Genomic DNA, 72,089 nt, shown 5'->3' with positions numbered 1-72,089 from the left:
CTCTAAAACTTTCAGAGCTTAACTTTTGCCTCTCTCCCTAGAGTTCACTCTCTCTTGCCCTTTTTTGCTTGAAGGCTTGCATACATCCATCTTCAACCTATCAACCCTTAAGAAGACTTGATCACCATTGGGTTGAGGTCCCTTGAAACTTGTTTTTGGCTATTAAAGCTTGGTTTTAACTCAAAAATCTTACTGTTTTGCTGTTTGGCTTCAAGGGTAAGCACTTGTCCTTCTAAAGCTTTGTTTTGCATGCTTGTTTGACCACATTTGCAAACTGTTTTTGGCTTGGTTTTGAACTAAAGAAAACTCTGTTTTTCAGTCCTAAAAATGATGGTTTAGGCCTATTTTGTGTTAGGGGGTTGTCTCTCTCTTTTGTTCCTTAGCTTGTGTAGCTTTTGAGCCATCTTTCAAGGCCTTTCAAAACAACTTTTTTTGCTCTTTTAGCCACTGAAATCCAGAGGATTTTCAGTGGTAAAAACCCTATTTTGAGGGCCCAAATAGGGGAGGGTAGTCCCCTCTCCTCTTGTCTTGCTTGCTAGTGTTGATGGCCAACCAAATGAGCATGTGTTTTTACTTCTTTATGACTTTGTTTAGGCTTATTTTTGTGACTTTTCAGACCGTCCATAACTCTATTTTTGGCTGTCTTGGTCACCTCTTGCATGCTTATTACACTTGTAGTGTAAATCCTCTTTGCTAGCCTTGTTAGCCTTACAAAGTGGCATGCTTTTGTTGTTTGAATTAGCTTAGTTCAAGCATGTTTTTGGTGTTATTTTGACATGTTATAACTCTAATTTTGATTGGTGGATTCACTCCTTGCATGGTTGATACACTTGTAGTGTATTTCTCACAAACTAGTCTTGTATGCTTCATGAAGTAGCATGCCTTTCTAGCATGATTTGATTCTATTTCAACATGCTTTTGGTGATGTTTTTCCACGTCATACCTCTGTTAAGGTTAGGTTTGGTTTGGTTGGCCCTTGCATGCACCATGCACTTGAAGTGCAATTCCATGAATTAGCCTATTGTGTCTCATGCTTTAACATGTCATTCTAGCATGCTTTTGGCTTAACCTCGAGAAGCTTCTGTCCATGTTTTAACATGCTTTAGCTATGATTTGTGTTGTTTTGGCAATGCATGACTTGCTTTGTATAGCTATAATGCACTCTAGCTTGTTAGCTTTGTGCATCAAGTCCACTAGCATGCATTACTTGGACTATTTCAATGATTTGACATCATTTATAATGTGATTTCAGTCCATGTTTCATGGCCATGCACTTGCATCTGTCACTCATTCAATGCGTTGGGGGGTTAGTCCTTTATGCCTTAACATGAGTCATTGTGTATGCCATCATGCCTAAGCTTGCGAGCTATCATTTCAGTGCTTATTTGGGGTTATTTTTCCATGATATAACTCTGATTTTTTCTGGTTAAGTCATCCCATGCTTGGTCTTAATAGGTGTAGTGTAATCCACCTTATTTGCCTTGTATGCATCATGCCTTATGCCCTTCATGTTAGCTTATTTTGGCTTCCTTTCATGCATGTTTTAGACTCATTTTGACATGTTCTAGGACTATTTTGGGTTGCCTTTGCCATATCCTTCATGCTTTGTATAGCTGTAGTGCAATTGGCCTTACTAGCTTTGTGTTTTGTTGACTCATGCATGCTATCTTTGAGCTATTTAGATGATTTGGCATCATTTAATACTTCATTTCAGAGCTTATAGCATGACTATGTTCTCACTTCTTTCATGCTTTGAGTGCCTTTAAGTGTTGCGCATCATTGCCTAGCTTGTGGTCTAGCATGTATGCCATCTTGCCTAGGTCCTTGAGCCTTCATCTTAGCATATTTTGGTCTTTGTTTAGACCTAATTAAGCTCTGTCCATGGTTATTTAATGCACTTGTGCCATGTATTGCATGCCTCCTTTGTAGTCCTCTTTACTAGCTTCATGCTTTAAGGACCCTAGAATGCCATGCTTGTATTGATTGAATGATTTGGCATCATTCCATACCTTATTTCAATGCTTATAGGGTTGTTACACTCTTACATTTGTCACTCCTTGAGCACTTTTGAGAGCTATGCTTTTATGCTTAGTTGGTGGGCTAGAGCATGTACATGCTTGTCTTGTATTTCATGTCATCATTTCATCATTTTGGCCACTGATTTGGGCAAGATTGAGGTCTACCCATTTTAGTTTAAGTTAATTTTTGCATGTTGTTGTATGCTTATCTTTGCATGTTGTTGCATGCTTGTCCATCCTTGCATGTTGTCGCATGCTTGCTCTATTTTGTTGTTATTCCATGCTTGGTACATTGCATGTTTGCATGTCTAGGTTGCATTGCATTTTGCATGCTTGGATACATTGCATGTTTGCATGTCAAGAATAACATGATTGTTTGCATAAAATATTGTTTGTGTGCATTGCATTGTGTTCAATCGGGCATTACGTTGAACACAAGGTGGATTAGCTCATTTCATACTTCAAGTGATGAAGTGAGCCAATCACCCTTGGTCTCCATTTCCTTTGACTTCCCATGATAAGGAAATGGTCTTGGTGTCTTATTTGTCATGCATTTATTGAAATTTGTACATGTTGGACCTTTAGCCATCATGCATCGAGATGCACGATTGATGGTCTTGGATCCGATTATGCCTCTCCCTTGATGTTTTGAGGTGATATGGAGTGGCATAGTGTATACATACCCTTGGAAGACCCTTAATTTTCTTTATTTTGTGCTCTGCTGCAGCTTGGTGTCACAGCACACCAGTGGCCAGCACCCTCCCATCTTTGGCCAGCAAATCTTCATTTGTGGCCGGCAGTATACACTCTTGGTCGGCAGGAGCTCTTCATGGCCGGCAGGCCACTGGTGCACTCCTCAACATGTTTTTGGTAAGATCCAGCAGCTAGTTCTCAAGGACACCCTGCAGACAGAGCCTCTTGAGAGCATTTTGAGAGTTTTCGGGATGAGAATCGAGCATGCATCCTTCCTTGTTCAAGGCAAAGCTGAGGTAGCCTAGTTTGCATATTTTAATGCTTAGCATGAATTTGTAATTTACTTAATTCATTTGTTAATTAGTTAAAGTATTGTAATAATTAGTTGTAGCTAGTTATTCAATTTGGTTGTGTAATAATTAGTCTAATTAGATTATTAGATTAGTAGATTATCTTAACGTAGCTAGCTTAGCGTATTCATTTGGACCCTCCGTCGAGAGGGCGAATTTTGTAATAAGTGTGCGTGAGTGTGTGACTGTCTTCCAACCCCACGTCTTTCTCCCTTTTACTTAACCGCTTACGATGATTAGTTCTAGGTCATATTTTGATTAGCATCCTTATGCTATGCATGTTTGCATCATTCATCTGTATTGCATGCACCAGGCTCAACGCATCATACTAACCGCATTGTATTTCAATTCCAATTTGAATACATGTATCAATTGTTGCATTTCATATGCCATCTTAGAATAGTCAAGCCTATTTCTAGTTGCATTTTGCATGTGTTGCATCAGCCATCTTAACATAGCTAGGATCATGCATTGATTACTAACTAGCTATTGTTTTGGCTCGGAGTACTAGGTAAGCTTTTATGCTTTAGCATCTTGCATGAGTGTGAGTGTTGCCATGTTAGGATGATTGCCATGAGGCTAACTTCTTATGTGATTTAACTGCCTGAATGCTTGTGGGTGAAGGTTGGATTACATGAATTAGAACAATTCATAAAAATGCGAGTTTTAAGCCTACTTGAGAGTGGCAAAATCATGTTTTCTAAGCTCACTCGAGGGTGGCAAATCCACGCCTTAGCCTACTTGCGAGTAGCACCTTCAAACCATTTTCAAACAAACAAACATGAGATGTTTTGTTCCAACTTAGGCGATCTAGTCTATACTTGTATGCTTTGCGCATCACGTAGTAAGCTAGCTAATAAACTGGAATAAGAGCGCCGATCTTTGATCGGGCGAGCGGTGGTGCTCATCGCAGGACCTTCCCCTCTCGTACCCAAGTTCCCGAGCCGAGGCAACTTTGGTGATGACGGACACGTGGCCTTAGGCACAAATCAGGGTTTCCTAAATTTCCCAAAAAACAAAATATTTAGGTGGTGACTCTGTATCTGGAAAAGCAGTCCATGTTTGGCACTTCTCTATAAAAATCAGTTTTCCAAAAAGATTTTCTAGATTTGGACTCTTTGGTGATTTATTGGTCTTGCATTGCACTTTGCGAGATTAGATTCAGAACCATGACATTGAATCTGAACTATAGTAGTCCAATGAACAAAATGAATTTTGCGCCATTTCGTGCCCAGAGCTCGGGACGTTCGGGCACTTCTACGCTATGTCCCTAACTAAGTACCCTCCATATCAGAATTTACACTCTATTTGAGTAATGGGTTAGCGGAGAGCCATTTATGGGCGATCTGCAACCATCAAGCAGCTTATCTTTATTTTATCTCACATAAGGTTGCGAAGTTAAGACCTAGAGTTCTAGGACGCATTATTGTATGTTGTCTTGTAAACGCTTAGGGTCATGTGGAGTATTATTGTAAGCTGACATGTAAACCCTCTGGGTCATGTGCTTATAGGTGAGTAGCTTTGTGAGAGTGTAACTAAGTCGCATAAAGTTTTCTTAGTAAAGGTGACATGAATAGAGTTTTGGAACTCTATGAGATAGAGAATTCTAAAGTATGGCCCTTTATGTAGCGTAGTTGAGAATGGAAAGAAAATTTCAATATCATAGGGATAATGAGAGCGACGTGCCTACTAGTGGATTACTCCATTAGAGAAGAATACTCTACATTCTTAGTTACGAGGTTACGGATGTGAAATTTTTCCACATCATCACTGGGTGATTGAGAGGGAAACATTCATGATTGTTTCGTAAGATGATAAAGAGCCTAGGATAATGCCAAAGGCTCTCTAGTCCCCTACTTTTAGAAAAGTGGATCAATGTTGCGCATTTTAAGACAAAGTCTTTGAGGATTAACCATTTCTAGGATTTGGTTGACTTTCCATTATGACGCGAAACTATTTTACAATTATGCGTGATTTGGATAGTCACTTTTTGAGATAAGGCTCGTTAGATACCGAAAAAATCTTACCATTGAGAAAGGTGCAAACCATAAGAAGACTTCCTCTTGGGGAGTGAGGTTACTTCGACTTAGGCTATGATTAACATGAGTTCGGAACATTACTTTGTGGACATTATGACCCAATTTCTCGTTGGAGAATTGGATAAATAAATTCGTAAGGATTTACCTTATGCTTTTATGGCAAAAAGTTAGGATCGCAAAAGATTGCTAGTTTCAATAAATCTTTTATGGCCTAAAACAGTTATCCCAATAGTGGTTCTTAGGTTTCGTCAAGCCATGATAGGCCAATGATGATCGATGAAGACCACTGAGGCATGATCAATGGTCCAAAAGAATTATTTCCTTACTTAGTCATTATGAGCCAGAAATTTATAAGGTTTTTGCCACCTAGGGTTGGCAATCCTTTGTTTTAGACTTGATGGACATGGGTGATGTAATTTATATGCTCGGATATACGATCATTAGAGATTGGTCTGGGAGAATTCTCGGTTTGTCTTTGATGACTTATAAAAAGAATATCCTAGAATGATTCGAGATGAGAAATTACAAACCCATTGACTTACCTATCGGTAAAAGCTGGAGCCTTAGCTATTGAGTGAATCCTCAGATTGTCTTTGGAATAAAAAAATGACCCATATTCCTTGATTTTTTGTTGTGGGAGCTTGAAGTACACTATGTGGGCGTATTCGGCATGATGAGTGCTATCTTTTGTAAATGGTCAACTGAGTAGTTTAGACCTTGACCTTGCTCATTAGACTGTGGATAGGATGCTCTACTGGTAGTATATAAATTTGCCCCTTGTAAGATTCAGTACGCTTGTTGGATGCATCTTGAACGAAAGTAAATTGGTCACAAAAATATCTTTAGAGAGGTAATTGTGCAAGAGGTAGTGATCTTGAACCACTTCATGTAAGGTGCACAAAGTGGATTCTGTTGTATATGCTTGTCGCAAGAGGTGCTGATAAGGCTTATATTTGGAATCTAGAATTGCGCAAACTGCGATTGTGCTTTTTCAAGCAATCACTTATTTGTTGTGAGATTATGGGATATTGATACTATTATGCTTTGTGTCATAATGATTAGTAGATGATGATGTCAGTAAGCAAGATAGGCTTACTCACACGAGCAATAGCCCTTAGCACTTGGGAGCGAGCAAGGATGAGACTAGTGGTTTATTTTATTTAGAGCTAAGAGAGGCTTAAATTATCCACTATATATGTCGCTTTGGTTACAACTAAGATGAGGTCATGTTAAAGACCAAACATGGATGTTAGTACGCACTTTCCATGTTGCACCAGTTATGATTAGCCAAATACGAGATCTCATTTGGCACTTGGAAGGCGAGCAAATAGAGAATTCGGGTTAGGTGCTAGAAAGCGACTAGACTAAGAACTGTACGGTATATTGAGTATGACGTCACTCTTTGGAAGAGTTACTCCACCATAGCATGTATTCATACCACATGTGCTTAGCGACCGACTAATGAAGTGAGAGAATGGATCCCTATTTCCTCATCGTGTGAGTCTTACGTGTCATTATTGATATGACTTTCACTTATGTACCCTTTTCTGACCTTTAACTATGTCATAAGGTAAGGGATTGATGTTTTACTACTTTAGTATGTTGTCTGCAGTCATGTATGATTCGGCCTTAAGGGACATCATTGGGAAAGCGGTCAATCCTAAACTAAATGGTAGGAGGGCGAAATGAAGATCATCTAGTATTACACCACTGTTGTATATTCACTCCCGGCAACTCACATTGCTCTGTATGAGAGACAGATTGAGTGTGAATATATTACAAGAATTGAGAAATTCAAACATGCTCTTTTGAGGGATTAGAGATGTTTTTTGGACTAGTGTAATTAGATGGGTCTGGGGTATTTGAGACACTATTTTTACTTTTAGGTTGTAACGAGTTGAATCAAATTGAATTTTGCCCATCTTATTATTGTTGTGGTGTCATGAACCATTCTATTTAAATTGGTGAAAATAAATTGAATTACTTCTTGATTTTGACTTCGTAAGGCTTGCTTGGCAAAATTATTTTTTTTAGTTTTAGTTATAGTGATTCTTGGGTCTTGAGTAATAAATGCGATATAAATTCAATTTTTGGGTTTTATTTGATTAGCGCATACTTAATCATTTTGGTTCATATTGAATTATGTGAATGGTGGTGACCATCTAAAGTCTTTTAAAATTTATTTATATTTTAATCTCAGTTGGAGATTTATTTTAAATTATTAAACTCCATTTATTTTGGACCCAATTGATTGAATCACGATTCGTTTGTAACCTTGTATTATTGTTGTTGTTGTTGTTATTATTTATTTTATAATCTGGAAAGAGTTACAAATATTTATGGTGTGCACCATCAAATGAAATATATTTTGTGGTAAGAAAATATTATATCTTTTTTTGTCATTAATGATGTTAAAATATACTTTTCATTGATATATATATATATATAGATGTATATATATAGATAGATATTTGTATTGAAGAAAAATAAAATAAAATAAAAATAAAACAATTTTGAAAGCAATAACACGTGGGCCCTCTCTATTTCCTCTCTTATTTCCTTTCTTCTTCTTTTCTTCTTGGCAGGGAACACTTTCCCTATTTTTCTTCTTTCTCTCTCTTTGGTCTCTCTCTCAGCTCTTGGTTCTCTCTCTTTGAATTTTTTTTTTGGTTACATTTATTATATAAAATCTTTGATCTACCAAAATATATTAGCTTTTAGACCATAGTTCTTCAGATCAAAGTGAAGAGCTTGGGGAGAGCAACGTTTTGACCGGTGGAGATCGAAATCCAACAAAATCGAAAATTGGGGTTTTTGCTTGTTTCCTTTTTTAGCTTGTGGTAGTGATTTTTTATACACTTCTTTATGCACTTTTACTTTATTATAGCGAGTTTAGAGTTGTATCTAATTTAATTAGAATTTTTTAAAAAAATTGTGATTTATTTGCTTAAAATAGAAAGTTTGAGAAAAATAAAAAGTTGATGCCCAAATTGCAAAAGTGTAAACTTGGAATATGTTTGTAAGGTTATGAAAGAGTTATGTTTTAAATTTGAACAAAAGCGGATTTCGATTCGATTGGTTTTGAAATTTTTACCGGTTTGTGACCAAAAGAGCATTTTTAAAGAAAACAAAGGAATTACGTTTAATTTTTGGGGCTTTCGATCAAAATAGGATGTCATAACTGAATAATGCTGGGAGTATGAGTTTGGAAAGAAAATGATGTTTTCTTGGGCATTTACGATATTATTTTGTTTAATGTATCTGTTGGAATAAAACTGACACGATTAGAAATGGACCTTGAGAGGTTACCGGACGTGATTGTGATATGAAAACTAGTGTAGTTGTCCATATTTGATAAGATATGGAATAGATTGTATTCATTAGAATTTGTTTTGGAATTTAATTGTTTAAATATCTATTTAGAAATATCTATTTTGGGCTATCGGTGGAGGATAGCCATGTGTAGACACCCCATTTTTGACCGTCCTCAAGACTTGGACGTCATCATTTGAACACTCGATGATCATCCTTGTTCGTGTTCGTCTTGAGTTCTCGGAGGTTTCGGTCGTGCGCCTTGCCTCAAGACCTCTTGACTTGTTTGTTTTGTGCTTGGTTGAATACCAAACACTTGTGTTTTTGCTTCTGAGGGCAGGGAATGGCATGTTGGCCATCCCCACACCTCACCGGCCTTGGCTTGAGGCCATCGGCCTAGTTTTCTTGCTACCGGCCAAATATTTTGGTCGGTCGGCATTGTTTTTGGTCGATCGGCCATTTTTGTTGGTCAATCGGCCATATTTTTCAGCCGACCCCTGTTCATCTGCTTTATGCAGATATTTAGTGCCAGTAGCACGCACAATTCCCCCTCCATACACGTGTATCGAGGGATTTGTCTCTTGCTTAGCTTGTTTTGGAAGCTTTACAAGATTGGAATTCTATAAAAAGGGAGCTTCTCCTCACTCCTCAGGGGTTCCAGGGTTCCAGAATTAGGGTTAGAGGATTTTGTATCTATCTATCTATCTCTATTTCCCTCTCTTTGCCTTTAAGTGTGTGTAATAGTGTTCTAAAGGTGATTTTGTTCTTAGTTTTGCACTAAGACACCTAGTGTTACACCATACCTTGGAGTTGAGGTCCCTCGAGGCTAATCTTAGGGTTCTTGGGTTGATTTAAACTCAGAAAAAGTGTTGGAGTGGTGTTCTTGAAGAAAGTCAACAAGGATGAGAAACTTACCCTTTTATTCTCCATTTTTGCACAAGCTTTTAACCTACCTTGCATCTTTTTTTAAGCTTAGTGTATAATTGATAAAAGTTCTGTTTTTGCATGCTATTGAAGTTTTTTTAAGATCACTTTTGTGTTTGGGGTTGTTTCCCCCCTCTTAGGCCTTATTTGGCCACATTTTTGTGCCTTTTTGTGAGCTCCGGGACCATCTTGTATTAGCCTTCTCACCACTCCATAGGGATTTCAGTGGTGGGGATGGTGTTTTGAGGTCCTAAGAAGGAGAGGGCCATCCCCTCTCCTTATTGTCTTCAATAGTTGTCATATTTGCCTCATGTGTGAGCACCTTGTTTAAGTTCATGTTGGCCATGTCTTAGTTGATATTTGGTGTTATTTTTCCATGATTTACCTCTGTCCAAAGTTGGTTTAGACGTGCCATACATGCTACGTATACTTATCTTGTAATCCCTCGATTTTGCCTTAACATGCACCTAGCATTTAGACCACTATGCTTACTTGTTTTGGCTTAACTCCATGAAGCTTTTGGCCTTCTCTTGCCATGCTAAAGGTCTGATTTTGGTTGTTTGGGTCATCCATGACTTGCTTTGTTTAGCTACCATGCAACCTAGCTTGTATGCTTTGGGTGTTGGCTCCTCTACCATGCTCTATTTGCATCATTTCGGTGGTTTGGCACCATTAGTTATGATATTTTAGTCCTTGTTTCATGCTCACATGCTAGCATCTTATCACTCTTTTAATGCTTTAAAAGGTTGGTGTTTTATGCTCCATGATTGTGTCATTGTGTATGCCATCGTGTCTAGGCATTTGGGATGCCATCTAAGTGGGTTTTTGGGCTCATTTTAGCATGTCATATCTCTGATTTTGGTTGCCTAAATCATGCCATGTTTGGTTGTCTTAGGTGTAGTGTAACACCTCTTTGGTGGCCTTGTATGCCTCATGCCTTGCCCGTTTTGTTTTAGCCTGTTTTTGCTTTGGCCATTGCATGTTTTAGGCTTACTTTGGCATGATTTGGAACTGTTTTGGTCCATTTTGGTCATTTGCTTCATGTGTCACATGATCATGGTTTGAGCCTTTGGGCTAGTTTCAAGCTTTTTGTGCATAACTTGTTTGCATTATTAGGTTGGTTTGGCATCATCCTTTGCATGTTTTCAGAGCATTAAAATGCTTGCCATATGTCCATGTTTGTCCCTTTTAAGTGTCCGTAAAAGTTGCCCTTTCATGCTTAAGTGTTGGACCATTATACATGCATGCTTGTATGTGACTTTGTCCCTCATCCCTTATCATATTGGTCGCTGTTTTGGGCCTATTTGAGAGCTGTCCATATTGGTTTAAGATCATCCTTTGCATGTTGTTGCATGCTTGCCTTGTATGTTGTTGCATACTTGGCCCATTGCATATTGTTGTATGCTTAAGTTGCATTTTGCATGCTTGTCAGCTTGCATTTTGTCTTGAATTTAAGATGTTGTTACATGCTTGCATGTTTGCATGCTTGTTCACATGCTCATATTGCATTAGTTTGCTTGCATGTCTAGGTTGCATAGCATTGTGCATGTTTGCATCCCTTGCCTCTTGATCAATTATGATAGAGGTTAGGATCATTGTGTGTTTGTATGCATTTCATTTGATATCAAATTGCACACTTGGCACCTTGGGCCATCATGCATTGAAATGCGTGATTGATGGCCCGAGGGTCAAGGACCATACTCCTTTAAGTCTCAAACATGCTGAGGAGGGTGGTGGTGCATAAATTACTTTGAAAATGCATTGCCATGTCTTGTCTATCCTCTGTTGTAGCAAACTTGTATTCTGCAGGAAGAAATGGCCGGTCGGCAACTTTCAGTGCCGACCGACTATTAATACCCAGCCTGTGATCTAATTTTTGGTCGATGACCATAATTCCATGGCTAGTGGTGTTTCCTCTTGGTCGGTGACCTCCCACAGTGCTCAGAGAGTAGTCCAGAAGTAACCTTGAGACTTGTGCAGTCCTTAGAGGTGCAGAGCAATGTAAACAGAGGCAACATGTGACATGGTGGTGGGTTTCCGAGCGGAGCTGAGCGTGCATGCATTCCTCTCTCTTCCCGAGGCTGTTTTACTACTTTCAGTAATTTAATTAATTTGTTTAATTAATTAAGGGTCTGTAATATTTAATTAGCTTGTTAGTTAATTAATTTGTATTATTTATTCGGACCCTCTACAAGAGGGCAATGTTGTAATAAGTGTGTGTGCGTGTGATGCATGTTTTCCAACCTCTACTTCTTTCTCCCTTTTACTTAACCGCTTATGATGGTTAGTTCTAGGGCACGTTTCAATTAGCATCCTTATGCTATGCATGTTTGCATCATTCATCTGTATTGCATGCACCGGGCTCGGCGCATCATGCTAACTACATAGTATTTCAAATTCCAAGTTGAATACGTATATCGAGTTGTTGCATTTCACATGCCATCCTTAGATTAGCTGGGCCTATTCTAGTTGCATTTTGTATGTGATGCATTAGCCATCTCAACATGGACTTGGATCATACATTTGATTACTAACATGTTCCTTGTTTTGGCTCGGAGTACACTGCGAGTATTTGGGCTTTAGCCTACTTGCGAGTAGCAAAACTCAAAGCATTTTTTCGAACAAACGGATATATAATGCTGTGTTCCAAATTAGGCGATCTAGTCTATACTTGTTTTGCTGTGTGCACCACTGTAGACACCCCATTTTTGACCGACCCTAAGACTCAGACGTCACCGATTGAGCGCTGGGTGATATTGCATAATGTGCTTGTTCAGAAGTTCCAGAATCGCGGCCGTGAGCCCTGCCTCCAGACTTCCGAACCCTCTTCTGTGCCTTGTCTCGGTTTGCGAACCAGACTCGGTTTTCTCTGTTTCTTTTCCTAAGGGGAGGGAGAGGTCCCGTAGACCATCTCTCAATGTCCGTAGGCTACATTTGGTGGCCGTAGGCCATTTTTCCCATTTCGGAGCCCGGTTTCCGGTTTTCGGAGCCGTCAGGCCGTGTGCCTCAGTTCGGGACCGCCTAACCATCTCCGTTTGCTCTGATTTTTGGCATACATCTTATTTTCTCCCTTTTGAGGGACACTGGGGGTTGAGAAACCCACTTCGAGGTCGAATGCCATTTTTGATGCTTAACAGCCCATTTTCGGGACCCCGAACTGCGTGTTTTGGCCCCAGAACATTCGTTTTGCAACGGTTTTCGTTCATTTTTGGCAGGTACCTCTGTTTTATCACAGGGAAGGTCACTGAAGGGTGGGAGGCCAGCAATTGTTGCAGCAACCAGTTATCTCTCCTCCGGAGCCTCCCGGCGCCCGTTTTTCGCACTTCCGGGCTAATGTTGAACACCCTAGGGGTAGTGTTGCCAACTTTCAACCACATAATTGTGATCTACACACTTGGGAGGACCCTAAAAGTTTATGGCCGGCCATTAATTTTTCTTTCCATTTTTGCCCCTCCTCTTCAAATGCAATGTTGAACACCCTGGAGTCACTGTTGCCAACCCCAAACCACATATATGTGATCTACACACATGAGAGGACACCAAAAGTTGGTGGGAGGCTAGTAATTTTGCCGAAAAGCCAACTTCTTTTTGGTCAAAAGTGGTTCAGCATGAATCCGGGAAGGAGAAAAAGCTGCGCGGCTTCACCGAAACGGGCGTAACTCTTTGCACAAGAGGAATTAAGATATGAGGCCACCACCATTGGAAAGCTTACTTCCAGGGCTTCATTTTGCACTCAAGAATCTCCCAAGTCCAAGTCCGGGGGGGAGAGATGTGGTTGGTTGAAGTCCGCTTGGACTGAATCTGCGCGGCTTCACGGAAAAGGGCATAACTTTTTCTACAGGAGGAATTTTAATGCAAGGTTTGCGCCATTGGAAAGCTAACTTCTGGGGCTTCATCCTAGGGGGTGACCGGCCATTTTTTCTGGCCGGCCGGCCATTTTTTTCTTTGACCTAGCCGGCCGGCTATGTTAAGTGGCTGGCCGGCCATCTGCAGAAAAAGTAACAGGCCGGCCTGTTTCTTCAGGTTGAGTGCATTCCAGCTGTGCCTTGGTTTTCTCCCAAAAATATCTGCATCCGGGGGGGCCCTTTTGGGGAAATTTTGCTCTCCTTTATGCCCCACCTTTACAACCATCTTCTTGTCCATATAACCAGCTGCCATTGTTGGTTATAGAGGTTAGAAAAACTTTTCTTCAAAGCTCCATAGCCACCTCCATCTTCTTCTTCTTCAATTCTTCAAAAAACCCTAAGTCCATAACCTTCATTCCTTCTACACCACCAAGCTCTACCACCACCATCTCATTTCCAGCAGCAAGGAGGGATTCTTGAAGGCTAAAGAAGCTGCAAATCCATCCAAGAAGCAACAAAAATTCGAATCTTCAAGGGTAAGTTACACTTTTACCCTTTTGACCCTTTTTCTTGATCCATTTCTAAGCCTCACTTCCTTTTTGTTTCAAGCTCCGGCCCTAACTGAAAAGGGCCATCTTTTGAGCTCATCTTCACTTCTCATTAAGGGCTCAACCCTGTTTGAGCCCTCCATGATACACTTGCTTCATTGACCATCTTGTATGTCATAGTTTTGCATGCTATTTTTGACCCATGAGAAATTTATTTTCGAGCATGTTTTAAACTGATATAAGGCTTATTTTGAGCCCCTCTTCAACATTGGAGAAGGGCTCAACATTGTTTGGTGTCTCTATGTGTCACTTGTAGTTATATCCCTTATTTGGCCCCATTTTTGCATAAATTAGTAGCCCTCTTTGCTTCTGTTTTTGGACCTTGGTCCGAACTGAAAGTGGCCTTGTTTTGGCCTATACTTCATGTTTCATTCACACTTTTTTTCTGTTTGGTGATTATTTTGTATACTTCATGTTTTAGCACCTTTTGAGCTTCATTTTACATCACATTTTTAGAATATTTGTATACTGATTTTGAGACTGCCATATACTGTAAATGTTCATATTTTTGGTCCATCTTCAATGTTGTAGAAGGAAATTTTTCAGTTTGGGTTTTGCTTATACCACTTGCTTCTTTACCCCTCTTTTGGCCCCTATTCTTGCATGCTATGTTTCCCTTATCTATGCTTGCTGTTTGGCCATGTTCATAACTGTGAAAGTGCATCTCTTGGGACTGTCTAGCTTCTGTCTTTGCATTTCATGTCCATATTATGCATGTATGGCATGGCTATAGGCCATTTCGGGTGCTTAATGTTGCATTTCGGGACTTTTCCTTGCATTTCATGTCATTTCGCTTCATTTCGGGACTGTTTTCCCCCATATTTCGTTGCTGAAATTCCATTGGCATGCTTGCATATCATTTTGGCCATATTTCATCACATTTCATCATTGCCTCGGTTTGCGTGCCCGTGTGCACGCATTTCGAGGCACTCCATTTTTATCCGCTGGCATCCCATGTGAGTGTGGCTGAGGCTCACTCATGTTGGTATAAGCCCATTTGTCATTGCCATGTCATTTCATCATTGCCTCGGTTTGCGTGCCCGTGTGCACGCATTTCGAGGCACTCCATTTTTATCCGCTGGCATCCCATGTGAGTGTGGCTGAGGCTCACTCATGTTGGTATAAGCCCATTTGTCATTGCCATGTCATTTTAGCATCGCCTCGGTTTACGTGCCCGCGTACACGCATTTCGAGACATCGCATTTTCATTGTATCTGTCATCGCCTCGGTTTGCGTGCCCGTGTGCACGCATTTCGAGGTATCTCATTTTCATTGTATCTGCCATCGCCTCGGTTTGCGTGCCCGTGTGCACGCATTTCGAGGCATCTCATTTTCATTATATCTGCCATCGCCTCGGTTTGCGTGCCCGTGTGCACGCATTTCGAGGCATCTCATTTTCATTGTATCTGTCATCGCCTCGGTTTGCGTGCCCGCGTGCACGTACTTCGAGGCATCTCATTTTCATCGCATTTGTCATCGCCTCGGTTTGCGTGCCCGCGTGCACGTATTTCGAGGCATCTCATTTTCATTGTATCTGTCATCGCCTCGGTTTGCGTGCCCGCGTGCACGTACTTCGAGGCATCTCATTTTCATCGCATTTGTCATCGCCTCGATTTGCGTGCCTGCGTGCACGCATTTCGAGGCATCCTATTTTCATTACATTTGTCATCGCCTCGGTTTGCGTGCCCGCGTGCACGCATTTCGAGGCATCTCATTTTCATTGCACATATCATCGCCTCGGTTTGCGTGCCCGTGTGCACGCATTTCGAGGCACCTCATTTTCAGCATTCCGTCATTTTCTCGGTTTGCGTGCCCGCGTGCACATATTTCGAGGCACCTCATTTTCATAGCATTGAGTATGTTAGGATTATATATTAGTTGCATTTCATGCATATCATGCATATTGCATCATGTCCGGAATAGGAGTTAGCCCGGGCACGGGAAACGAGGTACATTTCGTACTCCGAGTGACGGAATGTGTCTCAATTCCCCAGTCACCGACACTCCGGATTATCCATGATGGAGTTAGGTTTTAGCTGTAGTTTCATGTGCATTCATCCTATATTGAGTTGTGCATTTCGACTCCTCTGCCATCATGCCTCGGTATGCGTGATTGGTGGCACGAGGATCGAGACATGCATATATTTGTGCAAATACATTGCTATGCCCCTTTCCTGCTCTCTGTTACAGCAAAACCAGGAATCAGCAAACTTTTGGGGCTTGGCACGCATTTCAAGAACAGGTGTAAACAGAGGCTAATTGGGGCATTCCGGTGGATTTCCGCGCAAGACAGTCCGGACATGCATCATCCACCAGAAGCAAGGCAGTCCCTGGCTTGCACGCCAGTTTATTTGCTTTCTAGTTAATTCATTAATTAATTAGAATTCTGTAATATTTTGGACTGTAATATTCTTTTATTTTGGGGACTGTAATATTTGGACTGTATTATTTATTCGGACCTTCTGCGCGAGGGCAATGTTGTAATAAGTGTGTGTGAGTGTGTTGTATGTCTTCCAACCCCACGTCTTTCTCCCTTTTATTTATCCGCTTTTGATGGTTAGATTAGGGCATGTTTAAATTAGCATACAGTATGACAGCATGTCTGCATCATTCGTATGTATTGCATGCACCGGGCTCGGCGCATCATACTAACTGCATTGTACTTTCAATTCCAAATTGAATATATGTTAGCTGTAGCATTTCATATGCCATGTTTAGAATAGCCGAGCCTGCTATAGTTGCATTTTGCATGTGTTGCATTAGGCATTTTTGTATACTTAGGATCATGCATGATTTCTAATGTAATTTCCATTTTGGCTTGGAGTACACGGTAAGTTTTATGCTTTAGCATCCTTGCATGCGTGTGAGTGACTGCAATGAATAGCTTGCTTACCATGAGGCTATATGCTTATGTGATATAACTGCCTGAATGCCTGTGGGTGAAGGTTGGGTTACTTGAATTGGGACAATTCATCAAATGTTTGTTTTAAGCCCACTAGATAGTGGCAAAACCATCTTTTCCAAAAGCCCACCTGGGGGTGGCAAATCCACGTCTTAGCCTACTTGCAAGTAGCATCATCAAACCATTTTCAAATAAACAAGCATGAAATGTTTTGTTCCAATTCGGGCGACCCGGTCTATACTTATATGCTGTGTGCATCACATAGTAACCTAGGCTAATAACCGGAATAAGAACATACAATGTTTTCAAAAATTGATATCATGGTTAGTAGAGGCCGGTCTATGACCGGGCGAGCGGGGGTGCTCACGAAGTGACCTTCCCCAATCGTACCCAAGTTCCCGAGCCGAGGCAACTTTGGTGATGACGGACACGTGGCCTTTTGGCACCGAGTCAGGGTTTCCTAAATTTCCCAAAATAAAATATTTAGGTGGCGACTCTGTATCTGGCAAAGCAGTCCATGTTTGGCCCTTCTTTCAAAAATCTGTTTTCTTAAAACGATTTGCCGGATTTGGACTCTTTGGTTCAGATTTAGAACCGTGACTGCGAAAAGTCGAGTCCGAGCTGTAGCGAGGGTCCCCCGCGGGCTTGTTACAGTTTCTGGCGACTCTGCTGGGGATTTAGAGAACTTGACTCGAACTCGTGATATCTGTTTTTGACTACACTTGTGTGTTTCTTTGCATTTGCATTTGCATTGGTGCGCCTAGGACACCGTGTTTGCCATCTGCTATTCCTGAACGGTTTGCCAGAGGCTTGTCTTGTCAAGGCATGACCATAAGGCTGACCGGTTGTGGGCTCTGCCAGTATGGGAACACAAACCCTGGTTTTACCGGGGCACCCTCTTTGACCATTCGACCTAGTGCATATTCGGATCCATAGTGACCATTCCAAATTAGGACAGGTTGCTTACCCGTTTATAGGTTGTTTGAAGCCGCTGTGTGCGTAATGAAACCCTAGCTCCTGACAAAATAGGACAGGGAAACCCTACCCCAACATAGGGGTGTTTTGGCTCTCACTTATCTGTTATGTGCTTTAGAGGGCGTCTCTACAGGAATGCATGTATCAGTATATGAGTTTGGGCATCAGGCCTGCGGGCACCAGTTTGCGAGTTTGGGCATCAGGCCTGCGGGCATTACTATCAGTATTTGGGAGTCAACTTTACCTGTGGGTATCAGACTCAGATTTTGAGGCCGAATTTTGGGCAGAATTCAGTAGAGGGCACACTCATTCAACTATGCTCGTATCTGTTCAGGTGAAATCAGGCTGAGGTGCTATCTGTTTTCTCTTTTGCTAGGTAGTCTTGGAACTGTCGCTTCAGAAGGCTCCGATATCCCCCGAGGTTCATCGAACTTGTACTGATAGACTTTGCCAGGTCAGAGATTCAGTTCAAGGGTAATCAGTGTTCTTTCGCTGAGGCAAGGTAAAGAAAAGCCGGTCAGGGCTCATCTGTTCATCTAATCCGTCAGTCGCCAGTCACATCACCTTTGTTCGGACTCAGCAGACTGTGATGGCACAAGGTTCGGACTCAGCGGCGCTAAGTCAGGGAACTGCCATGCAGGCTGAGACCAGTATTGAAACGCAGCGCCCATCTGGGGCATCTGCCTCACATCCAGCTTTGGGACCCCAGCCGAACTTTGACCCAATTCCGCCAGTTGAAGACTTGCAGTGTCTGAATCCTCGAGAAGGGTTGGCTCAAGCTCAGGTGCTCAGACCCCTGGTGCAGCCTAATGAGAAAACTCAACCCTTTCATGTTGATGAGTTCAATCCGACTGCAGTGAAAATTGCAAACCTTGAGAAGCAATTCAAAAGGGCACAGGGCCTTAACTCCATTCCTGGCATTGAGGATGGGCACACCGAGGCTTCCATCCGGCTCCCAGACAGATTCAAAATGCCATATATCGACCGTTTCGACGGGTCTGGAGATCCAATGGTACATATCCGAGTTTTCTTAGATGTCCTGAAGCCGATGGGTCTGACTAAGCCACAGAAACTCTCTTTGTATGGAAGAACCCTGTCGGGTGTGGCAGCCACCTGGTATACCAAATTGGAGGATACAGTGAAGCAAAACTGGGAAGAACTGGCTGAGGCCTTTGTCGATCAGTATTCCTACAATACCCAAGTTGAAATGACCATCCAAGAGCTTGAAGCAACCCGCCAGAACCCAACAGAGCCTTTTGTGGAATTCATTGCAAGGTGGAGAGCCAAGGCAGCACAAATGACAGATCGTCGCCCTTCTGAGAAGGATCAAGTGCAGATGATGGTCCGAAACCTCGAGCATGATATGTTGCAAAAGTTGATAGTCGTTCCACTATTCACTTTCAAAAATTTGCATGAACTGGGGGTTCAAGTCGAGAATGCGTTCAACAGCGGGATCATTCCCAGGACAAGGGAACTGACAAGGAAGGTAATTTCAAGGAGTACCAACGCTGGTAGTAGCATTCCCAAACCCACCGAAATCAATACGGTCACCACAGCCGACCCTTTTGCCAAACCGAGCCTACAAACAGCTGGCCCAGTCCAAACTCAGGGTAGAACTTTCACCCCCCTCTATATGAGCTTGACTAGCACACTAAAAGCCTTGATGGAAAAAGGGCATCTCAAACCCCTCGATCCTCAACCTCTTCCCAACCCACTCCCAGCCAGACATAACCCCGCCAAGGACTGTATGTACCATCAGCAGCGCGGTCATGGCACCGACCGTTGCTACCGCCTTCGTCATGAGGTCCAAAATCTCATCGACAACCGGACGATAGCTCCACTTTCAGACCCCAATGACCAAACATCTCCTGCCTACCTCAATCACATCCACATACTGCCATCCACCTTTGACCCCAGTATATACATCACCCCGGCCCATCTACCCAAGCCTGAGGTGTTTATCCCAGAAAGCATGGACTTATGCATGATGGGAACACCCGAACCTCAACCATCTCAAACCCATGAACCCACTACTTCTGAGTTGATGGGAATGATTAAAGATCTTCAAAAAACCGTGATGGATCTGGCCTCCGGGACATTGGCTCCATCATCGACCATACCACATACCGGGAACTTCATGTCAAAAGACTCCCCGATGTTGGGACGAGCTGCATTTGAGGAAGGCCAATCCCTTGGCAAAGTGGAAGCGACTGGTAAGAGCAAGGTAGGGGCAGGCATTGGTCCCCATGAACACCTTCGGTGGGATATTGAGGCTTTGAAAGCCGAAGGGCTGAACAAGCAGCAAGTACTCGCAGTTGTTGCAGAAATTGTAGATAACACTTTCGCCACTCAGCATGAGATTAGTCTGAATCAAGGGGCAATCCGGGAGAAGGGCCGCTGTACCAGGAATGTTCCTTTCAGCTCTAAACCCTTACTCGGAAGAGATCGGCAAACCAGGCCAGCACCTGCCAATCCCTTTGCTGGTGCACCCAGTAAAAATCCACAAACCTCAAAATACCCACCTCGAGGCCAGAGGGTGTTCGCACCACTATACATGTCTCTATCAGCGGCCTTTAGGATCTTGATTAGAGAGGGGGATTTGAAGCCCCTGGAGCCACAGCCATTACCAAAGAACCTCCCTCTCTCGCACAACCCAGTCGACTACTGTGCCTTCCATCAGCAAGCTGGCCATGACACTAACATGTGCTTTCGTCTCCATCACGAAATACAAGATCTGATCGACAATGGGGTCATCCCCGCACCAGGTCCTGCAAAGTCTATCGGCACTTGATCAGTGAACTTGTAGGGGATAATGTGATGTGATTGGAGGGATGAACCACCTGCGGGCAGCGCTCAGTTTACTCCAGATATGGTGGATGGCATGCACTGTTTTGAGCATTGGCGAATGCCGGTTTCCGACTCGGGTATTGGGTCAGTCTTGTTGTTTTGTTTTGAGTCTGTCCTTTTGTTTTGAGTCAGTCTCTTTTTGTTTCGGGTCTGTCTTGTTGTATCGAGTCAGTCCTGTTGTATAGGAGTCAGGTGGTCCCGGGGGGTGTTACCTCGGGCATCATCATTTTGTTTTGTGTTTGTCTTTTCGTTTTGTTTTGGGTCTGTTTCTGCCAGGGAGCCAGTTGTACCAACAGATTTTGAATGAAACAGCAGTGATTTCCACACTCTCATATTTGCTTCTGCCATGTGCCAGTTGTGCTAGAAAGTTTGAATGAAACAGCAGTACTTTTCGCCTACTCTTCTGCACCCCGAAATCATTGCATTGACCTAAGTTTTTCAAAACTTTTCGAACACTGCGGTGAAAACGAAGAGGAAGGAATTCCTCGGGATTTGCAAAACTTTGATCATTTGAGAGAAAGAGAGGCATGCTAAGCCCTTTATGATTGAGATCATGCTTGTTAGCGTGAATACTGAGAAGGATCCTGGCTTGATCCAGATTGGTTCTACACAATCTTCAGCGCGAACGATTTGTCGCTTTCTTAAAAATTTTCAAAAACAAAATATTTTGCGCGGTCCTGCGAAGACTTGTGTGGAATCGCTCTTGAGATTGTACAGCTTAGGATCGCTCTCAGCCTCGAGACTCGAGTCCTTGCTTTCAAACCTTGGGCCCATTCAGAACGTTCAACGGACAACTACAATGTGAGGCCTGTGTGGCCGGATTCAAAGCAGCCCTCAAACAAGAGGCAAGAAAGCCAGATCAAGAAGATCAGATGTCATCAAAAGAAGCTTGCGAAGCTAGAACAACAGCCATTCTCCTGGATTCAGATGACTCCAGGATCTCAAAACCATTTGGCATGGACTTGTTATACTTTTACCCTTGAGAGGCTCGCTGGGCCGAAAACCCGGAAGGGCGACCCAGGCAAAAGTTAGAGCAAGAGAAAAATACAAAAAAGAAGAAGCAAAAAATGCAAAAAGAAAAAAAGAGAACAAAAAAGAAAGATGCAAAGAAAAGAACGAAAAAAAATCAAAAAAAAAGGAAAAAGAAATGAAAAGAATTGAAAAGAAAAGAAGAACAAAGCTCGCAAGGTCGAAAACCCGCAACGGGCGCCTTGGCAAAAGTTAGAGCCTAAAAAGGAGAGGTTAATACCCGAGTGTACCTTAACCCCGAACTACGTAAGGCTTGATTCCCATCTTTGGGATACGTAGGCAACTTCATTCTGAAGTCCAGCCGTAAAACACTTCAAACTCAATCATGTCCATGTAATGGTTCTGATAATCTTTGCCTTCTCTATATCTGAGAGTCTGGTTGCCTTCGTCGCTCTGAGGACTGACTACAATACACTACGGTGCCATTCAGACAAAGGGCAACTTTCCGTTGCCATTCAATGCACCGCTGTGTCATTCAAACATGGGGCAACTTTCCGTTGCCATTCAATGCGCTGCGGTGCTATCCAAACAAGGGGCAACTTTCCGTTGCCATTCAGAACGCCGCGGTGCCACTTCAAACAAGGGGCAACATTCCGTTGCCATGCAGTGTCCTTCAGACAAGGGGCAATTTTCCATTGCCATGGATCCGGGGTTGCGCATCTCAAGAGTAGGTCCCATGCTCGTTGAGCAGTGGTCGTTTACGAAAATAGTTTTTGAGAATTTTTACTGAGGTTGACTAATCTTCTCGAAAAGTATTCCATTTTCAAAACTGGACCATTTCTTGGACCCAAAAAAGGAAAACTCTCAGTGCTCATAGCCTGACTTGCATGATTTTAAATCAGAAAATTGAACAAGTATATTAATCTAACTCTCATTTTGGTCAAATTTTTTTTAGGAGAAAACTAAAACAAAAAAATGGTCAAAATGATGAACTAGGGGCTCAGTTGAGTCAGGCTTCCTGTCTTTCCCATTGTCAGCATTCTTGCCAAGAAGGGCATTCTACCTGCCAGAAGAGGGCACAACTGAAGTTAACAACAAAGGGCTGAAAGCTCTCTCATCCTCCAAGCAACGAGGTATCAAGCTAAGTGCGAAGCACGAACTGGAATGGGACAAGACATTCCACTCCCTTATCTGGACAGATCTGATCATAACCCCTCTGTGAGAGAAACTCACTCTTGTGAACAAGAAGAAGAATCTAGCGGAATGCTAAGGGCACGAGCCCACAATTTGCTGTTTATCCATCAACCACCCAGGGGAGGGATGAAAAACGAGAGATTAAAGAATAGAGAGATGTGCGCTGAGAGAAAAAGCGAGAAAAGGGTTTTGAGAGAAAAAGAAAAAACGAGCTTGAGAGTCGAGTGATGTGAGAATCACAAATAAGAAAGGGTGGGAATAATACCCGGTGAAACAGGCTCCCTGTGCACGTCTGTGTGTCATGTCTTTTGTTTTGTCTGTCTCGATTCTTGTTTTAAGTTGCTTCGAGTGTTACTCAATGTGTTTAGGTTGTTTACCTTTGTTTTTTTTTCCTTGTCGAGTCGTTTTGGCTGTGGCCAGTCGTCGGCTCAATACCCGGTTAAGAACTCATTTCTCAATTTCCAAAAAAAAATCATCTTGTGCTTAGAGTGCTGTGCCATTCTCCACATTTGTGCAAAACAGTATTTGTTTTTTCATAAAACTGCAGGGTCCACCCCCAATAAGTGTGAACGGTAAAACAAGGACCTATCTGAAGCTATATAAGTTCCGGACTACGAGGCAAAAGAAAATAGGGAAAATTTTGAGCATCTGAGTGTGTTTCACCTTCAGAAAATTCTGAGATTACATTCCATATGTACCTCTTCAGGCCTTGCCAGTGCCCTGAAGAATGAGCGTGCCTCTACTCCAAGCTTAAGCATGCTTCAAGCCAGAACGGCAATTAAAGCAGCAGCAGCAGATGTTATCTCCAGCCAATATGAACAGGGTGTGCCCCTTTTAAGCTGAGTGTGTTGCAAAGTCCTCTAAGAGGTAAATCAGAGGCACCAGGGTACATGTTTGATGCTCCTCTACTACATAGAATGTGCACTTTCATATACACTTCTGTGACATGCCTGCCGCACATCGTTATGATTCATGCATAGAATATGCTTGCTTTCGATTCTGCATAGAATTTGCTTTCAATATTGCATAGAATATGCTCCTGTTTCTTGCATAGAATATGCTCGTATCTTTTGCATAGAAAATGCACTCTTCCATGCTTGCATAGAATATGCTCGTATCTTTTGCATAGAAAATGCACTCTTCCATACTTGCATAGAATATGCTCGTATCTTTTGCATAGAAAATGCACTCTTCCATACTTGCATAGAATATGCTCGTATCTTTTGCATAGAAAATGCACCTCATTTGCATAGAACATGCATTCACTCGTACTATCTTGTGCACTTACACTTTGTATCTCATCGCACAGTCTAGTGCATTTCAAATCAATCGCGCTGTTTAGCGCATCGCACTGTCTAGTGCATTTCGAATCAATCGCACTGTTTAGCGCATCGCACTGTCTAGTGCATTTCAAATCAATCGCGCTGTTTAGCGCATCGCACTGTCTAGTGCATTTCGAATCAATCGCACTGTCTAGTGCATTTCAAATCAATCGCGCTGTTTAGCGCATCGCACTGTCTAGTGCATTTCAAATCAATCGCGCTGTTTAGCGCATCGCACTGTCTAGTGCATTTCGAATCAATCGCACTGTCTAGTGCATTTCAAATCAATCGCGCTGTTTAGCGCATCGCACTGTCTAGTGCATTTCAAATCAATCGCGCTGTTTAGCGCATCGCACTGTCTAGTGCATTTCAAATCAATCGCGCTGTTTAGCGCATCGCACTGTCTAGTGCATTTCAAATCAATCGCGCTGTTTAGCGCATCGCACTGTCTAGTGCATTTCGAATCAATCGCACTGTCTAGTGCATTTCAAATCAATCACGCTATTTAGCGCATCGCACTGTCTAGTGCATTTCAAATCAATCGCGCTGTTTAGCGCATCGCACTGTCTAGTGCATTTCGAATCAATCGCACTGTTTAGTGTATTTCAATCGCGCTGTTTAGCGTATCGCACTGTCCTGTGCATTTCAAATCACTCGCGCTTTCTTGCGCATTGCACTGTTTTGTGCACTTTGCTTGCATTTTGCATGCATTCCATCGCGCTATCTTGCGCATCTCACCTGTACTTGTTAGTGCATTGTATCGCGCTATCTTGCGCACCTTATTGGTATCGCACTGTTTTGTGCATTCACCTTGCTCGTACTGTTTTGTACACCTTTAGCATCGCACTATTTTGTGCATATGTTTAGCACTGTTTTGTGCATTCACTCTGCATCGCACTGTCTTGTGCACCCCCTGGTCTAGGAGACCTTAAATCCTCCGGTCTGCGGAGACCTTAAATCCTGCATCTTTATTCGCACTGTCTTGAGCACCCCTGGTCTAGGAGACCTTAAATCCTCTAAAGGTGTAATTCCTTTGGTGTTTGTCGTGCCCAAACGACTTCCGGTGGTCCGGTATAGCCACCTGCCTGTGTTTGCAGTGAGTTCCTAGGAGACCAACTGCGACGGTGGAAACTAGAGTTTGAATGGCTTATGCCTAGAACGCAAAGGTTCGGGATTTCCGAGACTAAAGTCTGGTTTAAATACCCAGGGGTATATCCTCGGCTTGAAATCTGTATGGCAGCCCCATAGATTGAGATAGCATCTGTATGCGCCTCAATTCTGGATACTGAACCAACCTAGTCTGTCACCCCGTTGGAGAATAGGGAAAGCTGCGACCATGGTCAGGGAGAAAAGTAGTACCTGCAGTTCAGCCAAGAAGAAGCGGAAGATCCCCAGCAGCATGAGGTAAGTCATTGCCAATGCCCCTGTGAGGTACCTTTACCTCTTAGCTATTACATTGCATTTTAGTTATTACATTACAGTGCATTGCATGCATGAATCCTCAATTTTCAAAACCGGCTTCGCGTAGCGTATAAGTCCAACTTTCAAAACCGGCTTCGCGTAGCGTATAAGTCCAACTTTCAAAACCGGCTTCGCGTAGCGTATAAGTCCAACTCTCAAAACCGGCTTCGTGTAGCGTATAAGTCCAACTTTCAAAAACCGGCTTCGCGTAGCGTATAAGTCCAATCTTCAAAATCTTCTCGCATATCATTTTGCATCTTGCCCCCCCTGCCTGCGGGCATGCCTGCGGGCACATTTCTGTTTATCTTGTATGTTTGTCTAAGCCTTCGGCCTTGTCAAAAATGGGTCGTCTCTGGGCTTTGACATTCACTCCCGTCACTTGTGACTTCCGAGTTCTGTCAAAGAGGGGCAACTGTAGACACCCCATTTTTGACCGACCCTAAGACTCAGACGTCACCGATTGAGCGCTGGGTGATATTGCATAATGTGCTTGTTCAGAAGTTCCAGAATCGCGGCCGTGAGCCCTGCCTCCAGACTTCCGAACCCTCTTCTGTGCCTTGTCTCGGTTTGCGAACCAGACTCGGTTTTCTCTGTTTCTTTTCCTAAGGGGAGGGAGAGGTCCCGTAGACCATCTCTCAATGTCCGTAGGCTACATTTGGTGGCCGTAGGCCATTTTTCCCATTTCGGAGCCCGGTTTCCGGTTTTCGGAGCCGTCAGGCCGTGTGCCTCAGTTCGGGACCGCCTAACCATCTCCGTTTGCTCTGATTTTTGGCATACATCTTATTTTCTCCCTTTTGAGGGACACTGGGGGTTGAGAAACCCACTTCGAGGTCGAATGCCATTTTTGATGCTTAACAGCCCATTTTCGGGACCCCGAACTGCGTGTTTTGGCCCCAGAACATTCGTTTTGCAACGGTTTTCGTTCATTTTTGGCAGGTACCTCTGTTTTATCACAGGGAAGGTCACTGAAGGGTGGGAGGCCAGCAATTGTTGCAGCAACCAGTTATCTCTCCTCCGGAGCCTCCCGGCGCCCGTTTTTCGCACTTCCAGGCTAATGTTGAACACCCTAGGGGTAGTGTTGCCAACTTTCAACCACATAATTGTGATCTACACACTTGGGAGGACCCTAAAAGTTTATGGCCGGCCATTAATTTTTCTTTCCATTTTTGCCCCTCCTCTTCAAATGCAATGTTGAACACCCTGGAGTCACTGTTGCCAACCCCAAACCACATATATGTGATCTACACACATGAGAGGACACCAAAAGTTGGTGGGAGGCTAGTAATTTTGCCGAAAAGCCAACTTCTTTTTGGTCAAAAGTGGTTCAGCATGAATCCGGGAAGGAGAAAAAGCTGTGCGGCTTCACCGAAACGGGCGTAACTCTTTGCACAAGAGGAATTAAGATATGAGGCCACCACCATTGGAAAGCTTACTTCCAGGGCTTCATTTTGCACTCAAGAATCTCCCAAGTCCAAGTCCGGGGGGGAGAGATGTGGTTGGTTGAAGTCCGCTTGGACTGAATCTGCGCGGCTTCACGGAAAAGGGCATAACTTTTTCTACAGGAGGAATTTTAATGCAAGGTTTGCGCCATTGGAAAGCTAACTTCTGGGGCTTCATCCTAGGGGGTGACCGGCCATTTTTTCTGGCCGGCCGGCCATTTTTTTCTTTGACCTAGCCGGCCGGCTATGTTAAGTGGCTGGCCGGCCATCTGCAGAAAAAGTAACAGGCCGGCCTGTTTCTTCAGGTTGAGTGCATTCCAGCTGTGCCTTGGTTTTCTCCCAAAAATATCTGCATCCGGGGGGGCCCTTTTGGGGAAATTTTGCTCTCCTTTATGCCCCACCTTTACAACCATCTTCTTGTCCATATAACCAGCTGCCATTGTTGGTTATAGAGGTTAGAAAAACTTTTCTTCAAAGCTCCATAGCCACCTCCATCTTCTTCTTCTTCAATTCTTCAAAAAACCCTAAGTCCATAACCTTCATTCCTTCTACACCACCAAGCTCTACCACCACCATCTCATTTCCAGCAGCAAGGAGGGATTCTTGAAGGCTAAAGAAGCTGCAAATCCATCCAAGAAGCAACAAAAATTCGAATCTTCAAGGGTAAGTTACACTTTTACCCTTTTGACCCTTTTTCTTGATCCATTTCTAAGCCTCACTTCCTTTTTGTTTCAAGCTCCGGCCCTAACTGAAAAGGGCCATCTTTTGAGCTCATCTTCACTTCTCATTAAGGGCTCAACCCTGTTTGAGCCCTCCATGATACACTTGCTTCATTGACCATCTTGTATGTCATAGTTTTGCATGCTATTTTTGACCCATGAGAAATTTATTTTCGAGCATGTTTTAAACTGATATAAGGCTTATTTTGAGCCCCTCTTCAACATTGGAGAAGGGCTCAACATTGTTTGGTGTCTCTATGTGTCACTTGTAGTTATATCCCTTATTTGGCCCCATTTTTGCATAAATTAGTAGCCCTCTTTGCTTCTGTTTTTGGACCTTGGTCCGAACTGAAAGTGGCCTTGTTTTGGCCTATACTTCATGTTTCATTCACACTTTTTTTCTGTTTGGTGATTATTTTGTATACTTCATGTTTTAGCACCTTTTGAGCTTCATTTTACATCACATTTTTAGAATATTTGTATACTGATTTTGAGACTGCCATATACTGTAAATGTTCATATTTTTGGTCCATCTTCAATGTTGTAGAAGGAAATTTTTCAGTTTGGGTTTTGCTTATACCACTTGCTTCTTTACCCCTCTTTTGGCCCCTATTCTTGCATGCTATGTTTCCCTTATCTATGCTTGCTGTTTGGCCATGTTCATAACTGTGAAAGTGCATCTCTTGGGACTGTCTAGCTTCTGTCTTTGCATTTCATGTCCATATTATGCATGTATGGCATGGCTATAGGCCATTTCGGGTGCTTAATGTTGCATTTCGGGACTTTTCCTTGCATTTCATGTCATTTCGCTTCATTTCGGGACTGTTTTCCCCCATATTTCGTTGCTGAAATTCCATTGGCATGCTTGCATATCATTTTGGCCATATTTCATCACATTTCATCATTGCCTCGGTTTGCGTGCCCGTGTGCACGCATTTCGAGGCACTCCATTTTTATCCGCTGGCATCCCATGTGAGTGTGGCTGAGGCTCACTCATGTTGGTATAAGCCCATTTGTCATTGCCATGTCATTTCATCATTGCCTCGGTTTGCGTGCCCGTGTGCACGCATTTCGAGGCACTCCATTTTTATCCGCTGGCATCCCATGTGAGTGTGGCTGAGGCTCACTCATGTTGGTATAAGCCCATTTGTCATTGCCATGTCATTTTAGCATCGCCTCGGTTTACGTGCCCGCGTACACGCATTTCGAGACATCGCATTTTCATTGTATCTGTCATCGCCTCGGTTTGCGTGCCCGTGTGCACGCATTTCGAGGTATCTCATTTTCATTGTATCTGCCATCGCCTCGGTTTGCGTGCCCGTGTGCACGCATTTCGAGGCATCTCATTTTCATTATATCTGCCATCGCCTCGGTTTGCGTGCCCGTGTGCACGCATTTCGAGGCATCTCATTTTCATTGTATCTGTCATCGCCTCGGTTTGCGTGCCCGCGTGCACGTACTTCGAGGCATCTCATTTTCATCGCATTTGTCATCGCCTCGGTTTGCGTGCCTGCGTGCACGTATTTCGAGGCATCTCATTTTCATTGTATCTGTCATCGCCTCGGTTTGCGTGCCCGCGTGCACGTACTTCGAGGCATCTCATTTTCATCGCATTTGTCATCGCCTCGATTTGCGTGCCTGCGTGCACGCATTTCGAGGCATCCTATTTTCATTACATTTGTCATCGCCTCGGTTTGCGTGCCCGCGTGCACGCATTTCGAGGCATCTCATTTTCATTGCACATATCATCGCCTCGGTTTGCGTGCCCGTGTGCACGCATTTCGAGGCACCTCATTTTCAGCATTCCGTCATTTTCTCGGTTTGCGTGCCCGCGTGCACATATTTCGAGGCACCTCATTTTCATAGCATTGAGTATGTTAGGATTATATATTAGTTGCATTTCATGCATATCATGCATATTGCATCATGTCCGGAATAGGAGTTAGCCCGGGCACGGGAAACGAGGTACATTTCGTACTCCGAGTGACGGAATGTGTCTCAATTCCCCAGTCACCGACACTCCGGATTATCCATGATGGAGTTAGGTTTTAGCTGTAGTTTCATGTGCATTCATCCTATATTGAGTTGTGCATTTCGACTCCTCTGCCATCATGCCTCGGTATGCGTGATTGGTGGCACGAGGATCGAGACATGCATATATTTGTGCAAATACATTGCTATGCCCCTTTCCTGCTCTCTGTTACAGCAAAACCAGGAATCAGCAAACTTTTGGGGCTTGGCACGCATTTCAAGAACAGGTGTAAACAGAGGCTAATTGGGGCATTCCGGTGGATTTCCGCGCAAGACAGTCCGGACATGCATCATCCACCAGAAGCAAGGCAGTCCCTGGCTTGCACGCCAGTTTATTTGCTTTCTAGTTAATTCATTAATTAATTAGAATTCTGTAATATTTTGGACTGTAATATTCTTTTATTTTGGGGACTGTAATATTTGGACTGTATTATTTATTCGGACCTTCTGCGCGAGGGCAATGTTGTAATAAGTGTGTGTGAGTGTGTTGTATGTCTTCCAACCCCACGTCTTTCTCCCTTTTATTTATCCGCTTTTGATGGTTAGATTAGGGCATGTTTAAATTAGCATACAGTATGACAGCATGTCTGCATCATTCGTATGTATTGCATGCACCGGGCTCGGCGCATCATACTAACTGCATTGTACTTTCAATTCCAAATTGAATATATGTTAGCTGTAGCATTTCATATGCCATGTTTAGAATAGCCGAGCCTGCTATAGTTGCATTTTGCATGTGTTGCATTAGGCATTTTTGTATACTTAGGATCATGCATGATTTCTAATGTAATTTCCATTTTGGCTTGGAGTACACGGTAAGTTTTATGCTTTAGCATCCTTGCATGCGTGTGAGTGACTGCAATGAATAGCTTGCTTACCATGAGGCTATATGCTTATGTGATATAACTGCCTGAATGCCTGTGGGTGAAGGTTGGGTTACTTGAATTGGGACAATTCATCAAATGTTTGTTTTAAGCCCACTAGATAGTGGCAAAACCATCTTTTCCAAAAGCCCACCTGGGGGTGGCAAATCCACGTCTTAGCCTACTTGCAAGTAGCATCATCAAACCATTTTGAAATAAACAAGCATGAAATGTTTTGTTCCAATTCGGGCGACCCGGTCTATACTTATATGCTGTGTGCATCACATAGTAACCTAGGCTAATAACCGGAATAAGAACATACAATGTTTTCAAAAATTGATATCATGGTTAGTAGAGGCCGGTCTATGACCGGGCGAGCGGGGGTGCTCACGAAGTGACCTTCCCCAATCGTACCCAAGTTCCCGAGCCGAGGCAACTTTGGTGATGACGGACACGTGGCCTTTTGGCACCGAGTCAGGGTTTCCTAAATTTCCCAAAATAAAATATTTAGGTGGCGACTCTGTATCTGGCAAAGCAGTCCATCTTTGGCCCTTCTTTCAAAAATCTGTTTTCTTAAAACGATTTGCCGGATTTGGACTCTTTGGTTCAGATTTAGAACCGTGACTGCGAAAAGTCGAGTCCGAGCTGTAGCGAGGGTCCCCCGCGGGCTTGTTACAACCACATAGTAATTCTAGCTAATTAACCGGCAAAAGAACACATATGTTTTCAAAACTCGATATCATGCTTAGTACAGGCCGATCTTCGAATCGGGCGAGCGGGGGTGCTCATAGCTGACCTTCCCCAATCGTACCCAAGTTCCCGAGTCGAGGCAACTTTGGTGATGACGGACATGTGGCCTTAGGCAATGAGTCAGGGTTTCCTAAATTCCCCCAAAACAAAATATTTAGGTGGCGACTCTTTATCTAGCAAAGCAGTTCATGTTTGGCACTTCTTTCTAAAAATCTGTTTTCCAAAATGATTTGCCAGACTTGGACTCTTTGGTGATTTATCGGTTTGGCATTGCACTTTGCCAGACTAGATTCAGAACCGTGACTATTTGAGTCCGAACTGTAGCATGAGGCCCTCGGGGAGCATCTACACCATGATTGTTGTAGAAATGCATGAGACTTAGGTGAATTGAACCACATTTCTCATTTGTTGCATTGGACATTGCATTACATTCATTTAATTGGAAATGTATCTATTCTATGAGAAATGTTTGGAAATATATCTATTTGCGAAAAGATGAATACTTGGTGAATCTGGGTAGGGGGTGTAGAACCACTCGATTAGGTGTCGAGCCTTCCAGTTTACTGGTAAAAATGACAGTGGTAGTGCATTAGGGCCTACTTGCAGGCACTCACCTAGAGATTCACAAAGCTTGTATTAATGTAACAGATATGGTTTAAAACGGAAATGGTTTTATATCTGTTGTTGCATCTCAACATTGCATGCTTTATAAAAAAAGAGATAAATTATTTTATCATGAGCATACTCCTCTTTAGTCTTGTCATGGTTCATATGTTATGTAGTATATCTCTACTGGGCTGTGACTCACCCTATAAGGGAAACCATTTCAGGTACAGATGCTTTGCCTCTGCCAAGGCATTGACTTGGGAGGACTCAGAGCTGAGGCTTCATTTTTGTTTTATTGTTATTTGTTGAATGTAAGCCCAGTGCTGTATTTGCATTGAGTTGAAACTCCATTTTGTGTAACCAAGAATGTTCCTGGATAAATTTGTAACCCTGTAGGGCACTCATTATATGTTTGGCTTCCATTTCATACTTGTTGTAAAATGCGTACTTGGGATTGGAATTGGGGCATTGAGATGTGAACAACATGTATTTGGTATTTGGGATGAAATGGAAATGGATGTATGAAATAGTTTGCTAGATATATGTGTTTGTCTATCAGGTGGGTTTGTCGTATAAATAGATATACCCTGCCCAATTTTTGGGGCGTTACAACTTGGTGTCAGAGCTACCGAGTTTAAATACTTGGGGCTCGTGGGAAGTGGTTTCTACCATAGTGGGTTCATTTCGCTAGTGAGAAATGTTGCATATCTTATGTGCTATGTGATAGCATGTTTATGTGACTATGTGGGTATAGGGTTGAAGTTCTGAGATGTGATTTGCATTCATGAAATTCTTTGAGGTTCTTTTAGAAAAGCACCTGATCAATGCTATTTCTATTTGGAAGTCTTTGAATGTTTGTGGAACGAGTCAATATCTTCGAGGGGTAACTCGTATGTGCTCTATGTGACTATGTGCTTATATTGTTTGCCTTAAGTGATGTAGATACATGTGTAGGTTTATGTTTAATCCGTATGCAACGTGTTAGAACTAGTATAGAGTACTTACTTCTGAGCTAAATTCTGTCTCTTATATAAGATGTCATAAAGCGGGAGAGGCCATAATAGAGGCACTTGGGGTGCCCGAGATGTTCTCATGTAGAAGGATACCTTTTCCCCAGGAAGAAGGTGTAAGCTAGAGTAATATGGCCGGGATGATGGGTCAAGATGCTGTGGAATTAGTATTAAAGCATAGGTTAACCGATTTGTATGATTGTGGGTGTAAATGTGACCTTAAAATAGTAAAGTTTGTGTTGTGTAGCGACTGGTTTGTTGTTAGTAGGAGTTAATTATTTTTCAATTTTATATCAAGTTTGTAGAAGTGGACTAGATGAAAAAAATAAAAAAATAAAATTCTTAGAAGTAGAGTGAGTTAGAGATAAACCTTATTCTAATTGTTTGGTTTGGTTGTGACTTTAATAATGATTAAACTAATCTAAGATAATATGCTTTGGATTGTTGACATTAGAACACGTAAAACTAGTTTAAAATTTTCTTGGGATAGACGAAGTCAGTTATAGTTGGATTGTTTCACTTGCTTGATGGACTACTTGTGAGGTTAGTGATGGGCCCTAGGCCAATTATTTTGTATGTGTTTGGAAATAAACGTAGTCTTAGCATGATGGAAATTATATCGTGTAGTAATAGATGCGTTTCATAGAGAGTTTGTTTTATTCATAATTTTGCTGCAAATCCTAAGAGGGCAAATGAGATAAATAATTTTGAGATAGATTGGAATGAGATTAAATTTGATTTGGGTTACGCCATTTGATGGGATTGTTAGTAGTAACAACATTGACTCGTGAGTCGATATTTTAGAACATGTAGGCGAGTTTCGAGTGCCTTCGAGATTGGTGGAGTCCGTTGTCTAAAAGTTAGTTATTGATGTTCTCGAGTGCAATAAATGAGTGTTGAAGGGCATGATGTGATGGATGTTGTGGAGTTGTGTTAGCAACGAATGTTCTTAGAGGAAATTTTTAAGATTACTTTTGTGAGAATATTATAATTCTATAGTAGGCGCTCTAGGACAATTAGTATGGTGGCAATTTGAGTATTTCTATGGGAATTTATGCTTGACCCATTGAGAGTGATTGATGTTAACTTTTATAGTTACTTTTATGTATGAGTTAGAAATTGTGAAGATGGAAGGTATAAGACAGTGCTTTGAGTTAAATTTGGTCCGTGTCGTGGTGGTGTGGTTCATGTAATGGAAACAGAGATTATTTTGTATCCTTTGTCCTATAGCTACAAGATTGTTTTGTATCCTTGGAGTAAGAGTTGTGAATCCCTTATATTGGTATGTTGGTGTGGTAAGAATTCGCGTTATTGGTATGTTGGTCTAATTTTACCATTGAATTCAATTTGATGAGTGTTTTTGACCTTAAGTGGTAACTGTTTTCTTAATTAAAATGTTTTTAGTTTTACCTAATAGAGGGTGATTCCTTATTTTAGTTTTGTTTCATCGTGTTTTCTGGTGATATTACCATAGAAGAAGTTATTTGGTAGACCCCTCATCGGGGAATAAATTGGTATGAAGTACTTTCATTATTTTGTTAGTCTTGGAAATTGTTATGGAATGACTATTGTTGACATAGAAAGTTTTTTTAGAATGAATGGGTGGCATCATAGCTTGTGGTTATATCTTTTAGAATTTAGGTAGAAGCGAGTTGACTAGAGACTTCAAATGAGATTTCAAAGTCACTACAACTATGAGCATTTGTTGGGAGTACCTTAGTATTGTTAGAATGTATATCTAGTCTTGATGAATTTTATGTGGACTCAAAGTACATTGTGTGAGCATTTGGGTAAATTCTATGTTGGAGTGAAATTGTGTGGGTGGATGTAGACAAGTTTGCATAAATTGTTAGTCGGTTCATCGAGTGAAAGAAATAGAGTGGATAGGTAAAAATAATACAGAAATTGCTTGGTTGGGCAATTAAAGTTGTGGCTGAAAATTTTCAAGTAGTGTGTTTGGCATGATTTTATTATGTTTCATAAGGGTTAGTGTTTCTTGTTGTTCAAGTGAAGCAGTTGAGGCTAAGGTGATCTATGAATTTTGTTTCTGGAATAATTCAGGGAAGAATATGATTGTACTAGGGGATGAGTGGAGGTTCTCATGGGATGAAATATTTGAAGTCATTGTTTGCGATAGTTTTATTCAATTGGGTGACAGCGTATGAATTCATTTTAATAATGAGATGAGTTCACTGTTGTGTGACGGTTGCAATTACAAAATATATCATTGAATTGTGTCTTTAAAAGGAGGGTGCTCTCATTGGTTAAGAGTCTTGAGATAATCACTTTGGATGGATATTAAGTAAATTATTGCACTAGATTATGGAGAAAAATTGTTTGTGGTGAGTCATCTTTAATGATGTGTAATATTTGAATACTTTTCTGAGTGCTCTTCAAAGTAGTGGGATTCTTTTGTTGTTGTGACCTGATGAGTTAGTTGTGTGGAGTAAGCAAATTTTGTGGGTGTGTTTGAACGTGTTCAAGTGAGATTGTGAGTACGATTGTATTCCAATTGCGAGTTCGAAATATTTTGATTAACCCCTTATATGTTGTAAGAATCATCTGTATTTTTCCTTCTATTATAAATTGTTTGTCCAAATTCTAGTACGAGTGGTTTTAAGTTGAGGGGTGGCTTCTTTGGAACAATGTATCTTAATATCATAGATAGCTGGTGGGTGTAGAAATTTTGTTTTTGAGTCTATTGAAAATTTGTTACTTCATATTAATAAAATAATTTTGCGAATGTAATTAGAATGAGATGTCATCACGATTGTAAGGCCGATTGGATTAGATCATTCGTCATTCTTGTTTGATTCAAGCAATAAGAAATAGTAGTACCATCATTGAGGAGTTATTGTTATGTTTACAGCTCTATGATTAAAGTGAGTTTGAGAGTTTCGATTTTGGCTACGGTGTCTTTTACCATGGACGGTAAGAGAGCGTTAAATTCTTGAGTGAGCTTAGTACGTGTTTGGGGTATTGAAAGAATGTGTCAATGTGAAAATGGCTATTGAAAGTTTAAGGCTCAAGTGATTATGTTTAGAGTAAATTCCATTATTCTTTCTATCAAGGTGAATTTTGGGGACGAAATTCCTTAAGGGGGAAAGGTTGTAACGAGTTAAATCAAATTGAATTTTTCCCTTATTATTATTGTTGTGGTGTCATGAACCATTCTATTTAAATTGGTGAAAATAAATTGAATTACTTCTTGATTTTGACTTCGTAAGGCTCGCTTGGCAAAATTATTTTTTTTAGTTTTAGTTATAGTGATTCTTGGGTCTTGAGTGATAAATGCGATATAAATTCAATTTTTGGGTTTTATTTGATTAGCCCATACTTAATCATTTTAGTTAATATTGAATTATGTGAATGGTGGGGACCACCTTAAGTCCTTTAAAATTTATTTATATGTTAATCTCAATTGGAGATTTATTTTAAATTATTAAACTCCATTCATTTTGGACCCAATTTATTGAATCATGATTCGTTTGTAACCTTGTGTTTTTGTTGTTGTTATTATTATTATTTATTTTATTATCTTGAAAGAGTTACAAATATTTATGGTGTGCACCGTCAAATGAAATATATTTTATAGTGAGAAAATATTATATCCTTTTTTGTCATTAATGTATATAGATAGATATTTGTATTGAAGAAAAAAAAAAAAAAAAAAAAAACTTTGAAAGCAATAACACGTGGGCCCTCTCTATCTCCTCCCTTATTTCCTTTCTTCTTCTTTTCTTCTTGGCAGGGAACACTTTCCCTATTTTTCTTCTTTCTCTCTCTTTGGTCTCTCTCTCGGCTCTTGGTTCTCTCTTTGAATTTTTTTTTTCGTTACATTTGTTATATAAAATCTTTGATCTACCAAAATCTATTAGCTTTTAGACCATAGTTCTTAAGATCAAAGTGAAGAGCTTGGTGAGAGCAACGTTTTGACCGGTGGAGATCGAAATCCAACAAAGTCAAAAATTGGGATTTTTGCTTGTTTCCTCTTCTAGCTTGAGGTAGGGATTTTTCCTACACTTCTTTATGCACTTCTACTGTATTATAGCGAGTTTAGAGTTGTATCTAATTTAATTAGAATTTTTTTTAAAAAATTGTGATTTATTTGCTTAAAAGAGAAAGTTTGAGAAAAATAAAAAGTTGATGCCCAAATTGTTAAAGTGTATACTTGGAATATGTTTGTAAGGTTATGAAAGAGTTATGTTTTAAATTTGAACAAAAACGGACTGCGATTCGATTGGTTTTGAAATTTTTACCGATTTGTGACCAAAAGAGCATTTTTAAAGAAAACAAAGAAATTATGTTTAATTTTTGGGGCTTTCGATCAAAATAGGATGTCATAACTGAATAATGCTGGGATAATGAGTTTGGAAAGAAAATGATGTTTTATTGGGCATTAACGGTATTATTTTGTTTAATGTATCTGTTGGAATAAACTGACACGGTTAGAAATGGACCTTAAGAGGTTACCGGACGTGATTGTGATATGAAAACTAGTGTAGTTGTCCATATTTGATAAGATGTGGAATAGATTGTATTTATCAGAATTTGTTTTGAAAGTTAATTGTTTAAATATCTATTTAGAAATATCTGTTTTGAGCTATCGGTGGAGGATGGCCATGATTGTTATTGAAATGCATGAGACTTAGGTAAATTGAACCACATTTCTCATTTGTTCCATTGGACATTGCATTGCATTCATTTAATTGGAAATGTATTTGTTCTTTGAGAAATGTTTGGAAATATATCTATTTGCAAAAATATGAATACTTGGTGAATCTAGGTAGGGGGTGTAGAACCGTTCGGTTAGGTGTCGAGCCTTCCAGTTTACTGGTAAAAATGACAGTGGTAGTGCATTAGGGCCTACTTGCAGACACTCACCTACAGATTCACAAAGCCTGTATTCATGTAACAAATATGGTTTAAAACGGAAATGGTTTTATATCTGTTGTTGCATCTCAGCATTGCATGCTTTATAAAAAAGAGAGATAAATTGTTTTATCATGAGCATGGCATGAGCATACTCCTCTTTAGTCTTGTCATGGTTCATATGTTGTGTAGTATATCTCTACTGGGCTGTGACTCACCCTATAAGGGAAACCATTTCAGGTACAGATGCTATGCCTCCGCCAAGGCATTGACTTGGGAGGACTCGGAGCTGAGGCTTCATTTTTGTTTTATTATTATTTGTTGAATGTAAGCCCAGTGCTGTATTTGCATTGAGTTGAAACTCCATTTTGTGTAACCAAGAATGTTCCTGGATAAATTTGTAACCCTGTAGGGCACTCATTATCTGTTTGGCTTCCATTTCATACTTGTTGTAAAATGCGTACTTGGGATTGGAATTGGGGCATTGGGATGTGAACAACATGTATTTGGTATTTGGGATGAAATGGAAATGGATGTACGGAATAGTTAGCTAGATATATGTGTTTGTCTATCAGGTGGGTTTGTTGTATAAATAGATATACCCTGCCCAATTTTCAGGGCGTTACATAGGTTGATGTCTCTATACTGGCTTTTTTTTGAGTTTCTAGTATAGAGCTCCCACATGTAGGTGTTCTCAGTGGTCGCACGGACCATTGGCCAGTATGATTTTGTTTATTGGGTAGATTGAGATACAAAATGTGCGGTGTCATGCCTGCGCATTTTCGAGTGGGAGATGTTGGAAATTGAGTTGGTTTAGAACCTGGACCCAATTGGGTCGCCCATGGTGACATGATATGATTAGGAGAGATACAAATAAAATAATAGATTATATTTCAGGGTATTAGATAATTTTGATATGCGATGATCTTGATATGGATAATTGTTAGTATATTAGATGATAATCATTAGTTAGATATTATTGATATAGGATAGATATTGTCTGGGATAATACGTCAATCCTATGGGTCTCCTAACTCTCCTACATAAATGGACCTAGGGTTCTGTATTTCGTACACTATTCTGCCTTTGTACTGTGAATAGTGTGAGTAGTTCTTTAGTAGTTCTACTTCATTGCTGAGAATTGTTCAAAGACATCAATGGAGGCACATGACTCACCCACATGATCCATGGATTCGGTTTGAGTGTAAAAGGTATGCCCGAATTCGTTTATTTCCGCTGTGTATTATTTCTTATTTTTCCTATAGTATTATACTACAAGTGAGGACTAAGAAATCTAAACAAAAAAAAAAGGTGGTTACCTTGAAAAAGTATGAAGAGAAATGATGAAGAAGAGAAGATTGAAGATCCACTGGAAAAAATAGCTGCCGGAATGTCACCGGTCAGAGAAGATGGTGATGCTCCGATGGAAAGGTGGTGGTGAGAAAAGATTGGGTGAAGGTTGAAGGAAGAAGGGCTGGTGATGGTGGGGTTTGGCCAGTTTGTGGAGTTTAAAGAGAGAGAGAGAGAGAGAGAGAGAGAGAGAGAGAGAGAGAGAGAGAGAAGATGATGAGAGGTAAAGAAGGAAAGTATCTAGAAAGTGATGGTCAAAGTGGGCTAGGGGTTAAAAATAAATAAAACAATTTTTTTTTCTATCCGCTCGTGTGCCTATGTGGGCCACACATGTGCTAAATTTTGGGCCGCTCGTGAGGCGAAATTGGGCCACTCCAGCCGTGCATAAGAAGAATGCTTTTGGGCTTAGGCTGCTTGTGTGAGGTCGTTTTTTTTTTTTTTAGCGCTTAAGTAGTAGCCTATTTGGAACAGGCAGCTCGTGCGCCCATGTAAGTCACACATGCAGTCTATGTTTATTTATTTATTTATTTTGTTAAAAAAAAAATTTACTCCCCCAGCCTAACTTGTACCTTTATTTCACAATTAAAATAGAAATAGCACTTTGAAAACATATAAAAGCTCAATAAAGATATAATCTTCAAGCAAAAACCACGGGTACTATTTTTCTCCCTAACAATGTTTGTAACTTTTCCAATTCTCCAACAGGGTGATAGACTAGGTTGATTCGGTATCCAGAATTAAGGCACCTAAAGCTAACTCACTACAACAAAAGACACATTTTATAGCATTCGACGAATGCTATCAAAAGTAAACAATAGCATTCGAATGCTATGTTTGCCCATGTTATTAAAAGTGTATCATTTTTAATAACATTTATCGAATGTTATCGTTGAATGCTATTGTAAATATTTTATAACAATTTTTGAATGCGATGAAATAGCTAAAAGTTACTAAAAATACCAAAGGATAACAGTTTGTTACTGCTATGAAATTGTTTTTATAGCAATCTAGTAATGTTACAATTTACCATATCATAACTAACTAAGAATGTTGTAATAAAGCATGCCAACAAACTTTTTGATAACATTTTTTTTAATGCTACAAACAACTCATTATGATAGAAATTTTAAATGCTGGCATATAGTATTTATAAATATAATAAAAATCCATTCTAACACCAATATTGGAAACCTAAATCTTGTAAATGCAACAAACACATTTTCATCCATCACATACAAAACAATATCATCATTGAAAAATAACTCATCACCACAAATTTCAAGAAATAATAAAATTGTCATAACATTGTCTTAATAAAGTACCAAAACACAATCTCTCATTATATTCAGAAAAATAAAAACAAAAACTTAAAGTCATAATGTCCGTATGTACAAGATATAATAACACATTCAAATTCCTTTTTCTGCACCCACAAACTTCCAAGCTGACTTCTATTGGTTCCATCTTCTTTCCAAACCTAATAACTGCAAAACAATAATCAACACATCACAGTAAGTATTATTAGTTTAAAAATAGAGTGTATATCATTAAAAAGGAAAAATAAAAATAAATTATATCAATAAACAAAGTATTTATACCTAATGCTTATATCTTTACTCTATTTCCTTTTCAAAAGCATGTAAGGAAATACAAAGTGACACAGTGAATGCAAAGGGGAATTGCCATTAAGAATTTTTTGAAAAAAAAATGAATGTTTTTTTTTTTTTTTTTGATTAGCAAAAAAAAGAACTTTATTGATGAAATCAACATACAGAAACTATGACAATACATCAATAAAGGGAGGCGAGAACAAAAAGTATTATAGCATTCCTTCTTAATCCTAACTAGGTTGGCACTAAGAAGGACACCTAATCATATACTAGCTCAAGCCAAAAAGTTGGTGAGGGATTAACAAACAAAGAAACAAAAAAAAAAAAAAAAAAAAAAAAAAAAAGAACTTGGCCCAAAAAAAGCAAACCAACTAACAGAACAAGCAACCAAATCAAGTAGCAGTAGCAGGAACAAAACATGCATCAAACTAAAAAGCCACTAGAAATAAAAACAGGCAGCAGTAGCAACCAAATCAGATGCAACCTAATCCACTAGTAGCAACCAAATCAAATCCTAGATAAAAAGAACACCCAATCCACTAGCAGCAGCAACCAAATCAGATGCTAGGTACAAATCATTCATCTCCTACGACCTTGAGCAAAACCCAACGCAGCTGCCTTCAACTTTTGCTCCTTGAACCAGTACAATTTCTTACCTACTGCAGATTTACCAGTACATGCAAGCTTTATGTTTGAGTGTGTGTGTATATATTTTTACATTTAGTTTTCTGCAAAAGGTTTAAACATGTACTCACTTATTGCTATTCTGTGATGATAGAAGCTGGAAAATTTCTTAAATATTCTAAAATGGTGGGGTATCACAAATTCATCCAATAATTTTCAAGAGTTGGCAACATGGTGGCTTGTAATGGATATTGTGGAAAAGTGGTTTGGAAATACTCTGGAATCCAGTTAGACGCCCTTGATCCTCTGATTGCTACCTGAAAAAGGGATGAACACTCTGGTCGGGGGTGCCAGAATTAGCACTCCGACGGACAAGTCAATATTCTCTCTGATTTGCTTCTATCTCAAGTTATCTTATCTATTCTTACATACCTCTCTTTGGCTGATGCTTCTCCTTTTTATATTGCTCTCTATGGGCCCACCCTTTTTTCATCATATCTAGGACCCCCAGGTACGTTAGAAACTATTCGGCATATTCAGCCCATGGGCTGGATTTTACTCGGCCTTGTTCTTGTTTAATGGGTTTGATCATGTCAAGTTAGCCTTACCAGCACTCTTGGCGCTCTGTTTGAACCTCTTGAGTACATAATTTATTCGGCCCCCACAATTGCCCCCCAAACACCTGAATAGAGTATTTACTCAGCGTGTTTGGTTTCTCGGCCAATCAAAGCAAGAACTCTTGAAAGACAAATACGGTGGTTACACTCCTTTTCATACTGATTTGTCAGAGCCATCAAAGTAGACGCATTACTTGAATCATTATAGCTTCCTGCCCCTTCGTATTTGACATTCATTTAATGCGTTTTGAAATCTATACCTTCGTATACTTTTGAATCGAAAAGCCATTGACATTTTTTATGCCCTTATACTCTTGAATTGGAAAGTTATTGTCATCCTTTGAGCATCCTTCATATAAACCTCCTTCCAGACCTCTGCAACCCCGGCTCTTACTATTCTTCTCCTTCCTCATCCTGTAAGTCCTCTCTCTCTCTTCTCATTCTATTCCTCGTTCCAATTTCCCTGAATGTTTTTGCTTTTTTTTTTTTGTTTTGTATATGCTGTTTTTGTTTCATCTTGAATGGCAAGGCATTTGGAAGCCCTTCTTTCTGAGGATCGAGTTACAGCCTTCCTTCGTCATTTTTCCATTCTAGACGACATTCACCCATCCCTCGTTCCAGACAGTGTAGTGGATATGGAGAGGGCTGACATTAGCACCATTAACTTTCCTTTTTTGGCAATCGCAGAGGGTGGAATTTGATTTCCCTTCCACCCTCTTCTTAAGACAGTCCTACGCTACTGGGGATTAATTTCCTCCTAGCCAAACGTAACATTTTACCGTATTGTTATGGGCGTAGTGGAATTGAATCGCCAACTGGGTCTTAACGTAGAAATCCCAGCTATTCAGCACTGCTACATTATGGCAAAATCAATCGGTTGGCAAGGCCATTACTTTTTAAGAGCCAAGGACGTTGACCATCATTTGGTAACCATGCTCGCTGGCCCTGGCAAAAGGGTTGATGATGTCGTGGTCACCATCTGAGGTAATTGGGAATTTGGTGAGGGAGAAGATCGCCAAGACCCAATTCCCAAGCAAAAGGGCAAACCAAGTGGCTGGCTGGAATTACTAACATGTCTTAAAATAAACGGTTTATTCGGCTTAAATACTATTATGATCATTTGTCTTTCTTGTAGGCAACGATTTGAGACGAGCATTGTCGTCCATGGACGAAGCCGTTTTGGATCAAGTGAAGACGATCTTTAATTATAAAGGTTGTGCAAACCTCCAAGGACAAGGGTATGCAACCCATGTTTTGTTGAGATATGACCCAACTTACTCCACTTTTTTGGCTGCAGACAATATCCATGTGCCGACACATGAAAGGCAGCTTACTACGCACATCTTCCCTAGCTACAAAACTCTAAGGGACATTGGCATCGAAGGTTCTAACGCCAGTGAGGAGGTCAGTGAAGAAGCATAATTCGACGGCCATACAGGGACCAGGAGTTGAATATGGAAATAGAATTGGCGTTTGAGAATATCGGCACAGACTAATACGCCTACCCTCCTACTTCTAGCCGAGTAGATTTAGTTACCCCAGAGGATGATATCTTCACCAGCTTAAAGAATCTGCCTGGAGTCGAATTCGAAATTGAAAAGATGAGCTCGAAGCCACTTGCCCAGTTTGCCAGGCGACGAAATGCGGAGAAGATAGCGGCTAAGAGGTAGGCCGGCGGGTTAGAGGGGAGCCAAATAACGCCAACTCGTGAGGTGCGTCAGGAAGAAACGGCTCGTGAAACAACATTGGCCGAGTTGATTCCTGAACAAAATCAAGTCCTGGAAGTCGATCTCACAGGGCAGAAGCGTCCTGCCGAGACTATGATCGATTTGCAAGAGGTGCTGATCGAAAAACAGCCGAGGGTGGACATGCCGCCCGTCGAAGATGATTTGCCGAGGTGTAGACGTGCCCGAACGTCCTGGCTCCGCGCGCGAATGGCGCAAAATCCGTTTTGTTCATTAGCTAGTACAGTTCGAACACAATTTCAAGGTTCTAAATCTAATCTCGCAAAGTGCAATGCAAGACCGATAAGTCGCCAAAGAGTCCAAATCTGGCAAATCATTTTGGAAAACTGATTTTTTATAAAGAAGTGCCAAACATGGACTACTTTGCCAGATACAAAGTCCCCACCTAAATATTTTTGTTTTAGGAAATTTAGGAAACCATGCCTCCCGCCTAAGGCCACGTGTCTGTTATCACCAAAGTTGCCTAGGCTAGAAAACTTGGGTATGAGAGGGGAAGGTCATGCAATGAACACCCCCGCTCCCCCGATCAAAGATCGACCTGTACTAAGCATGATATTTTGTTTTTGAAAACACATGTGTTCTTATTTCGGATTATTAGCTAGCATACTACGTGATGCGCACAGCATACAAGTATAGACTAGATCGCCTAAGTTGGAACAAAACATCTCATGTTTGTTTGAAAATGGTTTGAAGGTGCTACACGCAATTAGGCTAAGACGTGGATTTGCCACCCTCAAGTGGACTTAGAAAACATGATTTTGCCACTCTCAAGTGGGCTTAAAACTCGTATTTCAATGAATTGTTCCAATTCAAGCAATCTAACCTTCACCCACATGCATTCAGGCAGTTATATCGTTTAAGCAAATAGCCTCATGGCAAGCATGCTATCATGGCAATCAATAACACACATGCAATATGCTAAAGCATAAAAGCTTACCTAGTACTTCGAGCCAAAACAATAGCTAGTTAGTAATCAATGCATAATCCTAGCTATGTTAAGATGGCTAATGCAACACATGCAAAATGCAACTAGAAATAGGCTCGGCTATTCTAAGATGTCGAATGAGATGCAACTTGATAAACATGTATTCAAGTAGGAATTGAAATACAATGTGGTTAGTATGATGCGCTGAGCCCGGTGCATGCAATACAGATGAATGGATGCGAACATGCGAGCATAGGAATGCTAATTGAAATATGACCTAGAACTAACCATCGTAAGCGGTTAAGTAAAAGGGAGAAAGACGTGGGGTTGGAAGACATTCACACACTCACACTTATTACAAAATTCGCCCTCTTGACAGAGGGTTCGAATGAATAATACGAGCTAGCTACGCTAAGCTATTCTAACTAATCTAATAATCTAATTAGACTAATTATTACATAATCAAAAATGAATAACTAGCTAACACTAAGCTAATTATTACAACACGTTAACTAATTAAACAAATTAGCTAGTTTAATTATTACACAACAAATCAAATAATTAATCATTCAAACTAATCCACAGCAGTGAAATGGCCTCACGGGCAAAGAAGAGGCGCATGCTCGGTCGACTTCGCTCGGAAATTCGTTGCCATGCCTCATGTTGCCTTTGTTTGCACACTTTTGTACCTCTGAAAATTATGCCAACTTCTGTGATGCTTCTGAACCACCTCATGGACACTCTGAAAGGTCATCGGCCAAGAGGGGTGGCCATCGGCCAATGGATAATGGTCATCGACCAATTTCGAGGCTATCGGCCAAATAATGTTAGCTGATCGGCACACCAGATAGCCGATCGGCCATCTCTTCCTGCAAACTCTCCTTTTTGCTATAACAGAGCACAAATAGAGGCATGGCAATGTATTTGCAAGAAAATGTGTGTGCAACCACACTCCTTATCATGTTTGAAGCTCAAAGGAGTGTAGTGCTCGACTCTCAAGCCATGAATCAAGCAATTCGATGCATGACGGCCAAAGAGGCCAAGTTACACAAATCAATATGGATGAAATGCACAAAAGCACATAAATGCCTTAACCTCTATCATGCATGATCAAGAGGGTCGGCGATCGAGGATTGAGGCACGTTTCATCACTTCAAGTATGAAACGTCCCTTGTTCCTCGTGCTTGGACTAAACACTTAATCCAAACATCAATGCAAAGCAAGCATATTAAACACATTGTAATGCATGCATGATCAACTTAACAAAGCAACACAAGCATGCAAACATGAGGCAATGTAACAAGCATGCAACAACATGCAATGCAATAAGCACACAACAACATGCAAACCACATACTCAATGGACTTAAACCGAAAATGGACAGACCTTAGCCATGCCCAAGATCAGTGGCCAAAATGCTATGAAATGATGGCATGAAATGCAAGACAAGCATGCATGCCAATTGGCCTATCAATTAAGCATAAGAACACAACTCTCAAAGGTGCTCGAAGAGCGACAAATGCAAGTGTATGACCACACTATAAACTCCAAAATCATGCATGGAATGAAGCCAAATCAACCAAACAAAACAAGTATAGCGTATTAAGAGGCTCGAAGCTCAAGGTTAGCAAAGGGACTTACACCATGGCCATGCAAAGAAAGCCCCAAAAGGCCAAGGGCAACCAAAACAGTCCCAAGGTAGGTCAAAATAAGTCCAAAAGCATGCTTGAACCTAGCCAACACAAGCTAGAACAAAAGACCAAAAGCATGAAGCATGCAAGGCTAACAAGGGGTGTTACACTACACCTGTCAAAAGCAAGCATGGCATGACTTAACCAATAAAAAAAAATCAGAGTTATGGCATGTCAAAATAAGCCCAAAAACCCACTGAGATGATAGCCCAAAGGCCTAAGCATAGGGGCATACACAATGATCCATTCTTGAGGCATAAAGAGCCAAACCTCCTAGGCATTAAAAGAGTGACAAGTACAAGTGTATGACCATGAAATATGCTCTAAAATTACATAACAAATGATGCCAAATCAGGAAAGTAGCCCAAGCAACGCATGGTAGTGGCTTCGAAACTCAAAGCTAACAAGCTAGAATGCACTATGGCTATACAAAGCGTGGCATACATGACCCAAACAACAAAAATCAGAGCTTAATCATGCTAAAAAATGACCAAAAGCTTCTTAGAGTTAAGCCAAAATCATGCTAGAATGACATGTTAAAGCATGATACACATTAGGCTAATTCAAAAAGAAGTTGTTTGAAAAGTTTGAAAGTTAGCTCACAAGGCCTTACAAGCCAAGGAGCAAAAGGGAGGACAACCCCCTAGCCAACCAAGGCACAAACCAAGACTTTTTGGACTGAAAAACAGAGGAAAAACAGAGGTTTTTGTAGTTCAACACCACCCCAAAAAATAGCCCCAAAGTAGTTGAAACTATGGCAAAGATTTAGCTCTGGAAATTGTAGAGAGAGAGGATATTTTTTAGTGAGAGAAGCTCCCAAACTTGTTCAAGAAGTTCTAAGTCTTTAGAAATGAGATATTTGGCTCCATATATAGCAAAAGGCAAGAGTTTGGTCGAAATATCTAAATATGGGACAGCTAGAGGTTGTGTGGAACAGCTGGAGGTGAAATATCTTTAAAAAATCTGAGTTTGGGTCACTCTTGGCTGATTGGCCATCTTTTGTGCCGATCTGCTACTTATCTGCTACTTGTTTGTCCGATCGGCCAACAAAATCTACTTTTAAGGCCCGACTTCAAATGGGCATAACTCCTTCATATGAACTCCTTTTTAGGTCATTCTTGTGTCCAAATTGAAGCCCCAGAAGTAAGCTTTCCAATGGTGGGAACCTTGCATCAAAATTCCAGCAGTGAAAAAACTTATTCTTCTTTTGGTGAAGCCGCTTAGTTTCGATCCTACCTGAATTGATGCCCAACTTCAACCAACCATGTCTTCCCCATCCGGACTCGGCTTTAGGAGATTCTTAAGTGTAAAATGAAGCCCCAGAATTCTTATTTCCAACGGTGGGGCCTCATAGCTTAAATCCAAGTGTATGGACAGATAGCCCTGATTTAGCGAGGACCGCTCGACCCTCTCTTAGCGATTCATACCCACCTTCTTCTTCAACTTGGTTTCTTCTCTCCACTCTTCTTTTCTTCAACTCCAAAACCCCGAACAAGGTGTTTTGATAGATTTTTCAAAGATTTCACCTCTCTTTTATTTATTTCCACTTTGTCCTTGCTCGGTTTACCGAAAAGCGCATCATTTAACAAAATGCGAGCCTCAGAGCATCGTAGAAACTTTGTTTCAAAAATATTTTGAAAGAGAGGGTTTTAAGGTCTAAAAACCATCCAAAATAGCTTTGGTCCAAAATGGGGTGTGAGGTTAGGATTTGACTCTCCTCTTGCCAAAGAAATTGAACCTTTGCCCTGCACATCTTTCATCACCAAGTAAACTATCAGTAACGCCCAAGTCTTAGGGTCGGTCAAAAATGGGGTGTCTACAGTTGCCCCACTTTGACAGAACTCGGAAGTCATGAAATAACGGGAGTGAATGTCAAAGCCCAGAGACGACCCATTTTTGACAAAGCTGAAGACTTAGACAAGCAAACAATAATACAGATAATTGAATTGTTGCGCCCACAGGCTGCCTGCATATCCCATTGCAAGGAATCAAACTAGCGTAGTTTAGGGGCAAGATGCAAATGATATATAGGAAGATTTTGATAATTGGACTTATACACTACGCGAAGCCGATTTAGGTGGTGTGAACAGGCAGGCGCACCTGCTGTTGTTAACCGATTTTGATAATTAGACTTATACGCTACACGAAGCCGATTTGATAATTTGACTTATACGCTACGTGAAGCCAGATTGAAAATTGGACTTATACGCTGTGCGAAGTCGGTTTGATAATTGGACTTATACGCTAAGCGAAGCCGGTTTGAAAATTGGACTTATACGTTGCGCGAAGCCGGTTTGATAATTGGACTTATACGCTACGCGAAGCCGGTTTGAAAATTGGACTTATACGCTGCGCAAAGCCGGTTTGAAAATTGGACTTATACGCTGCGCGAAGCCGGTTTGATAATTGGACTTATACGCTACGCGAAGCCGGTTTGAAAATTGGACTTATACGCTGTGCAAAGCTAGTTTGCGCGAAGCTGGTTTGAAAATTGGACTTATACGCTGCGCGAAGCCGGTTTTGATAATTGGATTTATACGCTACACGAAGCCGGTTTTGATAATTGGACTTATACGCTATGCGAAGCCGGTTTTGATAATTGGACTTATACGCTACGTGAAGCCGGTTTGAAAATTTCGGATTTATGCAATGCAATGTAATGTCATGGAGTGATGATAAAGCTATGAAGATGGCAACATGGAAAGCAAGCTTAGTACAAAACACACGAAGCAATCCACCTGGCTATGTTTGCAACTTTCCTTATTCTCCAATAGGGTGACAGACTAGGTTGGTTCAGTTTCCAGACTTAAGGCGCATACAAGCTATCTCAACCTATGGGACTGCCATACAGATTTCGAGCCGGGGATACACCCCTGGGTATTTAAACCAGACTTTAGTCTCGAAAATCCCGAACCTTTGCGTTCTAGGCATGAGCCATTCGAACTCTAGTTTCCACCGTCTCAGTTGATCTCCTAGGAACTCACTGCAAACACAGGCAGGTGGCTATACCAGACCACTGGAAGTCATTCGAGCACAACAAAAATCAAAGGAATTGCACCTTTAGAGGATTTAAGGTCACCTAGACCAGAGAGTGCACAAGACAGTGCTAAAGAGGATGAAATGCACAAGACAATGCTAAACAGGTGCACAAGACAGTTCCATGCAGGAGTGTGCACAAGTCAGTGCGATACAATGCACTAACAAGTGCAGGTAAAGTGCGCAAAACAGCGCAATGCAATGCACTAACAAGTGCAGGTGAAGTGTGCATAACAATGCAATTGAAACATGCATAACAATGCAACTAGAGTGTGCATAACAATGCAAGTGTAACGTGCATAACAATGCAAATGAAGGTGCGTGACAACGCAAGTAAAGTGTGCATAACAATGCAAGTAAGGTGCGTGACAACGCAAGTGTGCATAACAATGCAAGTGAAGAGGGTGCATAACAATGCAACTAGAGCGTGCGTAACAACGCAAGAAAAGTGTGCATAACAATGCAAGTGGAACGGTACATAACAAGGCAAGTGCAAGAAATGTATGCTCCATGCAACATTAAGATGCGCATTTCATGCTAGGGTGAGAAGTGCACATCCTATGCAAGCAAGGTTAAAACGTGCTCCATGCATTGTACATACTCTATGCAAAAGGATCAATGACGTACATCCAATGTAACGTGAATATTCTATGCGACAACAAGAATAAGTATACTACAAGATGCATTTATGCAATATGTGTGATGATATGATACATGTTACAACCAATGTAGAGCATGATATCTAGGGAATGTAATAAGCAAACAAAGCGGCGCTTTAGAAAGCACCTCATGGGGTGAGTGGCGATGAACCGCTCTACTCTGATGGGGATCTCCCCTTGTGTTCCTCGAACTCTTACCTTGCGTTCTTCGAACTCTTTCCTTCAACTCACAGTATAAAGGTTCTGATATGCGGACAAGGGGTAACCTCTGTATGTAGAAACCACAGATGCCGCTTTTCCTCCCAACTATATTTACAACTTTCCCCATTCTCCAACGGGGTGACAGACTAGGTTGGTTCAGTATCCAGAATGGAGATGCATATATGCTATCTGAACCTATGGGGCTTCCATACAGACTTCAAGCTGGGGATACACCCCTGGGTATTTAAACCAGACTTTAGTCTTGGAAATCCCGAACCTTTGCGTTCTAGGCAACAACCATTCGAACTCCAATTTCCACCATCGCAGTTGGTCTCCTAGGAACTCATTGCGAACACGGCCGAGATGCCCCTGGCAGGGAATGACACTCAGGGAGAGGACTTCTGATCGCCATTCTAGCTTTGAAGCAGGCTTGAACTCGAGCTTGAGGTAGAGACATACTCATTCTTCGGAGCATTGACAAGACCTGAAGAGGTACATCCAGAGTACAATCACGGAATTTTTTAAAGGTGAGACACACTCAAATGCTCAAAATTTTCCCTATTTTCTTTTGCTTTGCAGTCTGGAACCTAGATAGCTTCGGATTGGTCCAGGTTCTACTATTCCCGCATGACCTAGGTTGAACCCGCGGTTCATGAAAGAAAGAATCTTGTTTTGTACAAATGTAGAGAACAGCACGGCACTCTAAGCACAAGATGATTTTTTGAAATTGAGAGTGAGAATAAGTTTTCAACTGGGTATTGAGCCTACGACTGAACACAGCACACCACGACTCAACAAAGGAACACAAAGGTAAACAACCTAAACACATCTATTGACACTCAAAATGACTCAAAACAAGAATCGAGACAAACAAAAAAAGAAACACAACAAAACACAAGACTCAAATGCGCACAGGGAGCCTGTTTCTCCAGGTATTGTTTCCCACAGTTTTTCACTTGTGATTCTCACATCACTTGGCACTCAATATCTAGTTTTCTGAAAAAGCCCTTTTCTCACTTTTTTGCTCAGCGCACATCTCTCTATTCTTCAATCTCTCATTTTTTATCCTTCTCCTAGGTGGTTGATGGATAAACAGGAAGTTGTGGGCTTTTGCCCCTAGCATTTCGCTAGATTCTCATTCTTTCGCTCACAACAGTGAGCTTTCCCACAGAGGGGTTGTGATGTGGCTGGATGTGTAGCAGATATGCAATTGACATCGGTTGACGATACTCTACTGGGGAGGTTGGACGTGATCAGATCTGTCCAAATGAGAGAGTGGAATATCTTGATCCATTCTAGTTTGTGCTTCGCACTTGGCTTGATACCTCACTGCTTGGAGGATGTGAGAGCTTTTGGCCCTTTGCTGTTAGCTTCAGTTGTGCCCTTTTCTGGCGAACAAGGTGCCCTTTCTGGCAAGTATGTTGACAACGGGGAAAAGACAGGAAGTCTGACTCAATTGTGCCCCTAGTTCATCATTTTGACCATTTTTTTTTTTTTTTGTTTTGGCTTTCTACTAATACAATTTTGACCAACATGAAAGTTAGATTAACATGCTTGTTCAATTTTCTAATTTGAAATCATGCAAGTCAGGTTGTGAGCACTGAAAATTTTTCTTTTTTTTTGGGTCCAAGAAATGGTCCAGTTTTTGGAAAAAGATGGAGCAAATTTTCGAGAAAATTAGTCAACTTCATTAAAAATTCTCAAAACTTGTTTTTACAAATGGCCACTGCTCGACCAACACAGAATTTACCATCGAGATGCATAATCTCAGATCCAAAACAATGGAAAATTGTCCTTTGTCTAAATGGCACTGCATGGCAAAGGAAAGTTGCCTCTTGTCTGAGGGGCATCACAGCGCACTGTAATCAGTCCTCAAAGTGACGATCACAACCGAACTTTCGGATACAGAGAAGACAAAGATGATCAAAACCATTACATGGACACAATTGATTTGGAAGTGTTTATGGCTGGACTTCATAATGAATTTGCCTACGAATCCCAAAGATGGGAATCAAGCCTGACGTAGTTCCGGGTTAAGGTACACTCGGGTATTAACCTCTCCTTTTGCGCTCTAACTTTTGCCAAGGCCGCCCTTTCGGGTTTTCAACCTTGCGAGCTATGTTTTTCTTTTCTTTTCAATTCTTTTCTTCTTTTTTTCATTTTTCATTTTTTTTTTCATTTTTCTTTTTTTTCTTCTTTTATTCATTCTTTGCATTTTTTTTTCTTCTTTTTCTTGCCCTAACTTTTGCCTGGGTCGCCCTTCTAGGTTTTCGACCCAGCGAACCTCTCAAGGATAAAAGTGTAGCTTTGTCCATGTTGAATGGTTTGAGGATCTCGAAACCATCTGAATCTAGGAGAATGGCTGTTGTTCGCTGATGATGTGGAAGTCTATCCAATGGGGGGGTGAATTTGCCCCTAGTGTTGTGGATAGGAGCTTGATTGTCCTTCAACAATACTTTCTTCTTTCCTCCCTTCTGGGATTTGGCATTCTTGCCGATCTTCGTTAACTTGAGAAATGTCCCAATTTTTGACTCTTCGAGCACATCTGACAAATTTTTTTTTTTTGCCCCTAGTTCAGGGGATGCTTCTGATCTAGCTTCACAAGCTTCTTTTGACGACGTCTGACCTTCTTGATCTGACTTTCTTGCCCCTAGTTCAAGGGTTGCTTCAAATTTGGCCATACAAGCCTTACATTGTGGTTGACCGTTGAACATTCTGAATCCAAGTTCAAGGTTTGAAAGCAAAAGGGGTCAAGTCTTGAGGCTGAGAGCGATCCTAGGTTGCACAATCTCAAGAGCGATTCCACCCAAGTCTTCGCAGGACTACGCAAAACATTTTTCGAAATCTTTTAAGAAAGTGACTAGTCGCTCGTGAAGACAATGCAGAACCAATCTGGATCAAGCCAGGATCCTTCTCAGTGCTCACATTAACAAGCAAGATCTCATTCATTAAGGACTTAGCATGTCTCTCTTTCTCTCAATTGATCAAATTTTTGCAAATCCCAAGGAATTCCTCCCTCTTTGTTTTCATCACAGTGTTCAAAAAATTTTGAAAAACTTAGCTCAATGTAATGACTTAAAGGCACAGAAAAAGTAGGTGAAAATGCACGACCGCTTCATTCAAATCTTCTGGCACAACTAGCTTAAGACAGAAACAACCACAAAAGCGTGAAAATCACTTCTGTTTCATTCAGATTTTCTGGCGTAACTGGCTCCATGGCAGAAGCAGACTTAAAAGAGTGAAAAAGACAAACACAAAACTAGAAAGTGATGTCCGAGGTAACACCCCCGAAATCACCCGACTCTAACAAAACAGGACTGACTCGATACAAGAAGACAAACCCGACTGACTCAGTACAAAAAGGCTGACTCTATACAACACAACAAGACTGACCCAATACCCAAGTCAGAAAGTAAAGTAAACAACATCCGCAAATGCTCAAGTTCACTGATCCAATGACGATAGACTTTGCAAGACCCGGCGCGACGATGACCTTGTTATCAATCAGATCTTGTATTTCATGGCGAAGACGAAAACACATGTCAGTGTCATGGCCGGCTTATTGATGGAAGGCACAGAACTTAGCGGGGTTGTGGGAGGGAGGAAGTTTATTCGGGAGAGGCCGAGGCTTAAGGGGTTTGAGATGGTCTTGTCCAACGAGGATTTGGAGAGCTTTGGACAAAGGCATGTAGAGGGCATGGAAGACCCTTTGACCTCGGGGCGGGTACTTAGAGGTTTGTGGAGTTTTGCTGGATGCACCGGCAAAAGGATTGGTAGGCGTTGACTGGGTTTGCTGATCTCTTCTGAGTGCAGGATTAGAGTTGAAAGGAACGTTTCTGGCACGACGACCCTTCTCCCGGGTTGCCCCTTGATTCAAACTGCCCCCAACTTGAGTGGTGAAAGTATCATCCACAGTCATCGCAATAACTGCAATCACTTGCTGTTTGTTCAGTCCCTCAGCTTTCAAAGCCTCAACAACCCACTGAAGGTGTTCATGGGGCCCAAAGCCCGCCCCAACCTTGTTCTTACTACTGGCCTCCACTTTGCTGGGAAATTAGCCTTCTTCAAATGTAGCTAGTCCCAAGATTGGGGAGCCTTTTGGTGTGAAACCCCTGGTAGGCGATGGGGTTGATGATAGAGCCAAAACTCCAAAAGCTAAATCTGCCACTGTTCTCTGAAGTTCTTCAATCATTCTCATCAGCTCAGAAGTAGTGGGTTCATAGGTTTGGGATGATTGAGGTTCCGAGACTGGATGTGGGGTAGGTGCCCTAGATGGGTGATGTATTTCGGCATTGGTCTCATCCTGCCTGGTGATTCCCTGGTTTAATGCCGTTATCACGGCCACAACTTCTTTCGAACCTTGTGCCATCACGGTCTGTTGAGTTTGAACAAAGATGATGTGACCGGTGACTGTCGGATCAGATGAACCGGTCAACCCTAACTAGCCTTTCTTTGCCTTGCCTCAGCGAAGGAACACTGGTTGCCCTTGAACTGAATCTCTAACCTGACAAAGTCTATCAACACGAGTCCAATGTACTCGGGGGATATTGGAACCTTCTGAAGCTATAGTTCCAAGACTACCTTGCAAAAGAAGAAAACAGACACCATCTCAGCCTGATTTCAGAAGAACAGATATGAGCGTAGCTGAATGACTGTGCTCTTTACTGAATTATGCCCCAAATTCTGCCTATAAGCTGATACCCTCAAGTAAAACTGATTCCCGCAAAATACTGATGCCTGCAGGCTTGATACCCAGATATGCAAACTGATACATGCATTCCTGTAGAGACGCACTCAAAAAGTACATAGCAAGCAAGTGAGAGCCAAAACACCCCTATGGAGGGGTAGGGTTTCCCTGTCCTATTTTGTTAGGAGCTAGGGTTTCACTACGCACACAGCGGTTTCAAACAACCTACAATCGGGTAAGCAACATGTCCTAGCTTGGAATGGTCACTACAGTTTTGCGATATGCACTAGGTCGAATTGTCAAAAAGGGTGCCTCAATAAAAACTGAGGTTTGTGTTCCCGTTGTGGCAGAGCCCGCAACCGGTCAGCCTTATGGCACACTTCTCATAGCGGGCCTCCAACAAACCGTTCAGGAATAGCATACGGCACGGTGTCCTAGGCGCACCAATGCAAATACAATGCAAAGAGACACATATGTGTAGTCAAAACAAGATATCATGAGTTCGAGCCAAGTTCTCTAAATCCCCAGCAGAGTCGCTAGAAACTATAGACATGCCCGAATGTCCCGGCTCCGCGCGCGAATGGCTCGAAATCCGTTTTGTTCATTAGCTACTACAGTTCGGACTCAATGTCACGATTCTGAATCTAATCTCGCAAAGTGCAATGCAAGACCAATAAATCACCAAAGAGTACAAATCCGACAAATCGTTTTGGAAAACCGATTTTTTATAAAGAAGTGCCAAACATGGACTGATTTCCCAAATACAGAGCCGCCACCTAAATATTTTTGTTTTCAAAAATTTAGGAAACCCTAACTTGTGCCTAAGGCCACGTGTCCGTCATCACCAAAGTTGCCTCGACTCGGGAACTTAGGTACAAGAGGGGAAGGTCATGCAACGAGCAGCCTCGCTCGCCCGATCAAAGATCGGCCTGTACTAAGCGTGATATTTTATTTTTGAAAACACATGTGTTCTTATTCTGGTTTATTAGCTAGCTTACTACGTGATGCGCACAACATACAAGTATAGACTAGATCGCCTAAGTTGGAACAAAACATCTCATGTTTGTTTGAAAATGGTTTGAAGGTGCTACTCACAATTAGGCTAAGGCGTGCATTTGCCACCCTCAAGTGGACTTAGAAAACATGATTTTGCCACTCTCAAGTGGGCTTAAAACTCGTATTTCAATGAATTGTTCCAATTCAAGCAATCTAACCTTCACCCACAGGCATTCAGGCAGTTATATCGTTTAAGCAAATAGCCTCATGGCAAGCATGCTATCATGGCAATCAATAATACACATGCAGTATGCTAAAGCATAAAAGCTTACCTAGTACTCCGAGCCAAAACAATAGCTAGTTAGTAATCAATGCATGATCCTAGCTATGTTAAGATGGCTAATGCAACACGTGCAAAATGCAACTAGAAATAGGCTCGGCTATTCTAAGATGTCGTATGAGATGCAACTTGATAAACATGTATTCAAGTAGGAATTAAAATACAATGCGGTTAGTATGATTCGCTGAGCCTGGTGCATGCAATACAGATGAATGGATGCGAACATGCGAGCATAGGAATGCTAATTGAAATTTGACCTAGAACTAACCATCGTAAGCGGTTAAGTAAAAGGGAGAAAGACGTAGGGTTGGAAGACATTCACACACTCACACTTATTATAAAATTCGCCCTCTTGATGGGGGGCTCGAATGAATAATACGAGCTAGCTACACTAAGCTATTCTAACTAATCTAATAATCTAATTAGACTAATTATTACATAATCAAAAATGAATAACTAGCTAACACTAAGCTAATTATTACAACACGTTAACTAATTAAACAAATTAGCTAGTTTAATTATTACACAACAAATCAAATAATTAATCATTCAAACTAATCCACAACAGTGAAATGGCCTCACGGGCGAAGAAGAGGCGCATGCTCGGTCGACTTTGCTCGGAAATCCGTTGCCATGCCTCATGTTGCCTCTGTTTGCACACTTTTGTACCTCTGAAAATTATACCAACTTCTGTGATGCTTCTGAACCACCTCATAGACACTCTGAAAGGTCATCGGCCAAGAGGGGTGGCCATCGGCTAGTGGATAATGGTCATCGACCAATTTCAAGGCTATCGGCCAATTAATGTTAGCCAATCGGTACATCAGATAGACGATCGGACAACTCTTCCTGCAAACTCTCCTTTTTGCTGCAACAGAGCACAAACAGAGGCATGGCAATGTATTTGCAAGAAAATGTGTGTGCAACCACACTCCTTATCATGTTTGAAGCTCAAAGGAGTGTAGTGCTCGACTCTTAAGCCATGAATCACGCATTTCGATGCATGATGGCCAAAGAGGCTGAGTTACACAAATCAATATGGATGAAATGCACAAAAGCACCTAAATGCCTTAACCTCTATCATGCATGATCGAGAGGGTCGGCGACCGAGGATTGAGGCACGTTTCATCACTTCAAGTATGAAACGTCCCTCGTTCCTCATGTTTGGACTAAACACTTAATCCAAACAACAATGCAAAGCAAGCATATTAAACACAATGTAATGCATGCATGATCAACTTAACAAAGCAACACAAGCATGCAAACATGAGGCAATGTAACAAGCATGCAACAACATGCAATGCAATAAGCATGCAACAACATGCAAACTACATACTCAATGGACTTAAACTGAAAACGGACAGACCTCAGCCATGCCCAAAATCAGTGGCCAAAATGCTATGAAATGATGGCATGAAATGCAAGACAAGCATGCATACCAATTGGCCTATCAATTAAGCATAAGAACACAACTCTCAAAGGTGCTCGAAGAGCAACAAATGCAAGTGTATGACCACACTATGAGCTCTGAAATTATCTATGGAATGATGCCAAATCAACCAAACAAAACAAGTATAGCGTATTAAGAGGCTCGAAGCTCAAGGTTAGCAAATGGACTTACACCATGGCCATGCAAAGCAAGCTCCAAAGGGCCAAGGGCAACCAAAACAGTCCCAAGGTTGGTCAAAATAAGTCCAAAAGCATGCTTGAACCTAGCCAACACAAGCTAGAACAAACGACCAAAAGCATGAAGCATGCAAGGCTAACAAGTGGTGTTACACTACACCTATCAAAACCAAGCATGACATGACTTATCCAATAAAAAAAATTAGAGTTATGGCATGTCAAAATAAGCCCAAAAACCCACTGAGATGATAGCCCAAAGGCCTAAGCATAGGGGCATACACAATGATCCATTCTTGAGGCATAAAGAGCCAAACCTCCTAGGCATTAAAAGAGTGACAAGAACAAGTGTATGACCATGAAATATGCTCTAAAATTACATAATAAATGATGCCAAATCATGAAAGTAGCCCAAGCAATGCATGCTAGTGGCTTGGAAACTCAAAGTTAACAAGCTAGAATGCACTATGGCTATACAAAGCATGGCATTCATGACCAAAACAACAAAAATCAAAGCTTAATCATGCTAAAAAATGACCAAAAGTTTCTTAGAGTTAAGCCAAAATCATGCTAGAATGACATGTTAAAGCATGATATACATTAGGCTAATTCATGGAATTGCACTACAAGTGCATGGAGCATGCAAGGGCCAACCAAACCAAACCTTAACAGAGGTATGACATGGAAAAACATCACCAAAAACATGCTGAAATAGAATCAAATCATGCTAGAAAGGCATGCTAGTTCATGAAGCATACAAGACTAGTTTGTGAGAAATACACTGCAAGTGTATAAACCATGCAAGGACTGAGTCCACCAATCAAAATTAGAGTTATAACATATCAAAATAACACCAAAAACATGCTCACAAAAGCATGCTACTTTGTAAGGCTAACAAGGCTAGCAAAGAGGATTTACACTACAAGTGCAATAAGCATGCAAGAGGTGACAAAGACAGCCAAAAAGAGAGTTATGGAAGGTCTGATAAGTCACAAAAATGAGCCTAAACAAAGCCATAAATAAGTAAAAACACATACCCATTTGGTTGACCATCAACACTAGCAAGCAAGACAAGAGGAGAGGGGACAACCCTCTCCTATTTTGGCCCTCAAAATAGGGTTTTTACCACTAAAAATCCTCTGGATTTTAGTGGTTCTAAGGCCAAAAAGAAGTTGTTTGAAAAGTTTGAAAGTTAGCTCACAAGGCCTTACAAGCCAAGAAGCAAAAGGGAGGACAACCCCCTAGCCAACCAAGGCACAAACCAAGACTTTTAGGACTGAAAAATAGAGGAAAAACAGAGGTTTTTGTAGTTCAACACCACCCCAAAAAACAGCCCCTAAGTAGTTGAAAACTATGGCAAAGCTAGTATGCAAAACAAGCTAAAAGGGGTGAGTGATTACCTTGGAGCACAGCAGAAAAATGGCCTCTTTCTTGGCTCAAATGACCTTCTATCAGCCCAAAAATAAGCTCCGAGGGACCTTAGCCCATAGATATGCAACCTTGATGAAGGATGCCTAGGCAAAATAGTTGTATTTCTCTACTTCTATGCACTTCTATGCACCAAAGGGCAAGAGAGAGAGGCTTTAGAGAGAGTGAGGCAGAGATTTAGCTCTGGAAATTGTAGAGAGAGAGGATTTTTTTAGTAAGAGAAGCTCCCAAACTTGTTCAAGAAGTTCTAAGTCTTTAGAAATGAGATATTTGGCTCCATATATAGCAAAAGGCAAGAGTTTGGTCGAAATATCTAAATATGGGACAGCTGGAGGTTGTGTGGAACAGCTGGAGGGGAAATATCTTCAAAAAATCTGAGTTTGGGTCACTCATGGCTGATTGGCCATCTTTTGTGCCGATCTACTACTTATCTACTACTCTTTTGTCTGATTGGCCAACAAAATCTGATTTTCGGGCCCGACTTCAAATGGGCATAACTCCTTCATATGTACTCCTTTTTAGGTCATTCTTGTGTCCAAATTGAAGCCCCGGAAGTAATATTTCCAATGGTGGGAGCCTTGCATCAAAATTCCAATTGTGCAAAAACCTATGCTTCTTTTGGTGAAGCCGCTCAGTTTCGATCCTACCCAGATTAATACCCAACTTCAACCAATCATATCTTCCCATTCTGGACTCGGCTTTAGGAGATTCTTAAGTGCAAAATGAAGCCCCAGAATTCCTATTTCTAACAGTGGTGGCCTTATAGCTTAAATCCAAGTGTATGGAAAGATAGGCCTAATTTAGCGAGGACCGCTTGACCCTCTTTTAGCGATTCATACCCACCTTCTTCTTCAACTTGGTTTCTTCTCTCCACTCTTCTTTTCTTCAACCCCAAACCCCTGAACAAGGTGTTTGAAAGATGTTTCAAAGATTTCACCTCTCTTTCATTTATTTCCACTTTGTCCATGCTCGATTTACCGAAAAGCACATCATTTAACAAAATGCTAGCCTTGGAGCATCATAGAAACTTTATTTTAAAAATATTTTGAAAGAGAGGGTTTTAAGGTCTAAAAACCATCCAAAATAGCTTTGGTCCAAAATCGGGTGTGAGGTCAGGATTTGACTCTCCTCTTACCGAAGAAATCGAACCTTTGCCCTACACATCTTTCATCACCAAGTAAACCATCAGTAATGCCCAAGTCTTAAGTTCGGTAAAAAATAGGGTGTCTACACGAGGCGTTCGTCATCCAACCAAGGATGAAGAATGTGCCGGTGCTCTCTAGTGGCTCGGCGATCAAAGATCATGTCGTGGCCTTGAGTTTAGCTTTGGCCCTCTCTTTGCCTTCAGATCGCGACTTTCTGTGCTGAACCGGACGTAATCTCAATCGCTCAGGCCTCTCAATCAACCCTTTTGGTAAGTTAAAGCCTCAAATTTCCAAATAGCTTAAATACGTATTCCTGTCCAAACAAATTTTATTGCTTTTCCAGATGGTGTGAAGGCTTGCAGAGATTGGTCGTCGTCACTACGACGTTGTGGAGCAATTCGGCGTCCTTGAGTGTTAGCTAGAGGAAGAGAAGGGCAAGGTCACTGCAGCCCTCACTGATCTGTCTACAGTGACTGCAAAAGCTGAAGAAGAGCAAACGAGGGCAGTGGCTACTCAACAGAAAGCTTAACACTCCGATTTGCTCCACAGGGCTGCCGAAGAGAGAGTAGACTTGATAGACGACTCTCTGAAGTCGGGAAAAAAAGAAGTCTCAGCACTGAAGGCCAAGCTTGAATCTGAGAAGAAGGTGATGGAGCTCGCTGAGGCGGACTCGGCCAAAGCCTTCGATGCTGGCCTGTTGAAGGCCAAGGAGCTTTACGCTGATGAAGCCTTGAAGTTCGAGAATCGAGGCTTCAAGCATGGATGGGTGAAGGCTTTGGCGATCACTAAGGTGACTCTGGATCAGTCGATTCCTTACGAACAATTGGAAGTCGAACCGTTGGAATTGGATCTAGATGATTTGGACCCTTGATCGGCAGTTTTGTAATGGATAGCCGTTGTTTATTTTTTGTTAGCTTTTATTAGTTTTTTGTTAGCAGTTTATTTTAGATGTAGGACATTTTCATGTATAAAGTGGATGTACACACTGTTTATTAATGAAAATGTCCATTTTGTTATTGAATGTCATCATTAAATGTTGAAAAACAAAAGTACGCCATTTTAATTGAGATACGCCAAATATAATAAATCTGCCCTTGACCCAGCTGATCACTGAGCATAACCGCCGAATATGAAAACGAAAGTTCATGGGATCGGGTGGGTCATTGGAGTTATTCAGCGAAATACTTTGAAAATAAGCCGAATAGATTAATAATTTTGCCCCTGCCCTAGTTGATCACTGAACATAACCGCCGAATATGTAAACAAAAAGTTCGTGGGATCAGGTGGGGCACTGTAGTTATTCGGCAAAATGCCTGGAATTAGGCGAATATATTAATAATTCTGCCCTTGCGCCAGCTAATCACTGAACATAACCATCGAATGTGTAAACGAAAAGTTCATGGGATTAGGTGGGGCATTATAGTTATTTGGCAAAATGCGTGAAAATAAGCCGAACATATTAATAATTTTGCCCTTGCCCTAACTGATTACTGAACATAACCGCTGAATATGTGAGTGAAGAGTTCATGGGATCAGGTGGGGCATTGTAGTTATTCGGCGAAATGCATGAAATTAGCCAAATATATTAATAATTCTGCCCTTGCCCCAGCTGATTACTGAACATAACTGCCGAATATGCAAACGAAAAGTTCACGGGATTAAGTGGGGCATTGTAGTTATTCGGCAAAATGCTTGAAGCAGTCACTTTGTAAACGCTGCATTAGTAATTAATAAGTGCGGGGGAGAGAGGGCAGGCGTGCATGGGCCCTGTGCTATTGTTAAATATATTTTGCTTGAATTCAATAGAGTGCGAGAGGGAAAAGGGCATTGTGTCAAACTGAGGAGATTCGTATGTCAAGAAGAGTATTCTTTAATAGCAGAGGGGAGGGTAGGACGCTAGCTAAACTGGATTTAGAAATAAATTGAGGGGTTGGTGGCGAACCTGTACGAACGGGTAACAGGACGTCGGAGGACTATGAGAGGCGTTGCTCTCCCCGTCGTCGAAGTAGGTCTCCCATAGGGGGCGGGGTAGAGAAGTCACCAAGAAAGGAAAGGCAACAATGAGGGAGCTCCAGGACTGGGAGTGAACATGCCTCACTGCGAGACGAAACCAACAGGCCACCACGTCCGTTGAGTTTTTCAATTTTTGTTGGGAATAAACCGATGACCGAAGCGAATTCAATTATCCGTGATCCAAATGTGGCAGTAGAGTTTACTCGACAAATTTTTTCGCCTAAAGTCCAACAATCAATGGTCAATCGGCCTGATTACGAAATTTTTCGAGAGGGCGTCCATGGAGCGGTAAAAGGACTATACACCTCTAACGAAATCCGTATGCGCCTTCGTGCCACGTGAAGAGAGATAGAACAGAAAGATGGCCACATTCGGAGCTTGGAAAATCGCGTAGAAAAGGCCAAGAATGAGTTGAAAAAAGCTAAGGCTTCCGAAAAACAGTTGGTAGGTCAAACGAACCCGATTGTGACAGAAAGAGTAAACCAGCGCCTTCTTGATCATGCCATTGCCGATCGTGATACGACGAGCATGTTTGCAAGAGAAGCGATAAGAACAAGGGCCTACGAACAAGGCTTTTTTGACAGCCAAAAAATTGGTATTGAAAAGACTAGGGAAAAGTCAGTTGATGATGTTTGCCAATGCAAAAATTGTGGATTTAAGCATGGGTGGATTAATGCTCTACAAGCCACGGGTATTGATTCGGCATCACTTCTATTTTAGAATTACAAGTGTCCCTTCGAAGCTTACGACGCCGAAAAATCCGATGACGAAGAGGGTGCCGAGCCGGAGAAGACTTAGATATCAACAAACATATTTATTGTACTTTTGAATTTGATGAAAGCCACGTATTTGTACCTCTTTGGTGAAATAAATAAATATTTGTTACATTACTTTGTTTAATGTCTTTATCAACTTGTGTACAAAGGGCATTTCGAATTTGGGGGACTACTCGGCGTTCGTGGTCATGCACGAAGGGCACTTCGAATTCAGAATCTGTTCAACCATGATATCCATGAAGGGCGCTCTGAATTAGGAGGCTTATTCTGCCCAAACGTGAATAGTCATAAAGGCCGCTTGGAAGGTTATAGCGATCCCGGATTTACCCTTGTTGTACAGTGATCCGGACATGTGTCCGTGGATGTTGGTAGTTGATTATTATCTTGTTTACATCCTTTTTACTTTGTAGTCGAGTTATGGGATGTGTTGGGCAGGCTTGTTACAGGTTGGTTGAGTTTAGAAACCAAAACTAGTTGCCCAGATTTTGACCTGTCCGCTCGAGCGGGAATTGCACCCATCCAGTATTTCCTGTGCAGTGTTGGACGCTAGAGCGTGGGATTGGCCGCTCGAGCGGGGTTGTGTGAGTGCCGCTCGAGCGGGGAGTTGGAAGCTCGAGCGGAGACCTGGTTCTGTAAAAGTTCTGGGAGTGTGTATCCGCCGCTCGAGCGGGATGGTTGACGCTCGAGCGGGAGTCTGTGAGTGACGCTCAAGCGGGGTGTTTGACGCTCGAGCGGGGCGACTGAGTTTAAGTTCCGTGTTTTGACTTTTCAAATCACTTTTTCACTTTCTCTTCTCTCTCCTACTTTTCCAAAAACACCATTGTTGAGCCTCTCACTCTAGAACTCTACCTTCTCTCTAGGTTTTGATCTAGTAGGAGTGGTTTGCTCACCTTTGGCCTTTACAAAAAAGTTGTTGATCGTCGAGGGCTACTTTTTAATCTGAAAATTTCGGGTTTTGGAGCACGTTGGGTTTTGTCATCTTCTCTCTTGGGACTCCGGATTTGAGGTAGGGATATCCTACTCCTCTCTATGGATTTTGTCTTTCAATTTTGGTATTTTGAGATGTTGGGGTTGGTTTGGTAATTTTGTGAAAGTTTGGGGCTTTTGTGTTATTTTACAAAAGTTGGGGTTTTATTTATAATAAACCTAGATGCATGTTTGGCACAGAGAAATGGAATTAATGTTGAATCATTGATGAAAATGGGACCTAAGGGTTGTAATGTTAATTATGGAAAATGACCTAATTACATTGATTGATTAATTGGGATAATTAATTGTGAGAAATGAGGAAATGAAATGGAATTGTTGAGATTGGGAATGTATGGGGTTAAAGGGTGTAGTTGAATTATTTATCACTCACCGAAATGAAATGTTGATTGAATATCCATTGTGCATTTATTTTCTGTTTAGAGATAACTGCTTTGGGCTATCGGTGGAGGATAGCCGGGATTGTTGTAGACAATGCATGATGATTAGGCAAACGAAAACTAATCAATAGAATGTGTCATGGAATTTGACGGTTGATAGAATACATTAACTGTATGTATTGGTTGATTGTATATAGAACCAGTGTGTTTGTATACGTTATGTGTAGAGGAGGAGATGGGGGATGTACTCCGCGGTTTAGGGGAAGATGGGGGATGTACCTCTAAACCGGATAGTGTTAGGAGAAGATAGGGGATGAACTCCGTAGATACAGCTCATATGCTTGTCTAGAGAAGTGAAGATAGAGCTAATATGCTTATCTTTGTGAAGTGTGGATACAGCTTATATGCTTATCTGTGAATGTGAGATATTGTTGTTATACATATCTGTTGAGAATGGGGATATAGCTTATATGCTTATCTGTGAATGTGGGATGTAGTTTTTATACATACCTGTTGAAATGATGATAGAGCTAATATGCCTATCTGTTGAAAAAGGAAAAATGAAAAGTAACTTGGACTCATAAGTCGTGTGACATAAAATGTGATTTATGTGAATGTATCAGTGTTGACCATCTATCAATTGCTAATTTTTTAGTCATTGTTCATGGTTGGTTTAGTGTATTTCTACTGGGCTGTGGCTCACCCTATATGGGAACATCATTTTTAGGTACAGGTAGCATGCCACCTCCAAGGACATAGCTTGGGAGGCTAGAAGCGAGCTGATTTTTGCTGTTTAGTTTCTTTTGATGTATTACATGTATTCAAGCCAAGGGCTCAATGTGTAGATGAGTTAGCATCCTTTTGATGTAACCAAGTGTTAACTTGGAAAGCTGTAAGCCCGTAGGGCATTTTGCTTTTGTTGTTAACATGTAATACTATTATAATGAAACTCTGATTAATAGAAGAATGTGGGTATTTTGCATGTCAAGGAATGTCTCAATTGAGGGTTTAATGTTTTTTTTAGGGCGTTACAACTTGGTATCAAAGCGTACTGGGTTCGAATACTTTGGGTACGTGGGAAGTGATTAGGATCACAATGGGTTTGTCTCGCTTGATAGAGACTTAGATGTAGTGTCATATGCTATGTGCTTAATTGATAACATGCTTATGTGACTATGTGGGTATGGGATTTAGTTTCTAGGATGCTGATTGGATCCTTGGGTTGCTGGGAGTCTTGTTGGAAAAGCACTTGATCAATGTTGTTTCTAACCGGAACTCTAGTAATGCCTCGGGACTATCATTATCCGGAAACGAAATTCGTAAGTGCTTATGTGTTTATGTGCTTACGTGGAGTGAATTACAGTTGTCCATGCACTAGGACGTGAGTGTTTAGTTTCGGCACATTTGTGAATGTGCTAACGTTCTGTATTACCTTTATTAGGATGTCAGGACGAGGAAGAGGTGCTAGGCGTGGTAGGCCTGCAAGGCAGGAAGTACCCTTACCGGATGATATTCCGGCAGTGCAGGAGGGAGTTGGCCAGGCCAATGTGGCCGAGCCAGCGGGTCAACAGGCTATGGGTGCCTTGGCCAGAGAGATAGCAGGAGCTTTGGGTATTCTTAGAGCTGGGAATCAGGCAACTGAGGCAGGGCCTTCTTTCTTGAAGAGGGAGTTTTTCCGGTCTAATCCGGATGAGTTTATCGGGGATCCGAAGGAGCCACTGAAGGCAGATGAGTGGCTAGAGCAAATGAGTAAGACGTTCGAGATGCTTGGCATCGAGGACGGAGCACTGAAAGTGACCTTGGCATCCTTCCAGCTGAAGAGAGATGCGGGTCAATGGTGGAAGTACGAGAAGGCTCGTGTTGGGGGTACTTGGGAGGCGTTTGTGAATGCTTTTCAGGAGAGGTTTTTGTCTGCAGCAGCTAGGGAGAAGCTGAGGGATCAGTTTAGTTGGCTTAAACAGCAGGGCTTGTCAGTGGCCGAGTTTGAGGCTACTTTTACCAGTCTGTCCAGGTTTGCACCTGAACTGGTGGCGTCTGAGGAACGCCGTTGTTATGAGTTTGAGAGGAAGTTGAGGCGGGGCCTCAAGTTGAGAGTTGGTGGGTCTTACATCCGAGAGTATAGACACCTGGTAGATGCTGCTACTCATATGGAGATTATGATGCAGGAAGAGGAGGAAGAGCAGAAGGGCTCCAAGAGGAGCCAGGATGGTCAGGGTGATGGCAGGAGGCAGAGGGGTTATAACCCTCAGCAGCCTCAGGGTGCAGTTTCTAGATTGACCTTTCCAGTGCCGAGTGCGGGCTCGGGGAGAGGCAATCAGGGGGAGTTTGCTTGTTACAAGTGTGGCCAGCTGGGTCACAAGGTTTCAGTTTGCCCGCAGAAGGGTGGGGGTCAGAGAGCTGCTTCTTCTTCAGCTAGACCGCAGAGTCAGAGTTTGGGCAGGGGGCAGCCCTTGTCTTGTTATCAGTGTGGACAGCCTGGGCACCTGAAGAGGTTTTGCCCGCAGTTGAGTGCCACTTCGGGAGCGTCTGGTTCCAGGCAGACGCAGAGTTTTCAGCCAGCTCAGTCTGTGCAGGCCTCGATGGCCAACCAGGGGGCTTCGTCATCCCAGTCAGTACAGCAGTCGTATGCTCCTAGAGGTGAGCAGGGGGATCAGGGGTCCACAGGGCGCGTGTATGCTGTTACCGCGCAGGATTTGGTACCGGCTCCGTCGGTAGTGAGAGGTACTTTTCTGTTTTGTAACTCGGTTGCTAGTGTGTTGATTAACACGGGTGCATCTCATTCTTTTGTATCTGCTGCATTTGCATCTGTTTTGGAATTGGAGTTAGCACAGTTAGGATCTCCTATTTGTGTGGTATCGCCTTTGGGTGGTGAGTTGATCTTGAAACAAGGTGTTAGAGGTTGTGATATAGAGGTCGTCGACCGTAGGCTTCCTTTTCCGTTTGTTGTCATGCCCATGAAGGGTTTTGATGTTATTTTGGGTATGGACTGGTTATCGTCATACCGAGCTGTTATCGATTGCTACCACCAGAGGGTCACGTTATGTACCTTGAGCGGGGAGTGGTTCCATTTCTTGGGAGACCGGGTTGGTTGTGTTTTGCCACTGGGGTATGATTCGCGAGGACGAAGTGAGCTTAGTGGTCTACTTGCTAGCTTTGAGAGTGGTGAGTGTGATGAAACCCAGGTTGTTTTGCCGAGGGTGGTTTGTGAGTACTCGGACGTCTTTCCCGAGGATCTCGTTAGTTTGCCACCTCATAGGGAGATCGAGTTCTCCATTGATTTAGTGCCCGGCACGGCGCCGATTTCTATGGCACCTTATCGTTTTGCTCCAGCAGAGTTGGTTGAGTTGAAATTTCAGCTCCAAGAATTTCTAGATAAGAGTTTTGTTCGCCCTAGTGTTTCGCCGTGGGGAGCACCGGCCCTCTTTGCTAAGAAGAAAGATGGTGCCTTCAGATTGTGTATTGACTACCGGAAGTTGAATCGGGCTACGGTTAAGAATAAGTACCCTATGCCCCGTATAGATGATTTGTTTGACCAGTTGAAGGGTTCTCGTTGTTTCTCTAAGATAGACTTGAGATCGGGTTACCACCAGTTGAGGGTCAGGGAGGAGGATATTCCTAAGACGGCATTCCGTACGCGGTATGACCATTATGAGTTTCTGGTGATGCCATTTGGGCTTACCAATGCACCGGCAGTCTTTGTGGACTTGATGAACAGGATCTTCCGGGAATTCTTGGATCGATTCGTAGTCGTTTTCGTGGACGACATTCTTATCTATTCACCTTCGGAGGAGGAGCACGAGGAACACTTGAGAGTGGTGCTTGAGTTGCTGAGAGCCCATAGGCTGTATGCCAAGTTTGGGAAATGTGAGTTCTGGCTAGGAGAAGTCAAATTCCTAGGCCACGTGGTATCCGGGAAAGGGGTGTCTGTTGATACATCTAAGGTAGAGGCAGTGCAAGATTGGACACGGCCTAAGAATGTGTTTGAGATCCGCAGTTTTCTGGGATTAGCTGGGTATTACCGCCGGTTTGTGAAAGATTTCTCCAGGTTAGCGTCACCGTTGACTAGACTGACTCGGAAGGGAGTCAAGTTTGTGTGGAGTGAGACTTGTGAAAAGTCGTTCCAAGAGCTGAAAGTTAGATTGACCACCGCTCCGGTTCTGATTATTCCGGAGAGAGGGTTGGGTTATGCGGTTTATTGTGACGCCTCACAAGAGGGTTTGGGTTGTGTGTTGATGCAAGAGGGGAAAGTGGTAGCTTATGGCTCACGTCAGTTGAAAATACACGAGAAGAATTACCCTACACACGACCTAGAGTTAGCGGCCGTGATCTTTGCCTTGAAAATCTAGAGGCACTACCTTTTTGGTGAGAAGTTCGAGGTGTTCTCGGACCACAAGAGTTTGAAGTATCTGTTTACACATAGAGACTTGAATTTGAGACAGAGGAGATGGATGGAGTTCATTGAGGACTATGATTTTGAGTTACACTATCACCCAGGAAAGGCCAATGTTGTGGCCGATGCCCTTAGTAGGAAATCCATTAGCGATGTAGCTAGTATTGCCATCCGAGAATGGGAGATGTTGGGTGCACTTGGGGAGTTTGATTTACTTCTGAGTGAATCCGTTGATGCTGCGGCCTTGTTTTCTGTTGTTGCGCAGCCTACACTTGTGACACGAGTGTTAGAGGCACAGAGAGGCGACCTTGAGGTAGAGTCCTTCCGAGAGAAGATCTCCAGTGGGAAAGTTGAGAAGGGTTTGACGGTGTATCCCGACCTAAGTGTGAGATACTGAGACCGTTTGTTTGTACCGGAGTCTTGCCGAGAGGAAGTACTCCGAGAGTTTCACCATTCACGTCTTGCGGTGCATCCGGGAGGCACTAAGATGTATCGGGATTTGGGTCGCCAGTTTTGGTGGCGGGGTATGAAGAAGGATGTGGCTGTTTTCGTATCGAAGTGTCTTACTTGCCAGCAGGTGAAGGCCGAGCATCAGAGGCCAGCGGGTTTGTTGCAACCCTTGCCTATTGCCGAGTGGAAATGGGAGCATGTCACTATGGACTTCGTTGTAGGTCTTCCGAGGACTCAGCGGGGTAGTGATGCTATTTGGGTGGTTGTAGACCGGTTGACTAAGTCGGCGCACTTTATTCCGTTGCGCGTGAGAGACTCGGTAGATCATCTTGCCGACTTGTATATTCGGGACATAGTGAGATTGCACGGGGTCCCAGTGACGATAGTCTCGGATAGAGATCCTCGTTTTACTGCCAGGTTGTGGCAGAGTTTGCAGAGTGCCTTGGGCACTAAGTTGACTTTTAGTACGGCTTACCATCCGCAGACTGATGGGCAATCCGAGCGTACTATTCAGATCCTCGAGGATATGCTTCGGGGTTGTGTACTGGACTTCAGTGGGACGTGGGAGAGGCACTTACCCTTGGTAAAGTTTGCCTACAACAACATTTTTCAGTCTAGCATCGGTATGGCACCGTTTGAGGCCTTGTATGGCCGACCATGTAGGTCTCCAGTGTGTTGGGCCGAGGTGGGTGATGTACCTTCGTTGGGTCCGGAGTTGGTTAGGGAGACGACGGAGAAAGTTGAGCTTATCCGTAGTAGGCTTGTTACAGCCCAGAGTCGCCAAAAGAGTTATGCCGACCGTAGGAAGAGGCCTTTGGCGTTTGAGGTAGGTGATCATGTCTTTCTGAAGATATCACCTAGGCGAGGCTTGATGAGGTTTAGGAAGAGTGGGAAGTTATCCCCTCGGTTTATTGGTCCTTTTGAGATCCTTGAGAGAGTTGGCGAGGTTATTTATCGGTTAGCTTTACCACTGCAGTTGTCCGGAGTTCATGACGTGTTTCATGTGAGTATGCTTCGGAAGTATGAGCCAGATCCATCACATGTGTTGGATTGGACCGATTTAGAGGTAGATGAGGATGCCTCATATGAGGAGAGACCGGTTCGGGTCTTGGATAGGCGGGATCAGGTCCTGCATGGCAAGACCATTCCTTTGGTGAAAGTCTTGTGGAAACATCACGGAGTGGAGGAAGCCACTTGGGAACGTGAGTTGGAAATCCGTGAGAAATATCCGGACTTGTTTGTTGATATGTAATCTTGTATTTAGATTTTGAACTATTGTTGAACTTAAGAGCTTTTATATATGTCTTAAGTTGTGAAACATTGAAAATGTTTGGTTTATTGGAAGTATGTTTTGGAACTTGCCTCATATGGAAGTTGAATGTAACATTATATATGTTGAATGTATTGTTGAAATTGGAAAGGAAATGCGTAGTGGTGATGCATGTTAAAAGTACATATGTTGTTTACATATTGTGAAATGCCCCTTGTTAAAGGGATGGAATGACCGGTAATGGGTCGAATTGTTGAATGTTAAAGTGTAACATTGTTTAAAATGGAGGAAAACTTGTTTTGAAAACTTGTGTTTAATTTCGGGGATGAAATTCTTTAAGGGGGGGAGGTTATAGCGATCCCGGATTTACCCTTGTTGTACAGTGATCCGGACATGTGTCCGTGGAGGTTGGTAGTTGATTATTATCTTGTTTACATCCTTTTTACTTTGTAGTTGAGTTATGGGATGTGTTGGGCAGGTTTGTTACAGGTTGGTTGAGTTTAGAAACCAAAACTAGTTGCCCAGATTTTGACCTGTCCGCTCGAGTGGGGGTTTTGGCGCTCGAGCGGGAATTGCACCCATCCAGTATTTCCTGTGCAGTGTTGGACGCTAGAGCGTGGGATTGGCCGCTCGAGTGGGGTTGTGTGAGTGCCGCTCGAGCAGGGAGTTGGAAGCTCGAGCGGAGACCTGGTTCTGTAAAAGTTCGGGGAGTGTGTATCCGCCACTCGAGCGGGAAGGTTGACGCTCAAGCGGGAGTCTGTGAGTGACGCTCGAGCGGGGTGTTTGACGCTCGAGCGGGGCGACTGAGTTTAAGTTCCGTGTTTTGACTTTTCAAATCACTTTTTCACTTTCTCTTCTCTCTCCTACTTTTCCAAAAACACCATTGTTGAGCCTCTCACTCTAGAACTCTACCTTCTCTCTAGGTTTTGATCTAGTAGGAGTGGTTTGCTCACCTTTGGCCTTTACAAAAAAGTTGTTGATCGTCGAGGGCTACTTTTTAATCTGAAAATTTCGGGTTTTGGAGCACGTTGGGTTTTGTCATCTTCTCTCTTGGGACTCCGGATTTGAGGTAGGGATATCCTACTCCTCTCTATGGATTTTGTCTTTAAATTTTGGTATTTTGAGATGTTGGGGTTGGTTTGGTAATTTTGTGAAAGTTTGGGGCTTTTGTGTTATTTTACAAAAGTTGGGGTTTTATTTATAATAAACCTAGATGCATGTTTGGCACAGAGAAATGGAATTAATGTTGAATCATTGATGAAAATGGGACCTAAGGGTTGTAATGTTAATTATGGAAAATGACCTAATTACATTGATTGATTAATTGGGATAATTAATTGTGAGAAATGAGGAAATGAAATGGAATTATTGAGATTGGGAATGTATGGGGTTAAAGG

The sequence above is a fragment of the Camellia sinensis genome, chromosome 3, assembly GCF_055761805.1.
Source record: "Camellia sinensis isolate YWXY chromosome 3, ASM5576180v1, whole genome shotgun sequence".
Classification (NCBI taxonomy): Eukaryota; Viridiplantae; Streptophyta; class Magnoliopsida; order Ericales; family Theaceae; genus Camellia; species Camellia sinensis.
The sequence above is the reverse complement of the archived record's forward strand: the minus strand, read 5'-3'. Positions refer to the sequence as shown.